Raw genomic sequence first — 72089 nt, 5'->3', positions numbered from 1 at the left:
CTCACTAATAAATTCTTCCAATACTAATTCCACCCTTATCTATGATCATTAATTTGATCCTTGAACTTTCTAGTGATTTATAACCACCCAGACTTGTCACTTTTCATTCTACCCCTACTGTTGTTCTGTCGTTATTGCTTCACTGCGAAGTGATTCTGTTGATCACACTAAAAATGTTTGCCTGACATTCATAACGAACCCCTAACTACCTTCTCACTATCTCAAAAGTCTAACCTAAAGCCTCTGTGTCATTATCTATCATTCTTTTCCTCTCATCATACCTATTTGATCCCTTAGATTGACTTTTATTCAACTTACTACTTACTAACTCCTTTGTCTTTGCCTAATTAGATAGTCCGCAATATCATCGCACACCTTCTAGCTTTTGCTCATTATTATTGTATTCCTCGCCTAATCTTCTTGATACTGTTAACAAGTTAAAAGAATCTTACCCCATTGCTATCCACTTCACTTTAGAAATAAAGAATAGATAAAGTATGATCCAATCATAAAACTCCAAGCTCTATATTTTTGCCCCTGTCACTATCTCAGCTACATCATGCTATGAGTATCACATTCCTAGGTTCCATACCTCCATCACTATTCTCACTAATACAGTCCCATTTCGGGTTCTCCATCCTTGTCATTTACCTTGCCAAGAATAACACTTAGCCTACCCTATATCTTAACTTTGTTCCTTCTATTATGCGCCATTCAGATTGTCCTTTCATTTATTTCTTTTGTCTTACCCAAAATAGAACTTAACTATTCTATTCCTGGTTCCATTCTTCTTCCTAACATGACAGCTGTACCTGCTAACTATATCTTTCAGAGTCTCTACCGCGTTATCACATATCTGTGCTACTCAGATTTGGTCCTTTGACCACTCTAGCTAGTACTTCCACTGGCATTTAGATTATATTGTATCTACAATCACTTTTCCAAACTTTCATTTTGCACTTTCTCTATCCATTGGCCTTCTATAATTTATCTTCGCTAATTTATTTCTCTTAACACTGTTGTAATTAGATTATACTATTGTTTTGAATAATATGAAGTTAAAAAGGAACTCAGGAAATTGCATTCATACTTTTATCGTATGATTTCTATTCTTATCCTTTAGCTTACATAATACCCTTACTACCTCGAGAACTGATTCTGCAGCAATTTTATTTATTTGTTATTATTATTATTATTATTATTATTATTATTATTATTATTATTATTATTATTATTATTATTATACTCAATTTGCCAAAACTTAAGATTCCGGGCACCAAAACCCGTCATCCAATTCAAAGGATTTACATCCATCGTGATCTGATTATATATGATTCCTATAATAGAACTTGCATCCTCATGGGATACAGAGCCAACTTCTCTCTACCACACTCTACAATCCCATCCGGGGCACTATTTTGTTGGTCACCATTATTAGTAATAACTTTCGATCCTTACGAAAAGATAGGACTATACCTAACTTGTCAGAACAAAGATACTACATTTACCACCTTGCTCAAAACCATGTCAAATTAATAACTCTCCTATCATATTATAGCTCTGTGAATCATCAATTCATAGTTTCGACTTTCCCTAGGTAGTAGGGTTGTACTTTATTTCATACTGATACACACAAGGTATACTATTCTCATTAAGTTCTAACCAAATGTTTGTCATACTGCAAAAACCATCCAAAATTCCATACTGAATATTAGATAATCTCACTCTATAGGTGTCACCTTTACTTTGCAACTAATCCGAAACCTCTGGTCTGATGGCAATTCTTATTGTAACTCTAGCTCATGCTAGGGTAACTGAGTCACTGACTCTAGTTATCACCCCACTGTGACCTCTCAATATTCTAACTCTAGACCCCTAACTAGGAGTTCCCAACTCCTCTGCAGATATAGAACTCTGTTATGGTATTACTGTACCAAAACAGAGACTTCCTACAAACATCCTCATCATAAGCACTACAGGGAAGTACGCAGCTCTACACAATAATCTCATGTCGGTACTATAATGCGACTACAGAGCAGACATCGAGAACATTGTATAGTTACTACGATACGTCCTAACAGACTAGGTCTCCTAATTTCTTATCTCTCCTGAATCTTCTATTATCACAAACTTATTATGACTGGGTCATCTACTGATGACTGCCAGTAGTGGTATCCTCATCCTTATCTAGGGCAACTGTACCTTTAAGACTCACTTTTATGTACTCGTGCCATACACGAAATGGGCACACCATTTAAACCCATACTGACAAAAATATAACATTTCTTGGAGTACGTATCCTCATGATAGACCTCACATGTCTACCAACTCTATTTCACATTTCTGTGTACTCCACGAAAATCAAGACACTAACTGAGGTAATCTTATATTTCCCGAGGTATAACGTAGAATCTAGAAACAAAGAATTACAGGAAAAGACGAAACAGAATCCTATACTCCGCATGTGACTCCTAGTAGACTCTTCCCAACACTTAGATAACTTTTCCCTATGAATCTGGAGCCTAAGCTCTGATACCACATTTGTCACGACCCAACCTATGGGCCGGACCGGTACTAGGACCTGGGCCAGCCTAAAGCCCCCGAGGCCCGTAGTAAGCCTAACTGTTCATTAACCCAACTCTAAGGCCCATTTGGGCCCAAATTCAAGAAACCAAACGGACAGAGTCCGACCATAAAATGGACTGTCCAACGGGGAGTTTTCGACTCACCCGACCTGTAAACACAATAAATACTCAATTGGGGAGCTCAGCTCACCCTCCACATACTCATCAGCATAAAAATAAATGGGAGCTCAGCTCCCTCATCCAATCCATCAAACATGCATAGAATATTAAGTTTAGAGGTCCAAAATAATAATTTAAGTTACAGACCCAAATCAAATAAACATTTCTAACACATGCGAAAATTCTAAGATTTAACCAGTTTATACAAACATTAGTAATCGACCTGCGAGGGAGAAAATAGGTTAACCTCAAAAAATATCCTCCTGTGGCCTGTAAAAATTTTTGAACAGGAGTGAGCGTTCGACTCAGAGAGTAAAATATTAATTTTAACCATAATCTCTATAACTATCTAAAACTAATGCACCCTGTAGAGTGAAATACAACATCAACAACATTTTCACATCATAACATCAAAAAGGTAATTTGGAGCACTCACGCACCCTGTATCATCAATCATAATATATGGGAGCTGATCCCCTATATAGCTCTCTTAAATCAAACCTAGTGCCAGCGAAGAACTCAGCTCGGACTTCCACTTAATAACCAAATCGAGGGTCCCAGCGAAGAACTCAAGCCGTGACTACCCGTCCTGTCCATAGTCCACACCACATCACACGCACACCAACGCACGCACACTGCTCCAAATTACCACAACAACATTCATGGCACGTTAACAGTTATGAATGCAACATAAGTCGTGCCTAGAGTTTAACTATATAATATATGCATATAAGTGATGCATGGGCATGCTGAACATATAATAATATCGAAATTACAATTAAAATTAATATTTTACTCACAGTACACCGATGACTATTGTGGCTGCTAGATGCAGAAAAATAGCTGACCTCGATCACCTAATAATTAAATTATAAATTTATTAGTACTAAGTTAAGATAAAACTCTAAAGAAGCAATAGACAGCCTAATTCATGCCGGAAATCCGGCAGAGTTTCCCCTATACCTGGGACCTACCCAACCTGCAAAAAGGCTCAAATAGCACTTCTAAATTCTCAATTTCCACAACCACATCTCATCAATATCACATGGCCCCTCCTGGGCCCTCCAAATCAGACAATACTCAAAATCTCAAAAATTACGTTTTAGTCCCTATAATTGACATTTTTCAAAAATCCACTTAAACAAGCTCTAAAAATTCTAAAATTTTGCCCCGCGGTCCTTAATAATATTATAAGGCTATTGCAAAATGAATTGTAATTTTCTAATCACCCATGAATATTTTATTCAAGAATTTTACTCGATTCCATAAGATTCCAACATCTAACATATTCTTAATTCAACCTAATTATATATTTACATATTTAAACCTCCATTCTCAAGCTTCAACCAATTATATAAAATTTAATTATCTTAATTTCAAATAACCTTATATGCCCATATGCTAAAAATCTAACTAAAATCCATCTATATTTTCAAAAATATTCTACAATCACTCAAAAATTCAACTAACACCATAGAATATCTCCAACTAATTTTACTTTCATCATATATTTTTCTTAGAATTTTTCTCCAATTTTTCCTGTTTAAGAAACACTGTATTTATGCTCCATAGACAGAAAAATAATAAAAATTGTCTTACCCGAAGTTTATCTGTCTCAAAAATTCCAAAAATTTATGAGGAAGCCTCTGGAAGTTGAATTATCTCTATAGCTCACCGGAGCCACCGCCGGCACCACCGCGCACGGTGGCCGGCCACCGGTCGCCAGCAACATTTTCCGAATCTGATCATACCACCATGTTCCTCTCCTCTTCCTCAGTCCATATGTGGTCTCGGATCGTCGATCCAACGGTCGGATCGTCGTAGATCTGACGAAAAAGCTTGAAAAACCCGAAACTTCTCTCCTCCATATCTCACTCATCCGACCTCCATTTGCTTCAAAATTGGTATCAAAAGAAAGCTCTCGGAACAAGCTTTCCAATGCCACCGGAATCGCCTCGATCGGACGTCGGACGAAGCCGGAATCGCGCCGGAAAGCCGCTGCCCACTGTGCACGTGTTTTCTCTCTCTTCTCCCTCTCTTGCCGCCGTTTCTGGTGGTCCTGGACGTCGCCGGAGGGTCGCCGGCCGGTGGGGAGCTGCTTGGGACGTCGCCGGCCAGTCACCGGAGAAAGGAAGAAGAAGAAGAAAGGGAAGGAGAGGGAAAGAAGAGAAATGGGGGGGGGGGGGTTTCCTCCTCCCGTTTTTGAATTTTTTTTTTTTTTTTTTTTTAAAAAATCTGGCTGTGACAGTGGGAAACCCACTGTCACACGCCAATATCCCTTCAATATCATCATTTTTTTTTTTAATTTCTGGGTTGTTACACCACATGTGACAACTCTAGGTACACACTTTCCCAAGAATCTAAAACCTAAGCTCTGATACCACATTTGTCACGACCCAACCTATGGGCCGGATCGGCACTAGGACCTGGGCCAGCCTAAATCCCCCGAGACCCGTAGTAAGCCTAACTATTCCTCAACCCAACTCTAAGGCCAATTTGGGCTCAATTTCAAGAATTCAACTGGACATAGTCCGGCCATAAAATGGACCATTTAACAGGGATTTTTTGACTTGCCGGACTATAAACACAATATATAATAAATTGGGGAGCTCAGCTCACCCTCCACATAATCAAAATGTCATAACTCAAATGGGAGCTCAGCTCCCTCATCCAATCTCATCATGCATATAGTTAATAATTTTACAAGTCCAACATAACTTTTATAATACAGGCCCAAAATAAAAATAAAAATAAAAATAAGTGCTTCTAACACATGTGGAGTCTAAAATTTAACTCAATTGTACAAAATACATTAAATACTATTAATGGATCTGCGAAGAAAAAGAGCAGGTTAGCCACAACAAATAATCCTCCTGTAGCCTGAAAAAAATAGATAAACAGGAGTGAGCGTTCGACTCAGAGAGTAAAATACCAATTTTAACCATAATCTTTATAGCTATCTAAAGCTAATACACCCTGTGGAGTGAAATGCAACATCGTCATAATTTTCATATAATTCATATCATAACAACAAAAAGGCAAATTTGGAGCACTCACGCACCCAACACTATCAAGCAATAAATATATGGGAGCTGATCCCCTATGCAGCCCTCTTAATCCAGCCTCTGCCAGTGAGTATCTCTCAAGCCAGACTTTTGCTTCATAAACCAAATGCGGGGTCCCAGCGAGTGTCTCTCAAGCCATGTCTACCCCGAAGGACCGGGTTCCAGCGAGTGTCTCTTAAGCCGTGTCTACTCATCCTGTTCATATCCCACACCACACGCACGCCAACGCACGCACACTGCTCCAAATTACCGCAAACAATATCCATGGTACTTCATCATTTTAAAATGCAATATAAATCATGCCTAGTATTTAACTACATAGATATATATTTATAAGTGATGCATGGGCATGTCTGAACATATAATAATATTGAAATTATAATTAAAATTAATATTTTACTCACAAACTTGAACTGAGGTCACTGCGGCGGTTGGGCGGAGGAGGAAGGCTGTCCCGGCTCACCTAACAATTTTATTGTAATTATTTAATATATTTGACTCAATACAAGTTTAGAAAAGATCAAAAACACCCTAAGTTGTGCTGTAAATCTAGCAGAGTCTCTCTTATACCTATGACCTACCCAACCTGCAAAATGGTTTAAATAACACTTCTAAACTCAACCCATATCTCATCATCATTATATGGTCCCTCCTGGGCCCTCCAAACCAAGCAATAATCATAACATTAGACAACTCAATTATAAGACTTCAAAACTAATATTTTTCAAAAACTATCCAAACTAACTTTAAAAATTCTAGAAGCCTACCCCGCGGTCCTTAACAATATTATAAGGCTATTGCAATAGGAATCGTAATTTTCTTATCATCCACGAATATTTTATAAATTTTATTATAATCCAGTACAAAGCAAAAATTGAGTAATATAGAGTTCGAGTTTACCTATGCCAAATCTGATAACTGGAACGAGTTCAGAATGTCTGAAAATGGTGTTGTAGCCTATAATCTTGATCCGGTTCTGAAATGATTCTAGCAGCTTATCTGCTCGACCCGAAATTACAGATTTGAGCGATGATCGAATTTCCACGAAACGAAAGTATATAAGCGAAGTCCACAATACCAGGGTTAGAAAAAAAAATTATATATATATATATATATATATATATAAAATAATTATTTAAAAATTAAGAATATTACATTTTATAATAAATAAAGAAAATATTTAATTTAACCGATAATTTTTATTATCAAACAGCTAAATCACCCTATTTGATGGCATTAAAATGTTAACATTTTAGTCCCTAATAAAAGCTCAATTTTAAAGCTTTTTATTATGAACTGATGGCTGTTTTTATTTTTTTAAAATTTTTATTAAGATATTAAATTCTTTAAAATAAATAAAACATTTTTGAATTAATGTTACAGTTAAAAATTTTGCTAACATTTTTATCAATCAAATTTGGTATTTTTTTATCGGTAATCCATATTACCAACCAAATAAAATTTATCAGCAAATTAGTGTGTAGGTAAATTTTAACTAGCCAATTTTATTTAGTTGCTAATTTTACTGACCATCAATTTTATGTGTAATTTTTAATTTATTGATCAGTAATTTAATATTTAGATTTTAAATATCTTGTAAAGTTACTATAATTTATCAACTAAATAGTAATCGATGATTACCAACTATATAATTTTGTTCGGTAATATTTTTATCTCATTATATTTTTTTATTAAATTATTGTGAGGAGAGTAGTTGATTGGTTTTTTAATAAATAAAAAATATTATTAGCTATTATTAATTAGTAGCATTTTTTATTTATAAAAATTTTATGCATAAATAAATTAATGTGAAAAAATATACCAACTAAATTAAATGGTAGGTAATTTTTTATTTAACTTTTTTAATTTTAAATAATTATATAATTGAAATTAAGTTTAAAATGAATTGATAATAATAATAATAATAATAATAATAATAATAATAAAACCAAAAGATATTTTACGATCAACCCATTATTAATAAAAATAATAAATTATTATTAATATATTATATAAATAATGATTGACGTATCCATGATATTTGTAGTTATAGGTGAAATTTTTATTTATTACAATTATATATAAAAGTTAAATTTTAATATAATTTTCTTGATTATTTTATAATTATTAATAAAGTTTTTAAAGAATAATATAAGATACATTAAAATATATTTAAAAATAAATAATTAACATATTAATACAGTAACAACTAGTAATAATTTGCCAAACGATTAATAATTAACTATTAATTATCAATTGAAACTATGCAGTTGAGAGCAGACATCCACTTTTGAAAATTTTGATTTACCAAAAAATAAATATTACAAAACAACAAAAACCCAAACAAATTGTGAGATGAGTAACACAAAATGGCACACAACCAGAATACATATAGTCTGGTCTTCGGAGGGGGACTTGGTGAAAACTTGGGAGTCCAGAGAGTAGAAGCACCATAAATTCATGAGCCTGCAACAAGACGAATCAGAAGAGGGTGAAAATAAATCTCCAATTGCCACCAGCTCTTTTTAACAATCCTCATATCCATATTCCTGCCAATTAATTACTAACTAGTAGCAATTCTTGTAGATTTGGAAATAATCGAAATATAATAGAATTGGAATATTAATTAATATTAAATTTTCAACTAAAATATTGAAAAAAAAACCCATTCTTTGCAATTATGAGAAAAATCATTAAATAAATAAGAAAAATTTTCCATGTGTCTCAGCGTTTGGAAACTATTTGTGAGTGTATAAAATATATAATTTAACATCCATAGATAAGATTATCATGATTTTGTTTAAAAAAAAAAAAAAAATACAACAAACAGAAAGAGTTATGATGATATTTATTAATTCTGAAACGCAAATTAAGGTTGGAAAGAACATGGGAGCTCCCTTCACCCCAATGCCAAAAAGATGAAAGGTAACCACGTCTCCCAGCGCATGCAAACCCTTAGTCTGCGCAATCCACCATTGCTAAAACCTGCGCAGCCAATGGGTATTCATGAACCAGCAGCCGTGCCACACCATCACCTCCTTTCAGAGATGGAGTAAGAGAGCTCCCATGATAACCCCCCAAATACCCCAACACTAATTAAATGCCTAAACTAATCTATACTCAACTACATAATATGCATAAAAAGAAATGCCCGTCTTGTGTCTTAAGTAAAACAAAGGGTGGTCTTTATATAGGCTTCAGCATATGCTTGGGTCCTAGATTCTGTATTTATATGTAATCTCGATCATTAATTTTTTGGATTTGTAAAATCTCATAAAATTATTAAACCTATCAAATGTTGCATAGACAGCAATGTTAGTGCTGATCATCAGAATCTCTTTTTCTTGCAACTTTCTGATGGAGTTTTTATTGTTGAGGATTTTTTTTTTTTTTTTAAAGAATAGCATTCTATGAGGTGTAGATATTTTTTTTAAATTTGATGGTTATCTAATAGGCTTATAAAAAAAATATGGAATCGAAGAGTGGAGCATATAGTTCGCCTATTAACCAATTTATATATTCTGTCAATACTTTTAATCTTATAAATAAATAAATTAATTTATATTTCTCTTTTATACTTTATTTTAAATTAATTAAATATTTTTTTTTTATTTCTATATAAAAAAAACACTCATCTCTATTTATAAACATATAGTTCCCAATATAATATTTCTAATATAAATTTTTTGTGATTATGGCTTTAACCTTTTGATTGGTATATTCTTTTTCTGACCAAGATTGCAATTTTGGTAAAGGGATTAGGATTACATATTATTCTCCACTTATAATTTATAATTAGAAGAGAAGAATTCCTGTCTATTAATGTGGTTGCCTATTAAGGTTTTGAAAGAAATTTTCCAAGATATTGATTATTATGGTTGCATCTAGCCAATCAATGGATTTTTTTTTCCTTCCATATTTTGAAAATTAAAATAAAATATTTTGAAAAATATCTAATTATTTTCCAAATAAACAAACATTCATGAATTAAGTTATTATTTCAATAATATAATAAAAACAAAGAAATAATATATTTATATGAATATTCTTATATTAATGTGATCACTTCAATGATTTTCAAAATGAAAGCATCTAATCCAAATTCTGTTGAGCACAAAAGGAAAAAAACAAAAAATAAAGTAGAAAATATTCTCTTAATTTTAAGCTATTTTAACGGAATATTTTTTAAATAAAAAAATAAAACACTTATTTGACTGTACGATTATATGAGGAATGCTTTTCCCTAAAGGATAGCATAAGGTTCATAATGTCTTGGAGCAAAATCTTTCTCGCATCGAACAATTACCTCACCTCACGCATATACTTAACCTTTGTTTATTTTAAAATACTCTGCTTTTTATAAAGTATAATTTTATTTTTCTCTATTTTTTTATTTATATAAATTAAAATAAAAACTAATTTTATAATTATTAAATTTTAAACTACAATAAAAAATAGTTATATATCATCTGTAATAAAAAAAAAAATTCAATAATTTAAGTTAAAATGCAAATGAAATCATTTATTGACTCCATTTATTATTCATATTACAAGATGATGAAGTGAATTTTTTTTTTCTATAATTATATCACGATTTCGATTTTTAATGAAAATTGATATCTCAATTAACAACGTGTGCGAACCAATTTTCCAAAAGTTGAATTATATTCTCAGTAATTAAATGTCACAACTAATAAATAAATATATTATATAAAAATATTTTTATTAAATATATTTTTATAATATATTTTTCAACAGCAAATTTTTATAAAATATATTTGTACAATTATTATAAATTTAATTTATTTAAAAAAGAATTTAATACACATTTATAATTAATTATATATAAATTTTAATATAAATATTTATTCTATTAATTATTAAATTTTTTCCTCTATAAAATATATTAAATGCATCCTATTTATAATTAGTTTTTGTTAGCGTCTTCATATAAATAGTTTATAAACGAGTAGAGTTTTTTTTTTTTTTAATAACAGGGGATGAATATCATTCAAGCAAACAAGAAATTACAGCTTATCTTTTTGCAAACTGAATCACTAAAAGTAGAGATGGCAACATATCAAAGTTTTGTGGGTATTCGACTCGATCAAATCTTAATAAGATGAGTTTGGATAGAATGTAATGGGTTTAGGATAATTTCAGGTTTAGAAAATAATAGCAGTGTTGGGTTTGAATTTTATAGGTTGGGCATCAGATACCTAAACCTATTTATATAAATATTTAATTAAATATAAAATATATATTTTTTTATAATAATATTTATAAATTTTATATATTTTATTTTAAATAATATAAAATTTAAACATTTTATGAAATTATTAAAATTTTAAAATATAAATTATTAGTAAAAATAATTTTTATATTGATTATTAATTAAAATATATAAAATTAAATGAGTTTGGGTATTTTTTGAGTAATAATAATTGAATTTGGGATAGATTCAAGTTATTGAAAATAACTTTTAATCGGGTTTTGAACAGATTTGAATTTTGAGAATATTAATCGAATTTGAATTTAAGTAGAATGATTTTTGTGGATATCTAACCCATTATTATCTCTAACTAAAAGAAGGCAAGGGTTAGAGATAGAAGAGGTCTCTCTCTAGCCTTATAATTAGCAGTGTAATTAGCTATACTAGAAATAAACTGGACAAACCAATAAGGATGGGACTCTAACAACTTGCGAATGTTAAGAATGACAACCTCTAACTCCCACAAAATCGGAGAACGATGCTAATAGATGACATTTGTTAATTGAATACAGTCGCTCTCAAAATAAATAGAGGAGAAGCCTCTGCTAATAGCAAAGAGGATTACTGATTTGAGATCCTTCTGCCACCAAAGAGGAACTATACAGGAAAGATGATGCACAATCATCAATCAATGAACCAGCAAAGTTGTGCATTATCACCTTAGATCATGCTGCAAATGATTTCTACTCATAAGAAGCATCAACATTAATTTTAACATAACCTGGACTAGGAGGGACCCAAAAACTCTAGGAGGCTCTACTAGCCTATGAAGGGATGGCCCATAATGAATAGATTTAACTGAAGGAACACCATGCCGTGAGAATAAAGATGAGTAGACCCTAGACGAATTTTAAGGATTTCCTGGCATTCTTCTAGAGAAAAAGATGCATATGAGATGAAAATAATTGGACTGTCCATATGCTTAGGATTTAGAGCTTCCCTCCTGATATCACCTCCCTTGCAACAAACTAAACCCCAAAGATGGATGAGATCCACTCTTAGCTCCCAAAAAATCTAAATAAGGGAAATAAATCCCTTTGTTCACCTGGATCCATAAAGCATGCGTATTCTTCGTGATTCTCCAGGCTTGCTTTGCCATAGGGGCATCACTGAACAAATTGAGATTTGAAACCCCATACCTCCTACTGATTTATTAGCAGATAATTTATTTTGATTTAAACAATGGATATTATTTCTATCAATAGAGTGACGCCACGCCACCAAAACTGGGCAGAAAACTGATTTAACTCATCAACCAACTCTTTGGGCAGTTTAAAACAGACATCACATAGGAAGGGACTGCCTGCACTACAGCTTTGATTATAATTTATTTCCCCACAAGAGATAAAAATCTATTCTTCAAACCATGCAGCTTACTGTGTTTTAGAGCGACGCCAAGAGACAATAAGGCCCAGATGTTTAGATAAAGATTTAGAAATAGGAACATGCAGGGTAGGCAATATCACGTTGCAAATGAATGGGGCATTACTGTTAAGGAAGCGTTTGGTGTTAGGTTAAAAATAAAAAAGATAAAGATTAAGTGTTGCTCCTGTAAGTTTTAAATGAATAATTGTTAAGGAGTTAAAAAATAATTAATAATGTAACGGTTAATGGTGTTTGGTAGGAGGTAAATTAAAAAACTTGAATGAAAGTATGGTGTTACTCCATTTTAAACTTTGTGAACTTAGTTCTCAAAACTAACATTTAATCTCTCTAAGGATATGTTTGGTATAAAAGGTTAAAAAATTAATTGTTAAATGTTATTCTTGTAAATTTTATCTTGTGTTTGGTAAAAAATTAAAAAATTAAGAATTAAATGTTTCTTGTAAGTTTTAATTTTTAAAGAGAGTAATTATTAGCTTAGACCCTCAAAGTTAACATTTAATATTTTAAAAATATATAAATATTAATGAGGTAAAAAGTTAACATATATTTTTTTTAAGTATCCAAGCAACATTAATAAGAATTAAAAATTAAAATGGTAACAATTATCCTTGTTAACCTTGTATCAAATACTAAAGAGTAATTATTAGCCTAATCCCTTAATATTAACATTTAACTCTTTAAAAAAGCATACAATTAATGAGGTGACTAATTTTTTGACAGGAGGAAGGGTTCAAAGAGTCCAATAAAGATTTCAATTGAGCTGTTTCTTTCACAGTTGCTACAAGTAATGGTATGAAATGATTACCTTATTGGAATATTGCAAGTAGAATATATTTCCTCTGCCTATAAATAATAGTTTTATTTGATTTTTAATTTAATTTAAAATTATCTATTACAATTAGAAGATTAGAGAGAATTTTTTTGTTTTAATTTTATCTTTTATCTCTATGAAATATAATAAATATTTATATAAATTTTTAAAACTAATATTATCACTTCCTTCTTAATTAAATCAGTTGTTTATCATGTTGATATTCGTTTCTTTATATTTCCAAAAAAAGGATAATTAAGTAAATTATTAATATTTTTTTTATAATAATGAGATTTTCTAATCATTTTTTTAATCACCGTGAAAATTTTAAATATAATTATTATTTATGAACAAAGTGAATGTTAATTACAACAGTGAATTGACCAGGCATTCAGTATATTTATTTATTTTAAAGAAAAGTGTGTGTATCTAAACTCTACATATATACAGATTTCACGCAGCAATAGCACGATATTTTCAATGTTTTACAATAAAAAATTGCGAAGTTTCTAGCCATCATTATTTTAATAGTTATAAAATTATTTTCAAAATTAAATTTCAGTTGAAGTTAAATTATTTTTTAAAAAATTACATAAAAATATGTAATATTATAATAATAAAAAAAATACTCTGTAACTCTATCAATCAAGAGTAATATAGTCGGTTTTTCTACTTTTTTAAGGAGAATGATCTTGAGTTTGAATTTCATCTTTTGTGTGTGAGTGAGGGCAGTGGCCATATAGTTGGCGTTTTTAAGAAACCACATGTGATTGTTATATTGCATCCTTATGGATTGTAAAACACCCACTAATTATCCCATACTCTTTGCAAGAACATTACGAAAGAAATCACTGAATTCCAGAAGATACTGAAATTTTTATAGAATTTGCAAAACTATATACATACAACTTTTGCTTACAATTTTACAATACATATAACAGGAATGTGATCACATTTAATTTTTCTTTCCTGTAAATTATAATAACAGCATGGGAACCTAAGCTTCTCACAGATTCTTCACACGCAATTGGAAAAAGTAACAGTGACAGGAATACTGCTGAAGGAACTTGGAACGCTAAGATCATCAGGATCCTGCAGCCTCAAAACAATAGAGTCAAGAAATTAACCGGGGAAATTGAATAGGAAATAAATAAGGAAATGACATATATTTTTATTTATATTGTTTAAATAGATTATTAAAATATAAAAATAATATCAACGAGCGTTTGGTGCGAGGGGTTTGATACTCTTATCATCTAAGTGAGATTGAGAAATTAAGGTTAAGTATTTCTCTTAGTAGGCCGACTTGATACAAATAAAATTAGTCCTAATGAATTGAATTGTAGATATCTATGTAATATCAAAAAATATAAAAATAATATTTAAAAAAGAAGAAAAATAACTATTATATTTTCTCTTAATGTCTAAGGGTATTTAAATAATTTTAATATATATAACACTTTTATTTTTACATCTCCTTTCAATTTGGAAGAAAATATTTTAAATTAATAAGGAGAATTTAAAAAATAAAAGATAAGAATTGGAATTAAGGATGAGGAAAAAAAAGGAAAAATAAAAGATAAGATTGTTAGAAAGACAACCGAGCTCCCTTCACTCCAATATAAAAAATGCCAAGGTAACCACGTCTCCCAGGTCATGCAAACCCTTAGCCTGCGCAACCCAGCCAATCACATCTCTGCTTATCCTGCGCACCCAGGGGTATTCATGAACTGGCAGCCATGGCGTACCATCGCCTCCTTTATACAGGAGCGAAGAGAGATCCATTAAACCTCACCAAAAACCCAATTAAAATATGCTAATTTTCAATACAAAACCACAAAAATACTTGAAAAAAGAACTGCTGGCAACTTAATGAGACTATGGTGAAGAAGAGAGATCCATATATAGGCCAAGAAAGAGCTCAAAAATTGATCTCAACCGTTCAATTTGACATCGGTTTAAAAAAATCTGTAAATGCCCAAAGTTCTTGAATCGAATTAGTGCTCCTTAATTTTTATATTTTTATTGTATCTTTAATTACATTTTCGTTTAAGATCATTGGTTGGCCTGGTATATGATTACATATGCAATATTCAATTGGATTCTCAGCTTCACATATACGATCGATAAATTATATAATAAAACAATGATTTCAAACAAATAAGTATATATAAATGAATTATATTAAATAATAATTATTTAGTGATAATTTTTTAAAAAACAATTATTTAATTATTTTAAATGTTTATCTATATTTAATTAATTTATCATTCCATATAAATTGCTTTTATAGAGTCACTCTTCTCCATATAATTATTTTACATGTCACTGGAACAACAATTCAGGATCCCACTTGGTAATTGACTAATTGCCTAATTAATGTTTAATGGTGCTATATATAATTAGTATTTATTAATCTCTCTCAACCATTAAGCAAATTATGGATTTGTTTCTTCTTTTAATTTTTTTTTAAAGTGTATATAAGTGGAAGTGATGCCCCATAATTATATATTCTCCACTCATTTGCTTAATTTTTTAAAAATTATTTAGTGAGTTAGTCCTATTTGATTCAAATTGAGTTATCTTATAAAAAAATAAATTTATTATTAAATAATAAAAATACACTCTCTCTAAGTTTTTAGAGTGAGAATTTGCTCTCAATTTTTTTCTTATTTTTTCTTCTTCTCGATTTAATCGAGTGGGTCTCCATTGCTTCCCCTGCCCTGAGAGCTTTGCTTTTTTGTTCAGACTAGGAGATTTGGCTTCCCTCTCCATCCTGGGATTGTTGATAGTCTTGTTTTGGTTTTGGCTTGCTAGTCGTGGAGTTTAAAGGGTGTGGGAGTCATGCAGAAGATTAGCCATCTAGAAGAGCTGAGTTGCAGCATGTGTTGTGTCCTGAGTTCAGAAGCTACAACTGCTTCGATGAGAGGGGTATTTGTATGTCTTGATATCAGTATCTCTAGGGCTATAGCCTTCCATTGTAGCTAAAGATGGTCCTCGAAGGCTATATGAGATTGAGAACATCAGAGAGCTATACCGCATCCCTCTTCCTACCATGCATGTGGGTCTAAGTTAGAGGAGTTGGAGGTCTGTTGCTGAATGGCGTTTAAGCAAGTGGTCCTTGATGCTTGTGTAAGGTCTCTTTGAGACTTTTGATTGTTGGTGGCTTCCATCCTTATTGGTAATCCACTTTGATGAAGATTGGAGGAGCGGCAGCGTGATGCTTCTTTCCCTTCTCCTAAGGCTTTTGGATGGGTGGGAGGAAGCTCGGCGTATGGGTTGTGTTGAACTGGATTTTTGGCCCCTTTCTCTATTTGTTTTTGTTTCTAGGCCCAATTTGTGTAATTTACCTTTTAAGCCTTGGTAATGATATGCAGATGCAATTAAAAAAAAAAAAATTATTATTTTTTTTTTGGTAGAAAGAAAGCTAAACAGAACAAAGCTAATTTTAAACATTCCCAACATTAGCCACACCGCAGGCGTCATGCATGAGCCAATAACAGAGTTCAACAGGAGGATTGTCGAAATAATGCAGCCTAAGAGGGAGACTTGAACCAAAACCGACCATCCAATCTGCAGCAAAGTTTGCTTCTCTATAATATGGGGCTAGTACTTCCCAGTCCTCATCCAGCTAGTGTTTGACAGCCAAAACCAAAGAAGAAAGAATTGGAGGAGCTAAAAATAGACCCTTTAACAGCTTGACTGCCACACTCTACCAAATGATGGCTAGTCCCCATAATCCGAGCAAGCTTAAGCCCCTCCAAGACACCTTGAAGCTCCCCATATATGATAGAGCATCTTCCCAGATTAAACCGAGCACCATCTGTTCAGCTTCATCAGGACTGGAGGGACAAACCAGCTATATATAATGAGTCCCTCCTCCTGTGCACAACAGTCCTTCCCTCTATTTGAAAGTCACTAGCAAAATTCCAAAACTCTCTAGCTGAGCTTAGAATTGACTCAGCTAAATTACCATGGAAAATTTATTTTTAAAATTTAACATATATTAATATGAAATTCATCTTTAATAATATGAGAGATGTCAAGAGCATTATGTAGAAGCCAAGAGCTCATACATGAGCAGGAGCATTCTCCATTCCATGAGTTCCCAAAAGGGCATACGAGGCAATTCAATCAGAGCTAAAATTAATCTCACGCTAGACATATCTTAACTGAACCTCCTAATCGAATGGTTTTTAATTAAGGATAATCACAAGAGAAGCAACTGTACGGGTGAACTGAAGCTTTCCCACTAAGCATATCTATGGCAAAAGAATAATAAAAAAACTTCTCAAAGTAGCATATAAACGTCAAAAGCTTTTGATAGTGGTCCACTACGTCCCTCAACTTTTGGTAAGCAAACATACTTAATTAGATAGAAGGTCCCTTTCCAGGCACATCATAGCAGTGATACTAGCCCACCTAAATCCACCTGTTCTTGTAGATTATGACCCATTACTGTTAATCACAATCATGTACTGTAATCACACAAGTCCTCAATCAGATGAGAAAATTCCATTATGGTTTACAAAATATTTAATTAGATGGGTAGTGGCGTCTCTGTCACTTAATCAACAAATATCTCCCCGCAATTACTCACTCTAATCTAAGCTTATTTGTTTATGGTGGATTCTTACGTGTTTAGTCTTTCTTTCCTTTGGCAAATTAGATGATGGTTCTCTTTTACTCAGCAAGGTGCATGGCTGTGCTTCAAGACTTCCTGTTCTGGCTTGCTTTTCATTATTTTTAAAATATTGAACAAAGTACATTTAGCTTTTTTTTTTTTTTTTTTTTTTTAGCGTTTGTGGTCAAAGGTAATTAGTGATTAATGATGATATGGGACCAATCCACATTCGACATGTTTCATAACTAGGTCAGTTTTAGATTTGTTAATCTTCCATAGTAGTAGGAATCTAAGAAAAATAATAAAAAAATGAAATATATTTTTTAATCTAATTATAATTTTTTTAATAGATGAATTGATCTGTATTAATTTGATATTAAGTATCTTTAATTTATTAATATAAGCTTTAGTTTAATGACTGAATTCATATTGTTAATATGATAAATTTAAATTTGGTCTTTTACTCTCTTAAATTTTTTATTAAAAATAATTTATTAATATAAATTTTATCACTTAAGATTAATGATCAATCAGTCAGTCTAAATATTTAAATTCTGTTTAAAATTATAATTGAAAAATAAAAATTATTTTTTAAAAATTATAATTTTAAATATTGTTAAAATTAATTTAGAAAACTTATTTTTTTTAATATTTTTAATTAATACATTTAAAAGTCTAAAAACTCAAATAGCAATATTAATTAAATCCTTAAATTCAATAAATTATGACTTTGGAAAAGTGTTTTAGATGATATAATAGATTGATTCTTTGCTTTCCCTCGGAGATGGGTTTGTTAACAAAGTTCATCCAAGGGAAAGTTTTGGGTTTTTTTTTCCCCCTTGAAAATTTAAACCTCCGTTTTAAAGAGATAGGCATCAGCCGACTAAAAAAAATGGGCTGCAATAATGTGTTCGCTTTTGCCGTGTTCTTAACTAGAAAAAATAGATAATTATCCAAGTGGATATTAGCAAAGAGACATGCCTTTGCGAGCTCCAATCAGCTCTCATCATCATATTTCAATTGGCAAGCGTCATGTCCGAATCTCTCACTTTTTTAATCAGTTAAAAAAAATCCCATTGCATTAGCTTCCTCTACGGAAGAAATATGGATGGAGGAGCTTCCACCATCTGTTTTGTTTATAGCTTGAAATGATGCACCTAGTGTTTTATAAAATTTTCGTTATTTTCTTTAAAAAAAAAAGAGAAACTACAATATATATATATATATATATATATATATATATATATATATATATATATATATATACACTGTAATTTCACTCATTTTTATTTCAAGGACTATAATTCATTTTATAATAAAGTGGTATGTTAATTTTCGCACCATTAGTAAATGACGACTTTTTATATTCTTTTCATTAAAAAATGTTGATATGGAAGAGAAATTTACTGATGTGGAGTAAAAAAAAAAGAGTAAAAATTACTTCAAAGCCTATAATTCATTTTGTGATAAAGTAGTGCCTTAAGATTTACTTTATTAGCAAACCAATTAAATTATTTAACCCTTGAAAATAACCGAGATATGAGATCTTTCACTTTCGAAATACTATAAAAAAGTTTCTACATATTTTTTTTGAAAATCTCAAATTTTCAATTCCAATATTCTATGATGCCTAAGTCTGTGGGGCAGAAGAATTTGACACGGTGTCTAAAAGTGCTATAGAGTTCAAGGGGCGGCTTTAACCATGAACTACTCAAGTCAGTATTGATGGAAGATGCGCCCAAAGTAAAAAAAGGTATCAACCATCTCATAAAAGGGAGGAACAGATGGCTAGTCAACTAAGAGCACTGGTTCAATCTAACCATTCCAATAACAAAACTATTGCTCTTATCCAAATTCTGAGTAATACTAATTCAATAACTCACTCAAGAGTTTATGCTGCATCAGTCATCCTTGATAGTGATTCTAAAAAGTAAAGGTGTCACGACTCGATCCCATGGGCCGGATCGGCATAAAGCCTCCAAGTTCTGTAGTAAGCCTTATTATTTCTAAACCCATGACTAAGCCTATAATTTAGGCTCAACATGCATATAAAAATAATTTAAATTAAAATATTATAATTTTATTTCTGGCCAACTTAACCTAATAATTATCAGAAACTCAAATTAGGGGAGCCCAGTTTAACTCATTTATATTATTTACAAATTGTTTAAGTATCATACAAATCTTTATTTATTAATCTTATGAATTTAAAATAACCCGATTTCTAACAAGGTTCATACTATTACTAACACATGCCGAGTTCTAGATTTCAAATTTAGAAAAATAATAAAATAATTAAATAACCAACGTTAAACCTGCAAGGAAGAAAGCAGGTTGGTCTGTAAAAGAACTCCTCCTGTAGCATGGAAAAATAGGTGAACAGGAGTGAGCGTTCGATTCAGAGAGTAAAATACTAATTTTAACCACAATTTCTATAACTATCTAAAGCTAATGCATCATAAGGAGTGGAATGCAACATCATCAAAATTTTTATATAAATCACATCATAACAGTAAAAAGGCAATTTGGAGCACTCATCCACCCAACACTGTTCAAACAGTACATATATGGGAGCTGATCCCCTATACAGCTCTATTAATCTAACCTCTACCAGTGAGTGTCTCTCAAGTCAGATTTGCGCTTAATAAACCAAATGCGGAGTCCCAGGGAGTGTCTCTCAAGCCGTGTCTACCCCGACTTATCTATAAAAGGCTGGGTCCCAGCGAGTGTCTCTCAAGCCATGTCTAACCGCCCTGTCCGTATCTAATACCACATCACGCTCACGCCAACGCACGCACACTGCTCCAAATTACCACAAACAATATCCATAGCACTTCATTACTTATGAATGCAATATAAAATGTGTCTAGTGTTTAACTACATAGATACATATTTATAAGTGATGCATGGGCATGCTTGACCATATAATAATATCGAAATTATAATTAAAATTAATATTTTACTCACAGTACACTCTAGACGACTATAGAGATTGGGTGAAGAAATATAATTGACCCTGATCACCTACATAATTTTATTATGAATTTATTAGTGCTAATTCAAATAAAAATAAATTTAAAGAGGCAATCCTAATTCATACCGAAAATTCAGTAGAGTTTCCTCTATACCTAAGACCTACCCAACCTACAAAAAGATTCAAATAACACTTCTATATTCACAAGTCTCCCAGCCACAACTCAATCACATCATATGACCCCTCTTGGGCCCATCCAAATAATCAACCATCATAATCTTAAAAATTATATTTTAATCCCTGAAATTAACATTTTTGCAAAAACCACTTAAACCACTTAAAATTATATTTTAATTCCGCGGAACCCTTCGGAAAATGGTGTCTGAAAAATTTCAAATTGGTGTCGTTGCGAAGCCCTCGACAAGTAGAGCATGTTGGTGGTCTCAGATTTTTTTATAGGATTTACGGTTTGAAAGAGATTTAGCCCAAAATTTAAAATGGGCTAAAACTTCTGAAGCTTGATTCGCACAAACCAGGAAACAATATCGCACAAACTTGGTATCTATACAATGCCCATGATGAGAGGAACACTTTGATACCAAGAATGCTAAAAACGGTGATCGGAGGAAGAAGTTATGGATAGAAAACAAAAATGAAGAAAAAAAATTAAAAAGGAGAGAGTGTGAGAGAGAGAGAGAGAGAAAGTGTTTGGGGGTGGGGGGGGGGGGGGAAGACACACGGTAATCACAACTTTTTAAAGCTGTTATTATTATTATTATTTTTATTATAATATTAAACTTTCAAAATATTTAATATTAAAATACTATAACTCACAATATACTATAGTATAATTATCTTTATATATATATTTTTTATTTTTTTTCATTTTATTTATTTATTTATAAATTTAAAAATTCGGGTTGTTACATTCTTCCCCCTTTAAGAAAAATTCGTCCTCAAATTTTTCGAATAAATAAGAGATAAAGAAAGAGGGCGATTGGGATAGGTGTGAGCATTTACTCCTCTAGCTAAGCAAAGATGGTTAAAACGCTTTATTTTTCAAACTCTTTGTATACTATAGATCACATTCCTCTAATCTTTGATTTTTACTGTAGTGTCCTAGCTATCGTCATCTCTTACTAGATATACTCTTATCTCTTAACTATTCATTAACCATTTTTCTGACATCTCAAGTATTCATTATTTCTCTTTGTACTTGACTTGATGTTTCATAACTTCAATCAACCTTGGCGCTTACTTCTCTTTTAACGCGCCCCAACATGTCTCATAGTGGCTTTAGTTCTCATTCCTTCATTTCAACAATTTCTACTTTCCAAGGACATGACGTATGTTTCTTATCTTATAGTATCCTATGAGATACTTTTCTGTAGCACCTGTCATAGGCATCTCATTCGAAATTTCTACTTATTCTATGACCTCAATGGTCAATACCTACACATCTTCTCACTCCCATGATACTTCAAATTTTCAATCTCCTTTGTGTCATTACTAAGGTCCTTAGACCAGCTCCTATCCATCTTATGCAACTAGTCATGTAGAGTTCCATTAAAATGCTAAGTGTACCAACACTAGCTAAGCTTTTTCTGCACTCTGATATGGTATCCTGTAGCACTAGCCTTTATTCCCCTTTATTACCAATCTCTGTAGTGTAAGGATATGACTCATATTGTCTGTTTTACAATATCTCATGAAACACACTTCTGAAACAACTACTTTGCATGCCCTTACCTAAGATCATTGCTAATTTTGTTGGCCATTGAAGCTTTAACTAGATCCTCCCATACTTATAACATTTTTACCTTCCTAATTCCATGATACTGCAAGCTTCTAACTTACTTTGTGTCACCAAAGAGTTCCTTGTAATAATTCCTACCTATTTTAGGCAATTAGTTGTGTAGAGTTCCACCCAGTCAATACTACTTATCACAACCTACTCATTTCCTGAAAAGAGAGTTCCTTGACTTCTACTTGAAACTTCTTACTATCTGACGTGCTTTTGGACACATTGATACTTAAATCGAGGCTCCATTATTCGTTTAGTCTATCATCTCACCATAACTTGTTTTAAACATCTCTTAGTGTGTCGCTAGCATACTTGTTTCTTCTTATTCTCATCATCGTAACCAGCTCTACTAAGCTTTTCTCCTATCCTTTAGATCTTATCCACTTTCTTTTCTTGTTTCTGCTATTGTTGATATCTTTCTAATCTACTGTACTTATTCTTTAACCTTTTCCTCTCTCATTCTTATACTTTTTCCTTCAAGGATGTCCATCCAGTCATCAACTTCAATCTTCTTTTTATTTCTTAGCCCTATCTTGATTACTAGTTCCATTACTTCTGGAATTTTAATCTTACAATTGGTTCCTACCAACACGTTCTTCACATCATGTGACACTCGTAATTAACTATAGAAAACTCTCCCTGTATTTCCTTTTCTAACTTGACCATCAAAACATTATCATTCTACTACTCTTTGTAGGAAATTGCTCATCATGATTAGATAGAAACCCCATAAACTATAAGTTCCATTTGAACTAACATGGCTGTGGGAAATATTTGTTATGCCTTAACTCCAGATGAGATACTTCACGTGTTCATTGTCCTTAATATAACCACATATACTGCCCACAGCTCTCCAAACTTCAGCCTTAAATTTACCCATCAGCAACAATTTCATCCACTGAAACTTGTCCACAAATAATACTTCCTCCAGCTTATAGTTTAGATGGGTTGCAAGCCCTGGTAACTAGCTCGATTTAACTCCTGTCACCTCTTTGATCATTCTTTCATACTTAACATTAGGTACACCATTATCGTCATTTTCGCCTCAAAAGATTGGATATGTACTAACGCCCATCAAATTTTTAATTAATTTGATTACTTTGACACGACCTCTCTTCTTAACATAATCTCTTAGAATCGAAACAGTGGCTAACTTGAAAAGAAGGAGAAATATTATCCCACCATTTATGGTATACCATTGTTTGATAAATAAGATTTAGCTCACACCCCTTAGTCTTCCTTTTTAGTTTCATTATTTCTTTGTAATTATTATGCTTTATTACAGGATATCAGTTGTATTTACCATTTATTATATTATTGTCCTACCTGACATATCATCTTAGAATTTACCATTTCCTTTTTACTCTCTATTTATCTTTCATACTTATAATTACTTGTCCAATGCTCCGTATACTTGGTTATATTCTAGAAGATAAAAGTACTCACAGATTCTTTTAGATCTACTATAATCTTACCAACAATCACTCCTCTAATCCATGTACTTCGCAATATCTTATAATTACACCTATACCTATCTTGTCCTATTCTGACCTTTACTAGCGTTCTACTATATATTATCATACTATTATTTATTTATTTATTATTACTCATTTTCTTTCTTTCTTTATTATTATTATTATTATTATTATTATTATTATTATTATTATTATTATTATTTTACATAATTATCCTATAGATCACACTGAAAATATTTAACTCTAATTTTTGACTCTAGGTCTCACCATTCTAAATTTTAACATCAAGCCTCTGTGACATTATCTCTCATTCTTTTCCCTCATCTTTCATATTTAAATCCATTATATTGACTTTTATCCAGCTTACTCCTACTAATCTTACTTCTTTATCTGACAATACAATTCAAGTTACCATAGCACGCTCAACAGCTATTACCTACTTTGGTCGCACTCCTCACCTAATTTCCATTATACTCTCAACAACCAAAATGGTTCTTATGTCATTGCCTCATTATCCTACCTTGGGGGTAGAAAACAGATAAAGTCTAATACAGATCCTGTAACTCTAAGATCTAGGTTCAGGCTCCTAACACTACATTAATTATGACTTGCTCTAAGTCCTGTACTTCTGGGTTCCATAACTTGACAATGTCCTTCTTAATGCCTTCCTTTTCTACGCTCTCTATCCTTACTTTTTTTTTGTTTATCTCGTTTACCGTTCCTAGAATCACATTCACCTCCTCAGTATCTTGGCTCTATTCTTCCTAAGCTTATCCTAATCTACTTTTCCAGTTTATTCTTTAGCCAACTCTTTTTATCTTACCCAAATCTGAACTTTCACTCTTCCATTCTTTAGCTCTATTTTCTTTTTGAACCTGATTTTCATGTCAGAAACTTATACCTTTCCGCTATCCCTACCACGTCATCCATAACTCAATGTTACTCAGAATTGATCCTCTAACTACCCTAGCTAGACTTCTACTGGCATTCAGGCTATCTCTCCTACTGCATTTGAACTGCACTATATATATATACATATTCTATGATTTATCGATGCTAACTTTTGTCCTTTTTCTTTTACTTTATTTGGAGTATACTTTTGTCTTAAGTATTAAGGAGCTAAGGATGAACTTAGGGAATAGCAATCATACTTCTCCTGCGTGATCTCTTTTCTTACCCTTTTGGACTACATACTATCCCCTACTATCTTAGGAAGGGGATCTGTAGCAACTCTAATTTCTCATATCCATTTAATTAGCTGAAACTTAAAATATTAGGTATCCAAACCTGTCATTCAATTTAAAGGCCTACATACATCTCGATCTTACATCTTATGATTCCTACATGGAACTTGTACCATCTCCAGAACACCTGAGCTAACAACTCTCTATCTCACGCAACAGTCCCATATGGGACACTATTCCATAAGTCATCATTATCAGTAATAACCTTCTATCCCTTCTGAAAAGATAGGACTATACCCTAACTTACTGCAACAAAGGTACTACATTTACCACATTGCCAAAACCATGTCAAATTAATGACTATCTTATAATATCATAGCTCTATAAATCATCAATTCATAGTTTCGACCTTCCCTAGGTAGTAGGGTTGTATTTTATACCTTGCTGATGCACACAAGGTATACTATTCTCACTAAGCTCTAAGCAAAATATCTGTCGTACTGTAAAAACCATCCAAAATTCCATACCGAAGACCAGATGGTCTCACTCTATAGGTGTCACCTTTACTTTGCAACTAATCCAAACTTCTGGTCTGATGGCAACTCTTGATGTAACTCTAGCTCATGCTAAGGTAACCAAGTCACTGACTCTAGTTACCACCTAACTGTGACCTTTCAATATTCTAGCTCTAGATCTCTAACTAGGAGTTCCCAACTCCTCTGTAGATATAAAACTCTGTTCTGGCATAATTGTACCAAAATAGAGGCCATCCGCAAACACCCTCATTATGGAGCACCACGGGGATACACATAGGTCTGCACAATAATCCCATGTCGATACTGTAATCTGCAGCTTACAAAGCAGATATTGAGAACATTATATAGTTACTATGATACATTCTGACAGACTAAGTCTCCCAATCTCTTATCTCTCTTGAATCTACTGATATCATAAACTTATTGTGACTAGGTTATCCACTGATGACTACCAGCAGTGGTACCCTCATCCTTATCTAGGGCAACTGTACTTTTAAAACTCACCTTTATATACTCATGTCTTGCACCAAATGGGCACACCACTTAAACCCATACTGATAAAAACATAGTATTTCTTGGAGTATGTGTTTCCATGGTAGACCTTAATATCTCTGCTAAATCTATTTCACGTCACCATGTACTTCACAAAATCGAGGTGCTAAACTGAAGCACTCTTATTCTAACTGAGGAATAACATAGAATCTAGAAACAAGGATTTATAGAAGAAAATGAAACAGAATCCTATACTCTGCATGTAACCTCCTAATAAGACTCCTTTTTACACTCCCAATTGCATTATATCCCATGAATCTAAAGCCTAAGCTTTGATACCACATTTATCACGACCCGATCCCATGGGCCGGACTGGCACTAGGACCTAGGCCGACATAAAGCCCCCAAGGCTTGTAGTAAGCATTACTGTTCCTAAACCCATCACCAGGCCCATAATTTAGGCCTAATATGCATATAAAAATAATTTAAATTAAAATATTATAATTTTACTTTGGGCCAACTTAACCTAATAATTATCAAAAACTCAAATTATGGGAGCCCAGCTCAACCTAGTTACATTATTTACAAATTGTTTAAGTATCATACAAATCTTTATTTATTAATCTTAAGAATTTAAATTAACATGATTTCTAACAAGGTTCATACTATTACTAACACATGTGGAGTTCTAGATTTCAAATTTAGAAATATAATAAAACAATTAAATAACCAACGTTAAACCTGTAAGAAAGAAAGCAGGTTGCTCTGTAAAAGAACTCCTCCTGTAGCCTGGAAAAATAGGTGAACAGGAGTGAGCGTTCGACTCAGAGAGTAAAATACAAATTTTAACCACAATTTCTATAGCTATCTAAAGTTAATGTATTCTAAGGAGTGGAATGCAACATCATTAAAATTTTCATACAAATCACATCATAACAGTAACAAGGCAATTTGGAGCACTCACCCACCTAACACTGTTCAAACAGTACATATATGAGAGTTAATCTCCTATACAACTCTCTTAATCCAACCTCTACCAGCGAGTATCTTTCAAGCCGGACTTTCACTTAATAAATCAAATGTGGGGTCCCAGCGAGTGTCTCTCAAGCCGTGTCTACCCGTACTGTCCACATCTAATACCACACCACACGTACGCCAACGCACGCACACTGCTCCAAATTATCACAAACAACATTCATGGCATTTCATTAATTATGAATGCAATATAAAACGTGCCTGGTGTTTAACTACATAGATACATATTTATAAGTGATGCATGTGCATGCTTAAACATATAATAATATCAAAATTATAATTAAAATTAATACTTTACTCACAGTACACCCGAGACGACTGTAGAGGTTAGGTGAAGAAATATGATTGACCCTGATCACCTACATAATTTTATTATGAATTTATTAGTGCTAAATCAAATAAAAATAAATTTAAAGAGGCAATCCTAATTTATGCTGAAAATTTAGCAGAGTTTCCCCTGTACCTAAAACATACCCAACTTGCAAAAAGATTCAAATAACACTTCTATATTCACAAGTCTCCCAATCACATCACATGGCCACAGGGTATTACCATGCCTAAAGTGAATAAAACCTCTTTCTTACATGAAATATTTTAGCGGTATGTGAACTATTTTTTATTATTAAAAATAATTAAAAAATATTATTTTAATGTCATATCAGCGAAAATTGACAGTGTCAAATAAAATGTTGTGTTTACTAATAGAGTGTTACCATAGGGTATCACTTTGTCACAAGTAAATCTTAGACCTTGAAGTGAAAAAAAGGGAAATCACATAGTACTTTTTTATAATTTTCAGTTTTTTTTATTCCATGTCAACAAATTTCTTTTCCATATCAGCACCTTTTCGTTCCACGTTAGCATCTTTTAATGGAAAAAGGACGAAAAATCATCCTTTGCTAACGGTGTGAACCTCAGGATACTATTTTGTCACAAAGACAGACTATGAAGTAAAAAATGAGTGAAATCACAGATATTTTTTTTTGTAATTTTTCAAAAAAAAAGATCACATTTTAATTGTAAAACTCCTGTGGCAATTCAGAATGGTCTGTGCACTGAGATGCAAAAAAAATTGTAAAGGAAAGAGGTCTTAGATAGGAAATGCCAGAACATACAGAGGCCCAAGTTCCCGTCTCTGAATATAAATTAGCCTTTTAAAACGACTTTTCAAGGTTAAAGAGGAAGTAAAAGCAACTCTAATACTAATTATTTAAGTTATATTTTATATTTGATAGTGTAATATAATGCAATCAAAGTTATAATGTAATATAATATAATTATTATTACATTCTTATATTTGATAATAAAATAAAAATATAAATAGTATAATGTAATGATAATTTGAATTTTATTATTTAATTTATTTATAATATTAATAATAAATTATACTAGTTGCAGTGTTTGATAGTCAAGTGATAGTGGTGGATAAATCGTAATGATGGTGGTGACAGTGATAATGAGGTTTTAGCAATGACAAGATTAAATAGTGATTGTGGTAGTGATTAAGTAATAGTAAAGGAAGCAGTGACTAAGTAATAATAGCGGTGATGATGATGATTATGATAACGATGATGGTAACAGAATGATAGTGGTGGTAATGGTAAAATAATAATTATAATAACAATAGTGGCAAAGACAGCAGTGGTAATGAACATGACCATAAACACAGTTTTAACTGTCTGAGTTAAATACACAACCAATATCATAGTAGCCAGAGAGCAGTGGTGATGATAGTGTTCAGTAAACATGGCCTTATAAACACACTTTTAACTATCGATTTAAATACCCAACTGATATCATAGCATGATACATTGTAGCTCATCCATGTTACCACCTTGGTACCAACACATTTTACATCTACAAAGGTGATTTCAAAATTTACTAGTGCAAAATCTAATATATCGCAGAAATTAGAAACATTGCAGTACAAAATGTGTCAGCGAAGATCTTGCCATACAAGCATACAAAAGGTTCTTTCCACGAAACCTTGTTATTTCAGGCATATCTACCTCTCCCATATCCTAAGAGGAAGCTCTAGACATTTTTGCGCGAGATTTCTGGCTCTCCAATCTTGCTTCAAGGAGTTTTGCCTTCAAAGTATTTTCCTCTATGCCTCTTGGTAATTGCAAAGAAGACTCAGATTTACCAAATTCAGGAGATGCCAATTTTGACATCCACTGTTGCACTGGACTTGCATGTCCTACAAGTACCTCCTCAACACAAGAATCTTCTTTCAAATCACCTTCAGGATGAATTTTATCACCTTCAGATGACATTGAATGATTTCGAATTAAGTTATCCATCACATCATTTGAGTTCAATAGCGCATGCAAAACACGGCCCTTACTATTTTCCCTTGAACTGGCCATTCTCTTCATGGGATCCAAAATCATTATTTCCTCGAAACGGCTTTTTGAAGAGTTATTACCTCGTCTTTTGGAACTGCCTGTGTTTCGTTTTTTACCTATACTCTTGTTTAGCTCAATACAATGAGAATTGCTCTCAATAGAACCTTCTTCATCAGCAGTACCTCGAGGTGCACTTACAGCCTCATTTAGTGGAAAGGACTCCCGCCGTGCGCAATTTTTTATTGCCTCGTTAACAAAATTACCATCTTTCTTCAATTCATTGGAGTGTCGAGCTTCGAGAAAGGTTTCTATATCTAGACTTAACTTGTCAACAATTGTATTCTTTTCTGTAAGGTCATTTTGAGCTTCTGCCAGTTTCATTTGCATCCGCTCATCAAGCCATGCTTCTGAGATATGGAGAACCAAGCGGTCAATAGTAGCATGATCCATCTCAGGTTTGTGCCTTAGGGACCGCACCTCTTGTTCATAATCTCTTATTCCCTTAGCAAATTCATCACATAAGTTCTCCAATAAAATCCGTGCTTTCCTCTCACTCTCAAGTTCTTTTAAAGCATTAGAGAAAGCTGATTTCACTTCATAAAACTCTCGAGCTAGCTTCCGATGCAAGCTTTCTGAGTGCTTCCTTAACTTCCTCTCAACTTCTAGCTCTTCTCGTGCTGACTGAATGACAGCTTTGATTCGATCATGCTCTTTATTCTTCCTAACAACTTTATCCTCTGCAACTTGCTTCATTAAGCCATCTATTTCTCGCCCATTAGTTTGTTTCTCTTTTAGCAACTCCTTTATTTGTGATCGAGAACGATCTAGTTCCATTTTTAAAGATTTTAACAGCGACAAATTGCATGCTTGCTGTTCTTCAAGACTCCAAATCCGATTGAGTACCTTGAGTAATTCTGTTGATGTCTTAAGGCTATAACTTGACTCACCCATCCTGCCCTTAAAATCCAAAGAACTACTGGAAGACCCCCTAGGGTTACAAGGCGCCACCTGCAGAGAAGAAAGAGCATCAAAATTACAGTGAGAAAACAGCTCTGCACCTGGAGAACTACTTGAGGAAACAAAAAGAAAGCAAAGATGTAATTCTGAGGAATAGTGAGATCAACTCATTATTATTTACATAGCACACGCTGTGTTAAATGAGAAAATCATTTTAAAAATAAAAACTAAAATCACATCTGTATATCATTTTCCCTGTTTAGCAATCAATGACAAAACATATCCTTAGATGCATAGAGATAAGAACAGCACTTTAGTGCTACTGAATTTTCCTGATCATGGATCACCATAACATTTTTTTTCACTTGATTGGAAATTCTATCTGCTAAACTGATCAAGTATTCATATCATAAAAGTACTACAATAGACTGAGAGTAAAATTTAGACCTCCATGAATCATTAAATTTACAATCATTCAAAAAGAATCACAGGATACTTCCTTTCCATTTTTCTTCATTTCCAAAATCTTCCAAAAAAAATGTAGAGGAATAAGTGCACTTATGCAGGGATAAAACTCCATTACCTCCATTGAGCTACCACAACTTGCAGAAGATAAGGGCTGTAGTGCGTGACTGTTTCTATCAACTGATCGATGGTGTTGCATCAATGATTGCGCAACATGTGTTCTTGAGGGACTTGCACTTGCTGGCTGGAAATATCAGAGCAAGGGGTCAACAACTTATGAAAACAATGCTCAAAGCTATCAGATATATGAAAATCAATTCAGAGTTCTAGCATCATTAGCAAAATCCAATTCATCTAAATTCAACAACAAATAAACCAAGCAGTGAAATCATTCCAATCATGTTATTTAAACCTACAGGCCCTTTTCCCTAGAAAATATCTGTCTACGTTGAATGCTCACAATTCCTGTGTTAGATTGTAAGTGTTAAACCCAAGGTATGCTAGCTTAAACTGCATAAAGGAGAAACTAAAGACTAATGTGTAATGTTGATGGGGTGATATAACCAAAAAAAGCGCCAAAATCAGAAAGCAAAGAAGTGATATAACCACCAAGGCATACCTTAAAAGCCAAACAATTCCTTCTTATAGCCACATTACCCCTAATTGTTAAAATTGACTCAATCCACTAACACAGAACATAAACTCACCATGAAATCCACTAAATGCATTTAGGAAAAAGAAGACCACCAGATCCCAAAGCAGAAACTTTTCAACTGAAAATGAAACTATCAAATCAAAAAAATAGGTATAACAAGTCTGCTCATGGACCACAGGCACCAGAGTTGGTAATTATAATTAAAATAGTATGCAAGTTAAAGAGCCAAGAAGAGAGTAGAAAAATAAGCACTCAGAACATCAGACTTTCTGCATTGACAGTTGATCAACCAAAAATCTCAATTATAAACTAAAAGAAAAGAATAGAAAGAGAAAGAGAAAGAGAGAGAGGAAAGAACGATGAAGACCAACAAGAGCAAAAGGCAAGCAAGCAAGCAAAACCACAACCATCAAGCGAGTAATCCCACAAAAAAGAAATTAAAATTGGAACTGAGAAAACCAAAGTTACAAAAAATCTCAAAAAAATTCAAGAAATCCTAAACCCCATCAACCCTCAAAATTCCCCCTCACTAAAATCATTCGACGAAGTAAATTTGCTACAAGAAAAAGTAAGATTGGTAAACCTGATCATGTGAGTTATTAGGAGGGTCGACCAAATGAGTGCGAAGCTCAAGAGGCTTGTTGGACTTGTGGTGGCCACAGCGAGCTCCTTTAGGACCAATTTTCTTGCTCATTTTAGAAAGTGATAGTTGGAGCTGGGGCTGAATCTCCCAAAGGTTGGCACACAGCTTTCTAGCAGAAACGGTAGTGGTGGTATTGAGGAATTCTCGAACAGGGTTGTTGCTGTTACTTCCATTTAGAGAAGAGAACTCGAGCCTCCAAGTGGACGATGGAGTAGATGGGCCTCCTCTTTTCCCTAGTTGTATAATCCCGCGTTTGAACTTTTTGCTATCGTCCAACTCTCGTTGCTTTTTGCCTTTCCCTCCTCTCTCCACGCCTTTTTCTTTTCTTTCCATTTCTCTTGCCCTGTCTCTTCAAATTTCAAACTGTGGGTTCTTCTCTGTTTCGCTCATCTTGCTCTTTTTCGCTTCCAATCGTAACAGAAGCCAGCAGGAAGTGCTCAGGGCTCTCCTGACTCCTCACTGCAATTCCTTCCTCTATTCAAGAGTTCAAATTTCAAAAATCAAAATGTGCTGCTGCTGCTCTCTCTGTTGTCTGACTGGTTGGGATACGTGGCTCTTCTTCAGTTCTTTTATGTGATGTTACTTTTACCTTTACCCCCTATAGCTTAGCCACCTAGCTCTGAGGTTGAGGTGGAACATGTGGTGCTGCCGACCGACTAAATTTTCCTCCTAATTCTCTCATGGGTAAAAGAATAGCAACTCGCATGTCAAGTAGACTATGCAAATTGCAAAGCAAAAGCACATGCTGCGTTGTTGACTCTAATCCTCTTTCCAACAATTTTGAAATATTAACATCTCCTTCATAATCAACTTACTATCGAAAGTATTTAAACATTCTGAAAAAAATAAACTTGAAATATAATACGGATAGTTTATAATGAAAGAGATACAATTCCATACTTTCTTCTTTTAAAGAATTTTTATAAGTATAAAAAATGATTAAATTACAAAAGCTTAAACTCTGCCCTTTAGCTGGTTCATGAAACTGATAAAATTACTAATGCATTGATTGCTAAATATTTGCAAGAGAGTCGGCGGATGCTAAGATTCAAACTAAGTACACATGAACAGAACCACCAAGGTCATTAATGATGGCTAAGTTTTTAACCATGCGGCTTATTGGATAGTGACGAGCAATTTAAGATTGCTTGGTTGTTTGGCTACTGCCACATCTGACCCACTAGACCTAAGCCAAAACAGCTGAAGCCAAAACTTACTTCAAATGGTACAGCAAAGGCAAAGCCTGTCAGAGTAGGAGACTAAAGTTCTGTGGTCCACAACCCCTCTTCCCCTCGTGATGCGTTGTAATAAACTCTGCTTCGTTGTTTCTTTTAAGGATGTTATTTAGCACAATTATCAATTATTATAGTTTGATGTCCATTCACAAGCAAAAGAACACGTTTTTTCATCAAAAAATAGAGTCAGTGGATCATTGGTACCTAGAATCAAAGTGGGTACTTGCTGCCCTGCATCTATCTGACTGAAATTTATCAAAATTTGGTAAGAAAAGGGACCACAGGACTGAAAATTGGACCACTTCATTGTATGTGGTCCATGGGGCATGCATGCCATGGCAATTGGCATCGATAAATACTCACGTCATCCCAACTATCTCCTCCGACAAAAGCAATCATGGTATAAACTAAAATTACAGCCATGGCTAATAATGAGGGCATTTAGCGGCAGATGTGGTCTTTTGACCCTTTGTTTCCCCTTTAACCTACCTTAATATTACACCATTTTCCCTCACTCGAATACAAGATTTGTCTGTATCAGGCTCAGACTCTGTGCCAAATTGGGCTCAGATGGAAATTTAACTTGCAGGCTTGTATCATTGAACTATTACCTAATTCCCACTATGCATTTCTGGGCAGGAGAGGCTTGGCATTAAGTGATTTTTTCTCGTCTGAAAGGCATGAGAACTCAAAAAGAAGTAACTTTTCGTTTTATAGTTTTTGGGATTTTGATCTTCTAATAAATTGATTATTATTAGTTTTTTATTTAAAAATATTTATTAGTTTTTTTTTCCTAATTAGTAAAAGTAATAGGTAGGTGCAGTATATACACAAAATCAGTAACAACGAATTTCATTTCAAGGTTAAACAGTGTGTACATGTACATTTGTTCTCCAAACATAATAATGATGTTCCCTCGTTAATTCCTCAAACAATTCCAAATTGTCACAGATAATAAACTACACTTCATGATTTTGCAGTAATTCTTGTCAATTCTAGGAACAGAGTCACAAACTTTTGTGTGATCCATCCATGTCCATGTCAAACAAAAATAAAAAAGGAAATCAGAAATTATAACATTATCGATAAACACATAAAAACTTTAGGTGTTAAAAAAAAGAAAGAAAACAAACAGCAACTTACCAGTTGCAAGTTTAAGAATCTGAGTTTTCTGGCAGAAATATTTGTTCAAGATAGTTTTGGAAGCGAGAAGAATAGTCTTTGCAATTTACAGCAGAGATTAACTTTGGATCATGGTGTAATGACTTGTAAAGATGCTCAAAGCGCTTTATCATAGTGTACCTCTGATAGATATCAACTACCGCAAAATATAATACAACTTTGATGCTTTCTGGTTCTTTGGCATTTTCAGTTTCTGGCATTCTTTTCCGGACAGCACGTGCTGGCATTGCTGACCCAAATTTGAATTCTCCACTGCAATAGAAACACATGGAAATGACTCATTGTGCCAAGTAAAATAACAGAGCAGCCTGTTGCTCCCTTGTGCAAATTATGTAGTGTTTTACCTATCAGGAACTTGGCAAATGACAGAACTCAATCGAGTATTCTCAAATTCTAGTAAAGAGGAAATAGAGTTAGTGTCACTGTTTGAACTTCTGCTATCAACTGTATCTGTAGAACTGCTGCAGCCTGTACTCACGCAATGGAAACTTCTGCCATTAAGTGAACCTGTAGAAGTACAAAAGACAAAAATATTAAGAAGTTAAGATTCATATGGATGGTCAATAAACCATAGTTACTCTACATCATTTTATTCTGAAATTTTCTTTTAGGATTGTAGAAATCACCTTGAAATGGAGTTTGCATCGATAAACCAATCAAAAGACTGTATTCAATTATGCCCTCTTCCTCTAAAAATTCACAATCAGACTTGATTTGCCTGTAAAGTTGAAGATGAACAATTTAGATATCCATTCATGCATGAATAGAAAATAAACAACAGACCAAGAGGCAAGAAATTTTAACCTATTGTTGTAGTAATTGCATTTTCCTTTTTGATTTCCACACTGCAATATTTTTATTTATTTATTTATTTTAAATTACTGTTAAGAGCAAGAACAATTAGATTAATTTACTTACGCTAGGAATCTTTCTCGGATTGATGGCTTTATGTAAAAACAATAATCAAAATCGGCATCCTTATGTATGGTATACTCTTCAATTACTTGTTTTTGGACTGTTCGTCCTTTTGATGAGCCTTTGAGATTATAAACGTCATGTATGTTCATGTCTAGTGGAATAGGATTTGCAAAAACAACAAAGTAAACCTGTCCATGAATAACCATAATCACACCAAGTTAGTAATTGAAAAATGGCAGCATCCAAGCGGTACAGAAACTACCAAAGCACTTTTATCTGAATTTTTGCTAGCTTTTTAGGAATTTGGCAATCATTTCAACACCTCACAACCAAATATTGGTTCTCTGTGTGCATTAAGACCTCAAAGTTGATGCATTTGTGTTCAAGATAATGTAATTCTGGTTTAAAGAAATTGAAACATTATTTACCTTAAGACCTCCAACTTGTCTTACGGAGTGAAGTCCATACAATGTGAGGATTACAGAAGATGGATATTTCATCATATGGAAATAGTAGTTTGGAAGGGCATCCAAGATTACCTACAGGGATGTTCGTTGAAATGTCAGATTGCTGATATTTATAAGCCAAGATATGACAACTTCAATTGCCATAAAGTATTTTGAAGCTTAAAAACACCCAACAGGTTTTGCTAGCAAATTGAGATGACAGAAATAGAGAGATGACGGTAAAGTTAACAAAGAAACACAGTAAGAGATTTTAGAGAAGTGCTTTTAGTAATTATACAAGTAATAGCAATAAATATAATCCCTCCTAGGTCATGATTAAAAGAAGAAGAGTTTCACCAGAAATGAAATTTGACGCATGCAAATTATACCAACAGAACATTTTTGCATACAACTGGTAAATTGCATATGATACTAGCAGCAGCAGGACATCACCAAAGATTAACTTTCTCACCTTCAGTTCGGATTTCTTAAGGGTTTTTATCACAATGTGGTCATTAGTTGACAAAACAAACACACGACCAGCTTTTCCTGGTAAAGAGACCTCCCTTAGGATGTTATTTGCACAAAGCAACATCATGTAATCAGCATGATTAACACTGTTCATCTCTTGAATATTTCTGGGAGAAAGAAAAATTAGCACAACATCAGCTCTATCTTTCTCTTCGGTATTACATTCTTTTTACAGTATTAACATGTACGAAGATAGGAACAAGGAATACATAACCTGAAAACATCAGGACAGTAATCCTTCCATTCTAACTCGGTAAGTTTGCCTGGGACAACTTGACTTGATTCATCCAGGTAATACTGTATCCTTTTAGTTCGAACATCTCTGAATGCAGCGGTAAACTTCTCCCTTAATTCTGCCATGTTCAACCTGCAAGGTGACCATATGGGATAAATTATAACTCAGAAGGTGATATGCATGTAGGTTATTATCAGACATCATATATCGCAATAAAAGGTCAATAGAATACAAAACGCAGTCACTTTAAGAATCAACCAAAACCTTCAGTGTGGTGCTAATCAACCCTATAGAATGATAAATCATTTCATCAAATACCCATTGCAGGTCTCTTATTCTTCCTCATTTTCCATTGACAAAGTTATGAGAATTTCTTTAATTGCAAGAACCCTCAATGGCTAGTTGCAATTAAATAATCAATCAGATTTAAAAGAAGCAAAATTCTGAATCAAAGAGGAATTATGGACTGATTTTGATTCACCCATATCAAACAAATAGAAAAAAAAAATGAAAAAAAGGGTAATACCTTTTTGAGCTTGTATTAGTTGATATCAACCTCCAGAAGAAAAATGAAGAAAGCCTGTGAATGTGCATCTTGGCTGATGGTTTGATCTTGTCTATATATACATGAAATGAGAGTGGAGAGATTAGTTGTTGCCGTTTTCAATTTTGGTACATTTGTTTAAAGAATTGTTAGTGAAAATTTTCATCTTTAATGAGCACATTACAATAAGGAAGTAACAGTGTTGTTGAGTTGTGGCCGTTGGATGGGGAATGGAGGCAAAATACAGGAGCTGTTGGCGCCAAATTTAGTTAGGAATTTGCTGGGACCATACATTATTGGCCGTACCTAACCTTACAAGCATATTGCAAGATTGCGCTTCTAGTCCAGCTAGCCTCCGCCAACTATAATTTCCCCTTTTTTTTAAAAAAAAAAAAACAACTGTAAAGGCTTAAAATTTACTTCGAATTTTGTTGAAATTTCATATAAAAAAAAGGGTGGAGAAGTAATTTTGATGATTTTTGTTTAATTTTTTGTGATTTTAATTTTAATTTTGTAAATATAGATAATTTAATTTATATCATTTATATTACTATAAAATTAATTATTTTTAAAAATAAGTAAAATAAATTATGCTCTTTTGAAATCAAATTAATTATTTATTGATTAAAGATTTCGTAAGTTTATATTAATTTATGTATCGCTCTAATTTATGAAAAAATAATTTAAGTGTAATCTCAAATGACTAAAGAATAAAAAAACAATAATTTTTATACAATATTTTCATTTTTTTTTTGCAACGAATGAAATAGTTTCCGCAATATATTTATTAATTTTGAATTAATTAATTAATTAATTAATTAATTAATATGGATCGTCCATAGTAACGAAGCATAACTCAAATCAAGCTGCTAGAAGCTAGAAAGCATATGATCTATCCTCTTTTTGAGTGTTATTGAAAAGCTGAATAGATATCGGTAAAACAAAAAATAAAGAAAATGATTTGTTTAGATGAAAATTCAATACAATTGATTTAATTTTTATTTAAAAATATAATTAATTATTTTATTCGTATATTATGTTGATTATTTATTATTTTATTTTAATAATATAATTTAATATTTATTTTTAAACTTATATTATAAAATTTTATTAATAATAAATTTTTTAATTAATTATATTAAATATAATTAAATTTATATTAAAATTTTAAATAATTATATATATGTCATAATTAAATTAAATTTTTATTTCTTAAATAATTATTAACTATTTTGTAACACCCCTGATTTTTTATATATTATTATTGGGCTTCGTGTAGGTATCCTCAATTCACGGAAATTATAGGATGCGTGAATTTCCCGAACAGACCAGCTACCGGAAAAGTCTCCGAATTGGATCGAGGTTTTGGCTACCCCACCATTGTCAGGCATCCCGAGCGCGTTCCCGAAGTCGGAATCGGCAAAGGTAAACCCGAACCTTTCTTTTTCGTAATTTTCTAGTGCTTAAATAGGATTGAAAATCCATAAAATATTCGTGGTAGCTTAGAAAATTACGATTCTTTTTGCAATAGCTTAGTAATATTTCTAAGGACCGCGGGGCAGAATTTTATAATTTTTAGAGCTTATTTGAGCAGTTTTTGCAAAAATGATCAATTATAAGGACTAAATTGAAATTTTACATATTGTGATGAATGATTGATTTGATGGGCCCAAGAGGGGCTGTGTGATGTAATTGAGTTGTGGATATATGGATTGTGAATACAGAAGTGTGTTTTGAGCCCTTTAAGTTGGGTAGGTCCTAGGTATAGGGAGACTCGCCGGATTTTCGCACGACTTAGGACGTATTGGTCTTTTTCTTTGTTTGTATTGAGTCAAATTTATTAAATGATTGTAATAAAATTGTCGTGAGCCTTCTTCCTCCGCCGCCTCGCTGACCACAAGCAAGTGAGTAGAATATTAATTTTTATTGTAATTTCGTTATTATTTTATTTTATAGCATGCCCATGCATAACTTATATGCTTATATTTATGTAGTTAAACTCTAGGCACGATTTATGTTGCATTCATAAGCGTTGATGTGCCATGGATGTTGTTGTGGTAATTTGGAGCGCGTGCGTTGGCGTGCGTGTGATGTGGTGTAGACTATGGAAAGGTAGTCACGGCTTGAGTAATTGGGACCCTTCGAGGTAGTCACGGCTTGAGTAATTTTGGGACCCTCGATTTGGTTATTAAGTGGAAGTCCGAGCTTGAGTAATTCCGGCACACGGGTTGGATTTAAGAGATGGGGATCGGATCTCCCATATGTTATGATTGATACTACAGGTGTGTGAGTGCTCCAAATTACCTTTTGATGTTATGATGTGAAAATGTTGTTGATGTTGCATTTCACTCTACAGGTGCATTAGTTCTAGATAGTTATAGAGATTATGGTTAAAATTGATATTTTACTCCGAGTCGAACGCTCACTCTGTTCAATATTTTTATTTCAAAGCACAGAGGATTTTATTTTGGTTAACTCGCTTTTCTCCTCGCAGTCAATTATTACTGTTTGTATAAACTTGTTAAATCTTAGAATTTCCGCATGTGTTAGAAATGTTATTTGATTTGGGTCTGTAAACTAAATTATTATTTTGGGACCTGTAAACTTAATATGCTATGCATGTTTGATGGATTGGATGAGGGAGCTGAGCTCCCATTTATTATTATGTTGATGAGTATGAATTGACTATATATTGTGTTTACAGGTCGGGTGAGTCGAAAACTCCCCGTTGGTAAGTCCATTTTATGGCCGGACTCTGTCCGTTTGTTTTCTTGATATTGGGCCCAAATGGGCCTTAGAGTTGGGTTAATGAACAGTTAGGCTTACTACGAGCCTCCGGGGTCGGCCCAGGTCCTAGTGCCGGTCCGGCCCATAGGTTGGGTCGTGACATATTTCATCTGTATATTCCTTCATAAAAAAATTGTAACAATATAAAATCGTTACAATATAATTGAAATTAATAAAAAAAAAGGACTGTATATGATGAAAAGATATATATATATATATATACATATAGCAACTATAATTTAAGAAAATAATAAAAAAAAATATATTTATTTTCTTATTTGATAAAAGCTATAAGATATATATTATTTAATTTTAAATTTTAAAATAAGTATATTAATAAACTATTTTTATTATTTTAGATTATATTAATTTTCTTTTAATAATAAACACAAGCATCTCCTAATCCAACCTAATATTATTTGCGTAAGAGGAGTTTATTATGAGATAAAATACTCACAATGATCAAATACTATTCTTACCACGCGTATTAATTCCATTGGTATATTATTTTGCCACGTGACCAGCTCTTTTTAAATATCTTCATTAATTTAAGTGGTACAATTTTATAAATCATTTTTTAAGTTTTAACTAAAGTTGAAGTTAAAAAAATATTTAAAAATATTAAAAATCAAAGTAAAAACTGCATTTTTTTTTTTTTTGCATATAACTTATTTTGAAAGAAGTCATTATAAAAATATGATGTTGTTTGAAAGTTTTAAATTTTATTTAGTTGTGATTGAAACTCTGAGATACCGAGAAAATGAAAAGGTTTTTTGTTCGGTTTCTCCAATACACAAGCGTACAAAAGTGTGGATGTGTCGCTTCTCCACCAAACAACCCAGTACAATTATCATCCAGTTACATAAACTGAGAAAAATAAAGTATGCTAACAGATCCCAGCATTGAGGTGATCTAAGCAAATGTTGCTCAATCTCTTCTTGGATGTGTCAGACAATGCCATAAGGACACAGCACAAAAAACAACAATCATACCCATTGCAGGGGAAAGGAATTGGAAGAACCCGCAGCAACAGTTGGTAATAAAATAAATACCCTTGAAAACAGCTCTATATTTTGATATGGAGATGGCAGAATTACCAAATCCACAAACCAAATGAAGCACCAATACCAAAAATTTCCAGGGAATTACTCCTATGAGGCACATGGTGGAAACAGCCGTTTACAGTAGGACCAGCGAAAAATCAAACAATATCCACTGCTTCCCTTCTACATGTATGAACTGTTATAACCAGACAATTGGGCATTCTACATATAATCATATAATGCATTTTGCCAATAAATCATCAAATGCAAACAGAGTGGATTAATGCTTCACAGAATAAACACTAAATCAGTTCATATGGCAAGGCAGCAACCGATCCAGATTAATCAGAATGAACAGAAAACAGTGACAAAGTTGTATTTATAAATTAGGTATTTCCCAATGCAAAGAATAGTATTCCCTTTTTCAGAATAAGCAGCTCTTTCTGCCATTACATTTTGTGTAAACTTTTCCAGAACAGATTTCATAATGATTGAAAATAAGGGCCAAAACAAACAAAAAGGAAAATATGGGACTACCAGACAAATTTGTCATCATCACCACGACATTAAATTCAAGAAGAAACAAATTATGGCTCAATCTCAAGCCTAGGTTCAAAGCAAAAACCAGTAAAAAGCTGAAGCGGGAACCTCTTTGTCACTGGGCACTTCAGTGACCACTTCCATTGTTTCTGGTTCATGTCAAAAACAAGCAGAGCTGGAGCCCCATAGCTCTGGACATATATAAGATTATTTGTGCCACTGCTAGCAAAAACATCATCAAACTCCCCAAATCCTTGGAAAAACTTGTGAGGCATGCGAGCAATCTCTTGCCATTCCTTACCATTTAGGACCCAAATCCCAATCCCCTTAATTATGTCAGGCCGGTCTTGTTTACCAATTCCTCCCACCATCACTAGCTTCTCCTTCAAATTCATCAGCCGTCCACAAGTTAGAGGGCAAGGTACTGGAATGAAACTCCTTATCAATAAGCCATGGGAAGATCTGCTGGAGAGATTATATGTAATTAGACCATGGCGATTCTCTGGTGTGCCACCCCCAGTTGAGTAAATCAAAATATACAAAACCCCATCACAGATCACGCTCTCGTCGCCGCTTCTCCACCCTGTCAAAACCTCTGTCCAAGAGGCGACCCACATCCTTGTTTCGGAATCATAAGTATAAATAGAAAGATCCCATTGAAAAAAATTTCCTGGGACTTGCTTAGACTTCACAATTGAGACAGTATATCCATGTGACATACTGTTCACTGATATTGCAAGTGCACTGTAATCAGCAATTTTTAAACCTGGAGGCTCCACAAGCTGCTTGCAGCATTTGGTGACAGGGTTGCAAACATATAATTCACTTTGGCTGTCGTTATCCATGAAGCAAACTAAACCATGAGATGAAGTAACAAACCAACTGGATGTCCCAATGCAGGGGAGATCGATGCCATACCACTTTCTGAGGATTGGATCATAGGCATGGCCAACAGGTTCATCAGAGCTTGTAAACATAAAATACCAAGGTTTTTGTGAAAGGACATGCGAGAAATTCCATAAAAACCTCCTTGAACTAACAATCTCACGCCATCTTTTACACACAGAACCTGCTCTAAAGATGCTAGCAATGGGAAGATACGCTATAATCCGTTCCAACAGATCATCAGGCAAGATTAAATCAACAGAAACTGCATTAATTTCTTTATTGGCTTCATCACTGAGCTCTGAGAATGACTCAAACTCACCAATGTCTCTTGCCACATCATCAAAGCAATCATTGATCCATGATGTTTCTCCCTCCATGATGATGAGCAATGAACAAAAGGCCTGGTAGAAAGAGAAGAAGGAATAAAATTTAAAATAAAAATGAATTTCTATGAGAAAAAGAAGACTAAAAATCCATTGCCTCACATGGCTAACCACTTCAAATGTACACATAGCAACTAGGATTGGGGGGCAGGGGGAGGCAGAAGAAATATTCTTGCATTACAACACAAATCCAATTATTATTACTGCCACATTTGGATTGCAGTCAGATCACATCCATATAAATGATCATGGAAAAAGCACAAAACTGCAACCATGCATTGCATTTATAACCTAGACCACAAAGCTATATATAAAACTCATAATCATATCCTGCCCACCTTCCTTGGATATCAGATTGTGGTCTCCTGATGCCATGGATTCATATCTGAAATATCCAATTCATAGATCCCCACAGTAAATGAGGACATCAGAATCTGACTTAGACTATTAACTATGAGTAATAGTCTAAAAATTCATAAGAAATTTTAATTCACCAACCCACAAAAGCCAGACGTGCCAGGAAATCAAATTTCTGAAATGACAAGCATACCCGGCGAGAAACTGAAGCAAATTCGAATTTCAGGGAACTAAGCAATCGAAAATATGAACCCAGAAAGAAATAAAATAAAACCATGCTTATCTGCCAAATTAAAAATGTATGTATAACCGGAAGCCCATATTACCAGACACCGATTCCTAGGAGGACATAAATATCAAATAGAATAAATCGAACAACGAGACATAGCAATCCTATCTCTGCATTTGAAATCTTATTCAAGTACATTTCCCACATTAATAACTAAATTGTTACTACTAGAAGGATAACAGCATTTAAAAAGGCTAACAGAAAAAGATTGAAAAGAAAAAGGGGAACATATTAAACAAGAATTCTTACAAGAATGAGTTTATTGATCCAAAAACAAGTGACGTTGTTTCGACCAAAAAAAAAAAAAGAAAAGAAAAAACTTTCTTGGTTTTAACACATCAAACCCTAAACGCGATTTTGTGAGTCAAAATAATAGAATGATGTTAGGTGGAGGGAGAGAGATTAGGCCACGCTTAGCCATCAAGCAAACATCAAAGCCCCACTAAACTAAAAACCATTATCATTAATAACTAAACCAAAATCACAGACTAAAAAGCTCAGGCAGATCACTGAAACGCACAATAAGATAGTAAATTAAAGAACAGAAAGAACAAGATTTTCACAATAAATTAAACCCCATACCTGGTTTTAAGCCACCTCCAGTGTCAGTGCCCAACTGGGCGAGGCCAGATTAAAAGAGGAAAAGAAATGGTGCACAGAGAAAACGAGTATAGAGAAACTTGCTATTAGAGGAGTATTAAAGAACACACAGAGACCAAAACGAAATGGGCTATGGTGAAGATATCTTGCTCAAATGGGCAGATAAACATAACATGGGTCACTCCAGATTTGGCTGGTAACCCACGCCTAAGCAACCCATTTGAGAGAAAGAGAGTATTTTGGTTTTATTTGTTGATACAACAAAAAACGACAAGCAGGGAATGAAGCGAGAAGCCGGTTTTCCTATCGAGGAGATGTGTTGGTGCGAAATGGGGAGAGAGAGAAAGAGAGAGAGAGTGTGTGTCGGCGCGTGGGATTTCGTTTTTGTGTAAGAAGACAGAGAGAGCATGGAAAGTTGAGGTGTTATTCAAGCAACTAATGGATTTTTAATGAGCAGAAATAAGAAAACATTGGCATTTTGGCCACAATCAAAAAGAAAATAATAATGCTGTCTTACTCATCAACACCCACATTTTTTTTTCCTTTTTTTCTTTTTTTTTTTTATTAATATAAATGCAATTCTTGTGGGTTGTTTGTGGCAGCTCAGAGCTTTTTCCTTCCAGCTTCTTCTCTGCATCTTGTTTTCTATTTCTTGGGTTTTGGTTTTGGTATATACTTTAGCAGCCATGGGCTGGTTAAGTTAGTAAGATACAATTCCACATGGGGCAACCTTTTTCTTTTCTTGCCACCTTACCACCTTTTCAACGGGGAAAGAAAAGGCCCAGGGCCTCACTCTTCGTTTTCAATCTCTTCTGCTGGAGGCGGCACTACACTACACCTAATCCTCTTCCAATTTCAAATCTTACATCCACCCTCTCATTCCTTGATAAAATGATTCTGCTAAGAGTGTAATATATCTTTAAAAACGGAATAAAATTAGACTAGATAATAAAATAATTAAATTATTACCTGCTAAAATATACTAATTTCATTTACTTTTCTTTTTTAAGATTTCACACTGTTTTAAATTAAATTTGCCTTCAAAGATTATTTCGATTGATTTTTGAATTTAATAGTTAAATCAAATAGGATAAATAATGCGAAGAATCCTCTTCACAAAAGGCCATGACAAGATTAGAGCAACCCAGCTTATTTAAAAATTGAAAGAGACAATTTTAATGGGTCTTGCAGGCGATAACAACACAGTAATTTTCTTTCTCTTTTTCCTTTTTAAGCTTTCTATTTGTTAATTTAATCAAGAAACCTCCAGATGATAAAAACAAGAAAGGGGATGGAAACATGTCCTGCAGGCATGCCTATTGCATGGCTGAGTCCATTAAGTACAAACAGTACATATATAATGGAATACTGTAATTTCATTCCAAGGCATAATACAAACAAAATGGATTGCTAATATATGACTTTATAATTTTCACAAGAAGATACCTAGAATAATGCGGAGAAAAAACAATAAAGTTAATGGAGGCAGCAGGTAGATCAACAGAGAAACAAAGGGATACAGGAACAGCATGTGAGCATATATTGACCTTAAAATTTGGCACAGATTTCATGTACGAAAGAGAAAACTGAAAAGGGGTTAGTGGCAACACCACAATAGCACCTCTTTCCAGCCAAGCTAGCTTGTGCAGATTAGGTCATGTTTCACTTCTAATAGTTAATTTACTTCCTTTTCTTTCTTTCTTTTCATCATGGGTTTTAAAAATCCCTCTAATTTGTCGTTTTATGCATACATTTTATTAAGGAAAGCACACCAAATGCCATTTCAAACATCAAGTCATGGAGACGCACAGATGGAGGCGGCAACCGAACATTGAAAGGGATGTTTAGAGCTTCTTCTCCTGCCATTTTAATATTTTTTTTTTATCACGAAGACAAAATAGTAGTAATGAAATTTATTTAGGGCCAACGTTTTGAGTTCAGGATGGACTCTAGAGCGTGGCATCGGCAGTCGGCAGCTAAGACTAAGATAAGAAAAAGGCACAATCATATATGCAAGTTAGTGGAGCTAACAGTGATCAAAGAAAGAGACGAGACGAGACAAGACATGGTTGAAGTTGAATATCTAAAAGAGAGAATCATTGCAAACTCTTGGGGCCATGCAAATGGGCATTTACAATGAGTAAAGTTTTTGCAGAAAATGCTCGCCAAAAACTGTGGTGGGTGGGTAAATGCCAAGTGAACACTAAAGTGTCCAAACCATTTATGTATCGACTACAAACCCTACTGTTTTCTTTTATACATGAGCATGAAACTTCAAAAGTTGTGGACAATTATTGATTGGCATTGATTGGCTGGTTGCATTGTTGGCTCGTTGAAAGTTGAAACCCCACCAAATAAAGTAATTGGACAGTTGACACCTGCCAAGTGGGAGCTCGTTGATTTGCCATATGTTTAATTGATTCTGCATATTACAAAATCATTGTCGCACAAAGAGATATTGGAAAAATCCCAAGAACTCACTCGCCAAAAATAAAATAAATTAAAATCCCACGAACTGATCAACTGATGATGTGCTTGCGGGTGAATTGATCTCAGTGGTTTCCTACGGGTAAAATAAAGGAATAGAAGTGATTTTGCTCCCTGAAATTAATATCGAATAGTTTTTTTATATTTTTAGAGTGCGTGTTTAAACAAAGCTAAATTAACTTACTTCATTGATTAATAAATTAATTTAATTTAATAAGTTTAAATTTAATTATTTTATAATATTAATTTTAAAGAGAAAATTAACCATTATTTCAAGTATCTCTGGAATTTTGAGTATGGGCAGGTGTAACTTATAAAAGACATGATTGGTGGGAAGTCTGCATTAGGAGGGAACAAACTGAATCTAGTGAATGGAAGAGGATGGGGAAGCACAATAGAGGCATCACCATCATGTTTTCCAAATGCAAATTATCCTCTATATAATTATTGCTACTTCGACAATGAATGCTCCACCATCATCACATGAACGATAGATTGTGTTTCCTAATAATGATACTAATAAATTCTAATACCAATATGATCATTAAGATAAGTGTAGCAATGGCTTCAAACAGAAGAGTTAAAAAAAAAAAAAAATCAGTGGGAACATAACACAACAGTGAATCAACACAAATTCCATAGAAATTGAAATACAGATAAGATGGTGCAGAGACAAAGTTGTACACTATGTGAGATAATGAAAATAAAAAAAGTCAAAAAGTAGGAGGAAAACAATTAAGCGAAAATAATTTATTGAATAGAAAATTTTTTATTTTATTTTTTATTTATAATTAAAATAATTAATTATAAAATATTAATATAATTTTATTTACTCTCTTTAAATTAAAAATTTTTATATTTTTACTTATTTTCTTGTTTTTCAAAAATTTAAATCGAAATTGAATTTCTATTTGTTAATTAAAAATCGTAATTGAAATCAATATTGATTTAATTTTAAGTAATTTCAGTTCTACTTTAGTTTGAAATTTAAATATTTTTCTGTTCATTTTAAAACTCTAAAATGATTTTAATTTTTTGACATCAAAATATTAATAAAAAATAGTATTAATATGAAAATAACACTATTAGTATAAAAGTACTATATATTGTTTTTAATAAGTATATTTAATTAAAAAATATATATATAATTAAAATTAATATATATATATATATATTATATGACTAAAAATTGATTGTCTTATGATTAAGAAATATAATTTAGTATATTTAAAATTAAAAATCGCCGGTTGCCATCCCTAATCAAAAGGCCATTATCAGTTGTCATCTCAGATTTGTCAGTTACTTAAAGTATCGATTAGAATATTAATTATATCTATATTTCATTATTATAAATCAATCGATCACTCAAGTCGCACTCCGTGCAGCACCACCATACACCCTCTAGGCTACAACTACGACCCTATGCCCGAGCACTTTCTTCCGCTTTATCATCCGTGCCATTTCTACAACTACAACTAATACATTTTACTCCTTTGCTTCCCACCTTCCACCTGCTTCTGGCTCCTGCACGTGTTGGAGAAGGAGAACCACAACCACTAGAGCCATTTATGTGGTGGGCTAAGCCTGTGTATAACTTCAATACTTGGTTAGCCCATTTTTTACACAAATTGGCAAACCTAAATCGACCAATTGAGGTACGGAGAAAGGAAAAAGTACATAGTCCACTGCATGAGTAACTGTTTAATATTATAGTTGAAATTATCATTGAAAAATAGTTAAAAAATAATTAAAAATTAAATTTAATTATAAAAATATTAAAATAATAAAATTATTTTTTTAAAATTATTTTTTTAATAATATCTAAAATAATATTTTACTCAAAAAAATAATTTCAATTTTTAAAATTAAAATTCAATGTCAAGCAAGACTAATTTGCATCCCATTGTCACTCACCCAACCCAATTCCAGGAGAGCTCACCCTTAATTTCATAGGCCAATTCCCTAACTTAAAATTCAATGATACTGTTTACCTTCTATTTCTTCCCTACTGTATACGATCTGAGTAGAGCAACAGCTTAAAAAATCAAAATCAAGCACACCCACCTACATGCAGAATGAGAGGACCAGAGAGGAGAGATGATCTCCACCGATGACCAGTTACACTAACTCCATCATGGTCAAATCACAAACTACTGATCTGACGGTCAATGATGACTCCAACGCCAAATATCATCAATCTTTCAAAAACTACAATTCAAACAACCGTTGGATCAAAAAAGTGAAAAAAAGAAATTACCCCCTAAAAAACAATCCCGACGATTCTATCAATTCTCTTTTTGGGAACCGCCGTATACCTGAAGATTCTGTGCAGAAAAGCACGTAGGAAGCCTTCTCTGCAACAGCAACCCACAAAACAGCCCTCCATCGTCCGATGATGACCTCAAATGATTCGTTCCCGCCAAATCTCTAAGTCCGTTCCAGTCCTTCAATGCCGTTGAAGCAGCTGAAGATGAAGAAGTCGTGGAGTCGGCACCATCAGAGAAATCTCCCGAATCTCCACAAGAATTTTCGCCGTGTGTATCCTCTTCCATCGAAATCGACTTCTTTAAATCACGATGCCGCAGATGATGAATACTCTCCCCCATAAGATCACGATAACCAATAGCCGATGCTCCATTTAGGGTCGCGAAATCAGAGCCGTCGTTGATGATAGCACCGATGTTGAGCACCCCTTGGAATCTTCCAGACGGACGACGAATCTGTAGAGCAATGAAGGAGGGAGTTCTCATTTCTTTGGTGGGGGAAAAGACTGGGATGTTGCTGATAAAGAAACGGACGGTGCCGAGGAGTGGATCACGGAGGCAACCGACGGCATAGATTTCAAATGAAACACCGGAGGTCTCGCTAGAAAGGAATTCAGGAGTGACTTTGAAGAGGAACTTGTCGTTCCAAGTCGGGTTCTCGCCGCCGACTCGGTCGATTCGGGTTCGGAGCTTGGTGGAGGAATCGACCCAAACCACTGCATACGTTTGCAACCGGCGTAGGTTAGCAGATGGCGGCTTTAGACTTTGGGCAGAGATCAAGTTGATCTCTAGAATCTTCGTCTCCATCTTCGTCTCTCTCTCTCTCTCTATTTCTTTCTTGATTTTGCTAGGAAATGGACGATTCTGAAATGATCAAGAAAGAAGAAAGATTGACTAATGGTTCTGACTAAAACCAAGAAAAGGGTACTGACGGCGATACATGGTGGCCGCAATTTATGCCGCTCGCCGGAGTAGCGAGGAGGAAAAAGGAGAAGAGGGAAGTGATGGTTGAAACTTGAAACTATAGCGATGGAATGACGAAAATAACCTTAGTTTGGGGGTGATGTAGGGGTATTTAGCAGTTGACGAATTTTGAGACTAGTGGCACCGTGGCAAAGTATGATACGTGATCCAGCATCCCAATGGGTTGTTAAGTTCTCTTGGAATTTTTTATTCACTGGAGGAGCCGTATCTTGCAGATGAACAAAAGGAAGGCCCACCCAAGGAATGTTGTTAAGTTCATAATTTGAAATTTTAACACGAGCTATTGGGCCTTTGGCAGTAGAAAGCCCACTAATTTTAAAGTAATTTTTCTTTTCTTTTTTTCTTTTTTGGAATATTAAAGTAAATTGAGCCAACCTAATTTTTTTTTTTTTTTCATCACAGGATTTAAGTTATCCATTTTCAATATCATACGAGGAATTATTGAATATTTCCAATATAAAGAATTATCGAGTGCTCGCGAATTCCACTAATCATTTTTCAGACGTGAGATTATAAAAATTAAAATAAAAAGGACGAGAGAGATTATAAAGATTAAAATAAAAAGTAACAGAGGAAAAATTTTCAAGAATTCTCCAGCTCACTTTATTTGGCATTTTAATTTTTTATGTAGGCGAGGGAAAGAGATCATAGTCATTCTTGTTTATTATTTTTCTATAAGATTTGATTAGTACTCCAAAACAGGTACTAGTGACAAAATACATTACATTCCAAGACCTGCATTATTTTTTACTTGCATTAGATACATGAAAGTCAACTTTATGTAAGTATCACACACGCGAACATATGTAGCAGAGAGATGATCGTTGCGCGCTAGTTAGTCATGAACGTCAATAGCCGCAGCTATACATTGTGACAAACGAAAAATCCAAAATACGCTTTACATTACCACGCCAATAGCTCTCTTCCTTGGGGACTTATCTGATGGTGTTGCGTAGGAAGTTGGAGATACTGTTGTTCTACACCGTCCCGCTTTCATTTTCTTCCTCCTCAACAATTTTTTCTCTAAATCTTTCACTCTACCAGTCAGGTTGGATATGACTGCCAATTGTTCTTTCCCTGCCTCAACTAATTTTTCCAGCATTTCCCCCATTTTTTCATTTTCTTCAACCAGCTTACTATCACTTTCCATCTCTATTCCCTGCTCCTTGACAGACAGCTCGCTGGCAGCAGAGGGCTCAGGTAATAACTCCCTCTTCTCTTCATCATGCTCAGTAAGCATTAGTTGTGCCTCAACTACAGGCTCTCCCTCAGAAGTTTTCAGCCCGTAATGCTGATTAGCCACTTTGTCAGAGCCACTCACCATCTCCAGAACATGAAGTTCTTTCTCTTCTTGTACAATTTCTTCAATTCCATCCCTTGCTGTAAGCTGGGCTACATTATCCTGATCTTCTCCAATGTGTGCATCTTTCACCGGAGACAGAATCACTGTGGTTGCAGCCTCTGAAGTGCAGGTGGAGTTGATATCAACAATCCCCTGGTCAACTTCTTTCTGTACTTCATCAAGATTCTCTCTCTGCAGAGCAGGGGCTCTTTTGCATCTCCCCTGGTGGAGATTCTTCCCTCTGCTTATCGTCTTTGTTGAATAGCAATGATTGTGATTGTTGGGCATCTGCTTCAGGCATTGCGTTTCTGGGGCAACCACCATCCTTCTCACTTGCAACATCTAGCCAATTATGCGGTTCAGCAACAAAGAGTCTTTCATTAACCTCTTCCATAGACTGCTGCTTTAACTTGCTCCGAATTGGAACTTCCTCATCTGGTGAAGACACCTCAGTCTCTGTTGGCCCTTCATTGAGCAGTTCCATTGGCTGCTGTTCTGATTCAGTTATAACTTGAACTCCTCCATCATCAATTGTCAATTGCCCACCCTTGTGCAGTTCATTTGGTTGCAGCTCTAATGCATCAATGGCAGCTTCGCATTCCACATCTTCATCACGTAAGACTTCATTATCCTGAATTTCAGTTTGTTCTTGTTTCTCAGATTCCTCATCATCAACTACTCCTACAGGCAATTATAGCAGTAAATTCATTTCTGGAATTTCTTCAGGCATGGTCATCTCACCAATTACAGCAATAGGTGAAATCAAATCACTAGATATATTTGATTCCACCTCTTTGTCCCCTCTTAACCCTATTAAACTTGTTCCAATTTGGGGGTCCTCAGCAGAAGCAGCAGGCTCCTTGTCAGTTACATTTTCCGGCAATTCTGTTTTGCTCACTTGAGAGTTATTATCCATATGCTTTGATTCGTTCACTTCAACTGATTCAGACCTTTCCTCACTCTTTCGGTCACACCATATATCATCAAGTTGGGCTCCTGCCATCTCCTTAGAACCACTCCTCTCTGATGGCAATTGGAATGTTTGCTTAATCTCAGAAGGCACATGATTCTCAGTCATTAGCTCCGGTTCTTCCAAATGAGATTCAAGCTTCGTAAACACTGGTAAAACATCACTTTCACATTTCGTCTGCTCCTCTGAGACTGCTCCTCTGAGACAACGGGAAGTTTTGAAGCTTCCATAGCCTGGGTGTCAGACACTACGTCCATCATTTGACAAGCATCATGATTTGGATGTTCTGCTATATCGCCATTTTGTCCTCCTTCAATGCCTGTGATATTATTAGGCTCAATGCAATGATTTTCAGAAGAATTAGCTTTCGCAAGTAAATCAAGCTTCTCCAGCAGTTCTACGAGCTCCCTTGCCAAAGATTTCCTAACATCCCTGAGACTTGGGTGCAATCCCTGTTGGGCATTGAAAATAAAAAAAGGGAAAAAAAGGGGAACTAAATCAGAAACTTACAATAAAAAATAAAAAATCCCTACAGTTTCAGAAGCTGAATTATCATGCCAAAACCATAAGCACTGTATCCGAAGCATTATAAAAATAGTTAACACATAATGTATATGTCGTTAAAATTAGTACTCTAAACACATTATGATAACAATTTAACAACAAATGCATTCTTCTTCAATGATCTTGCTGTGTGTGTATATATGTGCATGTTTGTTAGAATGTGTCAACTTGATCAATGCACTGTGCAATCCTAAATCTGAATGTTTTTCAATGTTACTTAATGTTTCCATTAAGTAACACAAGTGGAACCAAACTTATTAAAGAATCTCATATTCTTTTATCAGAATCCTTTTTTTCCTTTTTGACACAAATGATTATTGGACATGACACATACAACATGGAAATTGATTGTATTCATACCTGGATAGTATCCAATTTTAGAAGAAGGCTCATTATCGTTTCCCCAATTACCACCCTTTGCCTTTCATCTTTTTGGAGATCAGGAGAGGACTCTAAACCACAAATCTTATTCCTAACCTCAACAACCTGCTCCTGGACTTTAGCCATTTGCTTTATTTTCTTCAGTAGTTCCCATTTTCCAACTTCAAACCCATGGTAAGCAGACTGGATACGCAGAGCAGCTTCTTCTTCTAATAGTTCTTTTTTATCTTCTTTTGGTTCCCCATCATCAGATCTGCCTGCATTAATTGTTTCCTTCCTCTGATTTGCTATCTCAGTTGCCAGCCCATCTGCATTTCTTGATCCTTTATCCTCTTTGATTACACAGTTGTCATCATTTTTTCCAGTCTTCTCTGCAGTTAGGTTGCTGGAGGACTCATTTTCAGAATCAACAGACGAAGTAATTGGAAACTGTTGGGTTTGACAGCCATTCCTCTGTTCTTCATCCTTGTCTTCACCAGTCTTCCTATGCACAACCTCTATAACTTTGTCCTTGTTTTTTCCCCTTCTGCTTCTGTGCCGCTGCTTGAAGTGCTTTCCTGAGCTTGTAAATTCTGAGAATTCTTTAATTTCACGTCCAATGAAATTGAGGCCATGGGATTATCCTTTGCTGCATCTTTTGACTGTTCTTTAAACCCAGGAGGACTGGAAGACCTGGAGATTGTGTTACCATTCTTTTTCTGAGGCAAGGGATCAACTCTTAGACAAACAGGAGATAACTTTAATGTCTTTGGTGAGGATGATGACTGTCTTTTTGGACTGGATGCAGTAGCTTTTCCCATCCCATTATCTTCTGCATTTTTCACAGAAGCATCTCTTCCTCTCTGCTCAACATCTTCAGAGTTCTCCTTAGGTGCTTCCATTTGTTTCACAGGAATGCTTCTTTGTTTAGAACTTTTTATCATTCAGCTCCAAATCCGCCTGGCTGCCAGAATTCTCATGGCCCACTTGAGATTTATTCATGCTATCATCACCATTGGGGCATTTCACTGGGAATAACTTGCCACTAGAAGCTACCTCTTCCACAGACTTTGGAGCAGAGTCCATCTCCACACCTTTCTTCTCAGCCTCACCCTGTCTATTGTAAGAAGGCATCCAGATAATAGGAAATGGAAATTGTCTCATGTTGTCCTCATTTTTCTGATCTGCAGTACTCCTTCCATTGTCACATTGCATTAAAGATTGAAGGCTTTTCTTGTCAACTGGAAACCAGCTACTCCACACTCCTGGGTCCTGTTCAGAGAGCTTTACAATTTGAGGATGCTTCTTATCTATAGAAGCCTTGTCAGACTTCACCCTCCTAGCCATATCTGATTCCAAAGACTTCCTATTCTCTTCATTCTTCATATACTCAGGCGGAATCCACAAAACTGGATATGGATAATTTTTCAATGGAAATGGAACCAAAAACTCATCCTTCTTATTTTCAATATTGGGCTCCTGCTCTTCAATCCTCACACTTTCACCATTTCTCTGGTCATGTTTACGGTTACGGCACCCACAACAGTGATAATCATTGTTTCTGGGCTTGTCATATTCATACCTAGGTAGCTCCCTCAAATAATGTAGTGGGGGCACATAATGTAGACGGACCACATCAAGAAATGGAGGATGATATCCACAATAATGCAACTGTGGTGATGAAAAAGGAGGAGGTCCATAACTACAATAACAAGGGAAGTTACCCTGGCTGCAATAGTGGTAACATGGAACTGAATAACCAAAACTGTTAGGGTAAAGCCAAGGATGATTGATGACAACAGACTTGGATGGATCAACCTTTGCAACAGGTGGAACAGCCTCAAAGCTTGGATGATAGTTCTGATTCCAAGGCATTTGGTTTCCATGCAGGGGGTATGAGTCCATGCTTCTGTAAACAGGCATTATTTTCAGAAAATCTTTTTACCAATGTGACACCTTGGTATTTCTTTTATCAGTTGAACGAAAGTAGATGCCCAGAAAACCACCAAAGGTAGAGAGAACACACAACTAAAGAAATAAAAATAAATTACAGCTTAGGATGAAATCATCCACAGCTGCATTTCGAGGAAGAAATATTGTGAAGAATAAGTAGTACAGCATGAGATAAAGCAGACAACTAAATGGTAAACCACTAAAAATCCAACATTAAAGCATAAACATATTAAAAATTACATCACAGACTTTTAATACAAATTTATGGTCCAAATATTTTGAACATTAAGAATCTGTTTGGATGAAGGTGAGAGAGGGATAAATAAAGGTAAAGAAAGAAAAATAATTATTTTATCATTAATAGAGGATAAGAGTAAATAAGAATAAACTTTACCCTCCCTTTCCCCTCAAATCTCAATTTTTTTAATACCCCGATGAAAAAGAAGTAAAAAGAGAAAATAATTATGAATATTTCTATTTCTGAACCACTTAAATTTACCCGTCCTTCACCTCTTCACAAACATAAAAAAAAAATATATATTACCTCCCTTTATCTTCCCATTTATTCACTTCTTTCCAAACATGAAATTTTTTTTATTATGACTCTCCTCACTCCTCCCCTTCCTTACGTTTTCTTACCATTCCATTACTTATCATTCCCTCACCTCATCTAAACATACCCTAAAAAAGTTAAATTTTGAAAGGTTAGGCAAAGTATTTCCTACTGAAAAATTTACAGAATGGCACAGCATGGCACACCGAATCCCAAACATAATTTCGCCCACTTTGTCTTTATCGATCCACGTTTATGTCTATCATTACTTACTAAATAGTAATTATCATAGTATGCCCCCTAAATTACATAAACCCTAAAAGAAGGTATCATCACCTAATTTCCAAGAATTACTTGCAAGACGATTTATTTATACCTAAACAGGGAGTGAAGCCCCAGAGGCACAATTAAAAACTTTCTTGAACAAATCTGATGAAACTAACTGGGCTGCAGTTAATTGTAACATTTCGTACTGACAACAATAAAATCTTTCAGATATCCAATCATTAAAGATATAAACTTAACGGTGCATATAAAGTATGAAAAATTCTTGTCCTGGATCCAATATGAACTCTAAAGTGAGATCCAAATGTCTAGATAAGTTTCCCCAGGTCTAGGTCTAGGTGTGTATAAAATATATTCTCATTTACTCAGAGACTCTCACTACCAATGTATCAACTCTCATTTTTTAAATAAGCACATAAAACTATTAGCATAATTACAGCAATTAGCATGATTTTAGCATGATTTGTGTAGCATAATTACAGTAATTATTATTTTCGTCTAAATTAGCTCATATTCTCATGTATAAATAGATGTAATATCTCTGTAAATAAGACACAAACAAATACATAATTCTTTCCTTCATTACTTGTATTCTTTCTAACATGCTATTAGAGCCGTAAAGTATTTCTAGTTTCTGAGGTCTCTCTTCTCTCTCTACAACTAACAGGTTCATTCATTCCTGTTATTAGACCTTTTTTTTTTCCCCTCATCTTGTTATCAATGGAGAAATCTGATATTTCAAAACCTATGCAACAATTCTGACTAGTTTCAACTATAATCTTTGAATTCAAAAAATGAAAATTTTTTTGATAGGCCGCAAGCTTTGGTGTATTATTACCGAAGATATAGAACGATGAAACTGATGCAAAATTTGCTGACCGTCTTAAAGATTGAGATATTAAAAATCATCAACTGATTTCACAATAACTCTATCTTGTCCATCCACATCCAATTTGCTAATTATGAGTCATACGCCAGCTTGTCCATTATTATCAGTTGTGAACTACTATTCATAATCTGAAACAAAAAGCAGGTCAATCTGTGAATAATTTTCTTGCCCAGATCCAACCCATTTGAAATCAAATATCTCAAGCCTAAAAATCATTTTCATCTCATTCAAGTTCTAATGGCCCTTCAATCAGAATATGAGGCTATTCGAACGTCCCTGCTACATCAAAATCCACTCTATACTGCTATTTAAAAAACTCGTATTAATTTAGATAAAACTACTCAATTTAAAACTGCCTCTTACAACTACTCGATCCTCGTATCAAAAATCTAACAATCAACTCTGTAAAAATTATAATCAAATTGATCATACTTTTATATATTATACTCTTATAGAATACAGATATTTTCATAAGTATGGTCATATTCTTAAATATTATCACACACCCTCCAACACCGCCCTCCAACACCAAAAGGGGGAAATTCTAAATTCAAGAATATCTCAAAGCCTAGAAACAAAGAAGCAAACATACAAAGCTAATGCCTCCCACTCCTTTCTTTCATTGACCTCTCTCACATTCACTGTATCAATTTTACTCCGTAAACACGGCATCCAGCATACAACACTAATTGAGTCTTGATCTCAAACTAATTGGGGTATGCTAAACATGGCATCTAACAAATTAAAACAAAAAAAAAATTCCCAAACCTGCGGCTTCTATCAGCAACCAAGTATAGCAAGTTATAAACACAAATTGCGCAGAGAATCAAAAGAAAAATTATAGATTAGAACAGAAAAAATAGCAACTTACAGTTCATTCTGGCGAGAAAATGCACGAAAAATAAATTTTAATAGAAAATCCAGCCGAACGGTTCCACAATCCAAATAACTCTGTTATCGGATTCAGTCCACAAACCCAAAAGAAAACCGCTACTCAAATTGTCTTCTTCGCTTACAGGATCAGCCCTGTTTCGTATCAAGAGATTTTTCTTAGACAAAGGAGATTTGAAGATATCGCCTTATATAGTTGGTGCTAAGGAGTTCATTGAGAACTGACTAAAAAAATCTTCTTTCTTCCAGATGTTTCGCGCGTCTCCCTAACTAACAAAGAACGATCTGGAGTTTTCCTGCCACGTAAGAATCGTACACTTGTCGCCACGTGTACTCCTAATTCAAGAGCATCTATCATTTATTCATTGGTATTGTGTTTTTCAATTAATTTTTCATATGAATCTGAGGCTTAATTTTTATGCAAAAATAGTAATAGTTTTAATTAACTATTTACATTTAAATTTATATTTTTATTATACATGTTTTAATTAATTTTATATAAATTTTAATATTTAATTTAATATTATTAAATTCATTTTCCTGTGAATTGAAATTTATGTTAAATGCATTTTATAAATTATTTTAAAATTAATGATGCAATAAACAGTTAATAGTTCCAGCTTAATATATTATTTAATAACCTAATGAGTTATATTAATATAAACCCAATTATATATAAAAATTAAATTAATAAATTTGAAATTAAGTATTTATATAGAAATTTATATATTTATTATTTTGAGAAGAGAACTGATAATCTTGATCAAAATCCAAGAAATTGAAAGAACAAGAAAACTAATATACTTTTGAGAGATTCTTCAGCAGTTAGTTACATACAAACCCCTCGGATACAAAATCAGAATTGATGAGGGAAGAATTAGCAATGAAAGAGTTATCAAATTAACCCTACCAACTCCAAGGCAGCTGAAGTCCAAAAAACGAATTTAATTCTACAAAAACATTGATGTTAACATTGTTGAGTTTGAATTTTCTATGTCCTCTGGTGGGGGCTTTATATACTTCCCTAATACTTTTTGGTGGTGTTTTCTCCTCATCCTGCTTTGTTTCTCCCTGCTTTGTTGCCTCCTCTTCTCTTTCTGCCGATTCCGAAGATCCCTTTCTTTCTCAAACAAACCTTGCCAGAATACCTCTCCTGTTGATGGCCATAACCATCTTCTGTTTGGGTGGTCAGAATCTGCCTCCTCAGCTAAGTCTTCATCCATGCTCTTTAGGGTGGTGTATGAGAACCATTTGACCCACATTTTCCCTCTCCTGCTCTTCACTTTGTGCTGCTCTTGCATCAACCCAGTCTCTGGGTTCACATACACCATCTGCCTTGCACTGTGGTATGCCCAGACATTTATGAGCAGCTCAAGAACTCGTGAGTAGCAATGTTTATCCTGCAATTCCAAAATGCAAAACGTGTATATTGCTATCATAGCTATGCTAATTACCGGCAATATTCATTTTGAGGAACATTTGAGAAGTAAAGGAAAATAAATTCTGTACCACACGATTGACTCTTGCAGTGTAGCCCACAAAATCTATTTTGTTGGAATGTTTCAATTAATTTTTGCTTAATATATAATTTGATGTTTTCTTTACATTTTCTTGATGTTTTCTAATCCACTTAATTACAAGGCAAGACTATTTATTAAAAAATTTATAGATGTAAACTGAGGATAATTTGAAACTAAGGTCTCTCACGTTAGGCTGGGAAGTACAATCAGATGAACTCTCAATAAAATCTTGATCTCCACTCATGAGTTTACAAACAAATTCCAAAAAGGACAGGAGACTATTTCTGGCAAGAACACAAATGAAGTTACCTTGGATAAACTCAGATAACAATGCCCACTCTCATGGTGCTCATCATACATTTGTGCATCCAATGCATCCACAAGCATTCTGCATTCACCACAGTTCAAGCTTAATGCCGTGACAAATTTTTTGAAAAAACTCTCATAAGAGTGGACAAACTTTAAATTCTCAGTAAGTTAACAAGAACTTTTCACACCTTGAAAACATCACAAACTCTAGGAAGGACCGCGTTGGCAAAGCCCAACTCAGCATGACTGACCATGTATCCCCATCATCAGGCATAGGTGGTAAATAATGCAAATCTTGCTCAACACCATACATCCTCCTAAATGCCTCAGAAAATGCTGACCTTCAATCAGTCATTAGAAAAAGAAATCAGCCCAAATTCTAAATAAGAGAGAGGACAATTTGTAAGATATGCATAACAGAATATGCAACAGACTGCAGAGCTCTTACTTGCAATTGCCAGCATTAATAGCATCACAAAATGACCAAAAATCTTGTTGCATCCGGTTTCTTGGATCCATGTCCATGCGAACCCAAAAGTAGAGTGCATCCCCATGCATTTGTGTTTGAATAGCATCTAATAATGCCTTTCCAGCAGTCATAGATAAAGATGCCTGCTTGAACCCAACAATTAAAAGTGGAAGTGTGAAAGGCAATAAACAAGGTACACAATGCACAGATCAGACGTGCATTTCTTTGCATTCCAGACCCAAGAATACTGGAAAAATATGTGAAAGTGCAGATTCAAGAGTTTCATTCAACAACTTGACTATTTTCAATTTCTTTCCATCTATATAAAATCTGTAACACCCATAAACAATGTCTTTGTCCTCTTCAGAACTGCTCACTCATAATCAAGGTAATGATAAAAAGTACTAGTGCCTCGGATCCCAATGCAAATTGTATAAAAAATTTGTTGCATTGCATGCAACAGTAGATCCATGAAATTGACCCTAAAAGCTTCATGGTCTCAGTGCTTGCTGGAATGTTTAGAAGCTGCCAGACATTTTTCAATGTATACCTGACATGACAGATTGTTCTGGCAAGTTTAATCTTAAGGAACCAAATCGTAGAACACACCAGTTTCAAAATGAGATAAAGCTTCATGGTAAACACGGTCAAGGAGAAAAAAATGAAACACAAGATAGATGCAAAACATAGGGTGTAACACTACCTTCCTTGCTGTTGCCCTCCAAGATTGAAACCCTATCCAAGCATTCTTGTGAATCCGGTCAATTCGATTTGCAAGTGCAAAAAAAGCTCCATATTCACCAAGGATATCCCTATAGTAAGGATTATTAAGGAGTGGTAGGCGAGAGGGTGCATCAATATCATCTGTCCCAGGCCTTCTACCTTTTGTGGACTGCAACCATATTAAGTATACATCAACATCATACAGTTGATATAGTTTTTGAGTTAAAATTGCATAAGAATATGAGTTCCCTTAATGCAAGAATACGAAGAAGATAATGATGAGGAGCATATGTTACAAGCCAAAACCAACTCCTAGATAAAGGATAATTATCGATCCATTAACTAAATGGCAAACAAATTGTCCAGCATCCAACTCCCACAAAATAAAAGTAATTTGGACAACTGGTCAGAAATAAAGATATAAGGAAGCAAACTCACCAACCCTACTCCACGATACAATGAACTAAGGTGAAGAAAAGACCAGGTTCCTTCTCCAAAGTATGGTTCATAAATGCACAATGGCTGACCTGTCCTCTCAAGTTCACCTTCATCCCTTTCACGTAAATCATTTCTAGATCTATCAGCCCTTTTGGCACCTCGATATACTTCCTCCCACGTACCATGAGGTTGATCACTTCGATCTTTTAGCTGCACAATTTTCCAAAGGATATCAAATTTCTCAAAGGATGTAGTCAAATAAAAGAGAACAAGAACATTGGTTCAGTCCAAGGCATATCATTGCCCACAACTACTTCTTACCTCTTCTTCCTCTCTTCTCTTTCTTGCATTAAGGATCTCATTATCTTTCTCTTCTTTCCAAATGTCATATGAGAATGATTCTTCATTAGGAGCTATAGAACCAGAGCTCTCACTTTGTGTATGGTTCCACTGCTCCTCGATCTTCTCTAAGAATCTAGAAATTCTCAAAGTTCTGTCTTCATATGCCAAATTTAAAAAAGTTTCAAATAGATGCCAGCGCCATTCTTCTTTCAATTTGGAAGGAATTTGCACACAAGCTTTAGGAAGAGCAACTTCTGAAGGGAAGCTGATAACTTTTTCAAGCAGAGAAGCATAACCTTCAACAGTTTCTGTAACCATCAGGTTTCTAGCAGTACCTTTTCCTACTGAAGCAATATTGCGAGCTAGAGGTGATAATTTTCCATTTGAAATCACTTGCAATATAACCTGAGTTAGAACCCTGATTTTCTCCCTAGGGAAAAGAAAGCCATTCACCCTGTCATCAACCTAATTGTTATTGCTACTATTGTCAGTATATTGTTTAACAGACACAAAAAAAGGAATATATATTTTGATACATTTTTCAATATTAGCGCCAATTATAATGGTTTCTACATTATCACACAAATTATAGACATGTTAGGTAGCCAGGAAGGTATGTGGAGAGTAGTAAAATATTTAATAAACATAATTAAACTATCTAATCATGTTGACACAAATTACTAAGCAATCTGAAACTGATATGATGAGAAAGAAATGAGAATCCTTTCAAATAATGAGGGATCTAGTTCAATTACACCACATGGGCCAGGGGAAGATCAACAAAAACCTAGGATGAAGTTATGAACAAAAGCAGAGTGGCTTTTCTTGACATAGAAGATTGGAAGTTGAAACCTCTGAATAGAAAGGCTGAAACACAAATATGTTTTTGCTTTTCCATATACTAGGATAGAGGCTTGATGAGTGAGTTAGCTATGCATTTCATCATACAAATTATCCACGGTTAAATTTATGTACTTTTTAAATACTTCTGGTGCATGAAAACAAAAGAGAAATCAGCAAATTAGGAACATACATATTTCCTGATCATATGAAGATCTGGGGCTATGATGGGTTTCCCAATGCACATGGCTTTTATCAAAATTTCCGGAAAAGATTGCTCCTCATGGAAGGACCCATATACCACAATATCAGCTGCATTTAGCACACTGCCTTCATCCCCATCAATAGCTATGTGCTTTACAGCACCTCTTGGATAACGTAATTTAACAGCAATTGCCTGAGGAGAAAATGAGATCATAGAAATTTGGTATCTGTTTTCAGAAACAATGAATCAAGATCAGCAACCATTAATAAATCATACCTCAACAACCGCACTGTAATTACTGATTGTATTCCCGCTTAAAACAATGATTTTGAGATGAGAATTTGAATTATCATCAAATGGGAAGTCAGAAAAAAGTGGTAACAAAGTCCGCAATATGAGTGCATGCTCCAGCCACAAACCCCTGTACAGAAACTGACTTCCAACAATTGTAATGACAACATCATCAGGCCCATAACCCATTTTCACACGCACATTATCTTTGTACAATGCCACCATAGCATCTGCTTTCCATGCTTGAGCAGGAGAACCCGGAATTACATAATAGTTTCCAGCATCAAATGCAGAGTACATCATCTGTATTTTACAAATTAAACCACTGGAGATAAATATGGACTTTAGCACCAACGCTAAAAGTATAAGCTCTAAGCATAGTCATATAAAAAAAATGCGGGGTTGCAATTTGTTGAATATACAAGGTATTTAATTAAGTGAGCCTTCTATAGAGCGGCATTCAATCAGCATGCTATGACTTGGGCAATCTTTGCTGATTGAAAAGAAACAATCATAGCAATTAAGACCTGGGAAATTTAAGTAGCATCGACAAGATGAGAAGCTTCATAATAAATAATTACCGGCAGGACAGGGTTTGGGAAGACGACTACAGTAGGACGGTTAAAAACTCTTTTCCAATCATTCAAAAGCTCAATTTGCCCATTTTCAGTGTACTGTCTTGAACGGACTGCAAGTGTTCTTTCATGGATGGTCCATATAAGAGGTAAGGACTTGAAAGGCTCCTGCATAAAACTGTAAAAAGTGAAATCATTCAAGTTAATAGACTCAGACAAGTAAAAACGCACACAGATCAACTCAGTTATGATAGTTTCAATTCTCATACATGTTTCAAATAAAATAAACTAAAAGTGAATAAATATCCTCCACCTACAGTGTGTAACATCAGATAACAGCCCTTGTATTTTGATCCCCATATGATGTTAAAGTTTCAGGTGCAAAGCAATAAGCAGATTTTTTTGTCTCACTTAACTAAGGAAAGATAATTGATTTTATTGGATTAACAAAAAAATAAATAAATAACTTCAAAAATGAAGATGTTGTAAAAGGGAAATCCAAATCTTCATACAAGAAACCTCAAGAATAAACTTTTAAAACAGAAGCAGCAGAACAAGGGATTAAAGCAAAGTATTTGGATCAGAGCAAATATGTATTAAAAATAAAACGCAATGACAATATATCTTACCATGAAATAACATCCTTGGTTTCCAATGAGTTCACAAGTATGCCATCGAAACTGCAAAAATAAAGCATCATAATCAGATGTGACCAAAAAAAATCTTTAAATAAAATGAGACACACCAGTCTCAATAATTTGAGAAACTAATGACAAGCTACCCCAAATGGACACAAAATCAACTTGATTGTCACTCATCAAATTTGTTAAAGCATTAAAATTAATCAACACAAAACTTGTCCTTAAAGTAATTCAGCTATCTGCATTATCCAAAAGCATCAAAACTGAGTTGTTTGATGATCCAGTAATTAGATAAAAAAGTTATAAGCAAAGGTTTTTCCCCAGGAAAAGCAACAACTCTCAAAACGGTTCCAATTTAGAACAATAATAGGAATCAAGGAATTCAATGAAAGAGGTGAGGTTGCCTTAAGCCCCCACAGAAGGTTAGGCAAGGCACAGGCAATAAATGGTCATCAGTAATAACCATGACATCACACGTAATAGTTTCGAAATTGAGCAAACATTGCATCCGCTAACTTATGTAAGAAATTCTCAAACAGTTCCTTTTTGGAGATTCCTATAAGACATGACAAGTTAGAAATTTTCAAGCAGTATCTTTATAAACATTTATATGAAACATTAATAATAATACTAGTTGAAAAGTTCAATATATTAGTTAGAGTGAGACTCTTCATACATTAGCCAATCAACAGCAATTTCCGTCTTGTGCTTGCTCTGGAAAATGGTGACTGGGACTCCTATGCTCTTCCATATGTCATGTGCAGGACCATCTTCAACTGAAAAAACCTGCCAAAGAAATTACAATAAATTTGATTTTAAGATACACTACAGATACATTATCAGAAAATTCTGAAGTTACTCCACTTAATTTCTGCAAGAATCAAAAGCAAATGTCCTTTGCTAGCAAAACTTAGTGTTACTCATAGAGTCAGTAGGCCTGTAGCATCGGCCAAAGTAAGAAATCCTATGCCCATCAACCATGGGTATGTGAAAAGTTTTTTACACTATATTTAAATATATGTGCAATTCAAGAATGACATTTTTCTTAAGCACTCAAATCACCATATCTCAGTTCAAATATTTTTTCTTCTCTTAACCTATGCAACTCAATAACTCATAAAATCCTGCAATTAAAGTTTCATACTACCAAAACTAATAAATTAATTATATTCCTATTTATGACCACAAAATTTCCCAACAAAAGGCATTGACCATATCTACCACCCCCTCTCTCTCTCTCTCTCCTCCCCTCCCCTCCCCCACGCCACCCCCACCCCCACCCCAACCCCAACCAAGAGTGAGATTTTAAGTATTTTTTTTTTAATTTCTGTATTGTTATAAAAGAAGAGCATAAAATACCTATTATCCTGAAGACCTCAAGTTACTTTGTCATACAAATCTCAACCTCCATGAGAACATAATTACCAAGTTGATTTTAGTAACTCCTTTCTTGCCAGAAGAAATCACTACAATCTAAGTCATAACCAAGAGAAAACAGACAAAAGATTATCTTTATAATACTGTGTTGGTTCGGATTGACTTTCTTTAACATAAGTACACAAATTTCATTCATAACAATCCATTTTTCACAAATTCGATTCAAACAATCCATTTTTCCTCTTCACTGAATGCATGAAATAAGAGTTAGAAGCAGCAAAAATACTACAAATCAATTTGACAACCTGGATTGTATAACCAATCTCCTGCAATGCGGTTGCAACAGTCACCATCAGCAGCTGTTGTGGATTCACTAACAGATCGGCAAAGACCTGCATTTAAAAAAAAAAAAAAGGCTAGGTAAAGAAACCAACCCTGATGAGAACAATATGAAGCCATAAAACAAAACGGGCCTTTTAACATATAAAGCCACTGAACAAGTAAACAAGAACAAATTTCAATAATGGCAACAACAATGGATTACTAAGCACTGACCAATGCGAGCTGGGGCTTCCCATACCCGAAACGATGTTGCGTTGACGACAGGTTAACCTCTCTAGCTTCCTTTTGAAATTTCTCCATAAGCTTTGAAGGCTCGAATTTGATGTCTTCTCCAAAATCCAAAATGCCCATCTCCTTTAAAGGCAACAAATCCCCAGATACCATGTCCATTTCTTTCCAAGAATCCTGTGATTTCTCAATCACAAAACCAGGCAAAAACATTTCGAAAAGAATCAAAAAGAAGAAAAATACAGCCATAGCACAAATCCATTGGAAGTTATTTAGCTTCTTGAAAAGCAAGAAACGGGAAAATCTTGATCTATATCTCAGCCAAACGGGATATCTCTCGCTTCTAGCAGCTGAAGAAGAGCGCAAAAGACTTTCCCTCTTCAATGGAACCCCAGTGTCCAGAGAACCCATCAATTAGCTCCAAAATGGACTACAATTACATGCAGATGACGTGAAAAAGAAAAGCAAAAACAACGACACACCCAAGAACACAGTACTCTTCCTCAGTGATATCTCATTTAAAGTGAAAAGGAAAAGCATAGAGTAAATTCAAGATGCCTGTGAGTTGAGTAATAGAGAGAAAGAGAGAGAGGGCAGGGGAAGGTCAAGAAGCCAAGGTGCAAGACGGGATTTTGTTCTCGACTAAAAATTCGGAATCTTGTATAGGGAAATTGTCCAAGCGGCTCCTTTTTTTTTTTATTTGATTAATTAAAAATGTGTTCAATTTTCCATTTTTACCCTTTTTCAAGTTAAAGACATATATTTTTATTTTGATTTTGTTTTATAATTTAAAATAATAAAATAATATGCCACAAATAAATTACATTTTTCAATAATTAAAAAATTAAAAATCTGTTTTATAAGAAACAGGTGAATAACTGTTAAAAATACTATAATAATGATAAAAGAAATGACTATAAGTACATAAAATATTAATAAACGTTTAATGTTAAATTTTGCTATTGTACTATTTCAAAATTTTAATTTATTTTATTTTTAATTTTTGTTTAAATTAATTCATAAATTTTAATTTAAATTCAATTTAGTTTAAAATTTTAAATTTATCAATTAAATTTTTTGATTTAAATAAAAATTAAAAAATTAAATTTTTTTAATTTAGATTAAATTTTTTAATTTTTTAATTTAATCTTAAAAATTAATAATTTTAATTTTTTATTTTCTTAATTTTTGAGTTAAATTGAATTTAAATTAAAATTTTTAAGTTAAATTAAATAAAAAATTAAAAATAATTAATTTAATTTTTTTAATAAATAAGGGGGTATAATTGAACTTTAAATTAATTTGTTTGCATGTATAACAAAACTAGTGAGAAAAACAAAAGACTAGTTTATTTAAATTTAAAATGGCAAAGATAAGACAGCTTTTTGCCACACTTGAGGATAAATAATTTCCTCTTTCAGTATTTATTTTTTTTTATCATTAATAATTTAATTCAAGAAGGGAGAATCTCTAGATAACAAGATTTGTTTTATTCTCGTTAAATCGTTTCCCCTCTTAACATGTTAATGCTTACCTGTTGTTTATTATTTTTTTCATATTTGGCTGCTATTAAAAAATTCAGTAAATGATGTTATTTTATTTTATTTTATTTCATATATATATATATATATATATATATATTAAATTTTTATTAATTATTTAATATTTTTAATATTTTAGTTTATTATTTTTTTATAAATTAAAATATTTTATCTCTCTAAATTTTTAATAAAATTTTCATAATAAAAATATAATAATATAGTAGAAATATTGAGTAATGATATCAAATAATTTAAAGTCAATTTAATTATTTATATAATAAATATCAAAATTTTATTACATCATTTTAATATATTAAAGAAATATAATATATTTAAATATTATTTTTATTTATTAATATTAATGTTATTTTTAAAAATAATATTAATTATATAAAAAAGCAAAAATAATGTGAAAAAAATTATATATACATTACATAAAATTATAAGTATATATAATAAATATATGTTAATATATTATAACTTATTTTATAATAATAGTTACTTATTATAATATTAAAAAAATAACTATTAAATAATTTATAATTTTTATATATATATTTTGAAAAATTAATAATTTAGTTATAATTTAAAATAATTAAATAATTGATTAATAAAAATTTAATTTAACAAAATTAAATTAATTATATTTTATAAAATAATTGTTTTATACAAATATATTAATAAACTTAAAGACATTATATTTTATAATCACTTAATTATATTTTATAAATTATATTAATATTACTTTTATAAAAAAAATTATTTGATAATATTATGAAAAATATGATGCTATAATATTATAAAAAAAAATGATCGTAAGTAGCTTATCGGAAATACCATAGATTAAGAGAGAGAGAGAGAGAGAGAGAGAGAGAGAGAGAGGGGAAAGTACTCTGTGGCCCTTGGCAGTTGGCAGTTGGCAGTTGGCTTACACTTGCTCTCCATGCTATCTTAAGGACACGCATTGACAAAAAAAAAAAAATTATATAGAGTTACTGTAATTTCCTGTCAGTATTAGCAAACCATTGACGATAAATTATAAAGTGTGTTGATGTATATGTACTTTTATTCTGAAAATATAGATTTTATTCCTTTATAATTAAGTAAAAGTTATTTTATTATGTTTAATGGGTATTATTTTTTTAGTGTTTATAGTGTATTTAATAATTATTTACTATTAATAATTAAAAAATAATATGATAATTATAAATTTTTGAGATCACTCATATATATATATATATATATATATATATATAATCATTAAGTATATGTTAAAAATATATAATTACTTAAATAATAATCACTTAGAAATTATAAAATACATCTAATATATATACACCTCTCTCCTAAAAATAATAATGCGTGTAAATTTCTTAAAATTAAAAATAATCGATTTTTTTTATTTAAGATAGTATTATTTTTTAATATTTTTAATATATTTAATAATTATTTACATATTTAAATTATTTTTCTCCAATAATTATATTTATAAAAAAAAAACCTGAATTCGCTATTACCCTGTATAATTTTTGGATCCAATAACTCATTTAATTTTTAAAACTTAACGATTAAGTTCATAAATCATCATGTATATATTTATCCATTAAATTCATATTTATAATTTTTTTTAATAATATTTTATTTATTTTATGGGTTTAGAAAAAATATTTTATTTATTAACAATGTAAATTAACACATTTTAAATAAAAAGTTTAATATTTTGAAATTAATATATTTTACAAATTAATTGTCAAACAAGAAGACAAATGGGTGCCTGGCTATAGCTTTCCATCAGGCGTTGAACAATTCCATTAATTTAATACCTAAAAGGGTATGTGATTAACATAAACCAGTTTCCCTCTGTAACACGAAATCAGCCTATTCTAATAGTGGCATTTACCCAACACGTTTAATAAATTACAAGCTTATAAATACCCGCGTGATGCTGCGGTATTATTAATTTTTTTAATTTATTATATTTATATTTTAATAATATAAAATATTATTAAAGTATTATTTTGTAACTTATAAATAAAATTATTATCCATCAATAATTATTAAAATCATTTCATCGATACAATTGAAATAAAATTTTAATCATTTACTATATTGTCAATCAGTGATGTGTACTTAGTTTAGTTTAAGACCAACTAATATTAATAATATAATATTTATTAGTAGTTATTATAATACATTGAATAAAAATAATTTAATTATAAAAAAATATTTAATTGTAAAGTCTAATTATAAAAGAACAAAATAATAATAATAATAATTAAAAAATAAATTAATTAACCCATCTAAAAAAAGTCTAACACTGTTCTTATAGTAATAGGTTTAATTTCATATTTATATGCACATCGTTTTAATATTTTTTTTAATTTAAATTTAATATATTATAAATTATATCAAAATTTAAAAATAAAGCAATTTTAATTTTTTGTTACTTATAAAACAAATTTACACATTTAATAGACTAATAAATCTAAATAAATGTTATGAAAAGCCTATAAATACTATTTTTAGATACCAATAATAATTACAAAATTATAACAATAGAAAATAGTAATGTCAACCAAAATCTTAATATTTTAAAGTAGTGTTTATAGAAAAAAAATACAAAAAAAATATTGCTAAAATAGATTATTATACTTTCTTCCTAGTCTAATGTTTAATTAATATAATGTTATATAAAGTGAGATTTATATTTATCATAAAGTAAAATTTTATTAAAATTGATTTAATAATAATTAATGCAAATTGAATGATTAAAATTGTCACGACCCAACCTATGTGTCAAACTGGCATTAGGACCTGGGCCAGCGTAAAGCCCCCGAGGCCCGTAGTAAGCCTAACTATTTTTCAACCTAACTCTAAGACCCATTTGGGCCCAACTTCAAGAATTCAACCAAACAGAGTTCGGCCATAAAATGGACTTTTTAACAGGGAGTTTTTGACTCACCCGACCTATAAACACAATATATAATCAATTTGGGAGCTCAGCTCACCCTCCACATACTCATAATAACATAACGTCAAATGGGAGCTTAGCTCCCTCATCTAGTCCAACATACATGCATATAATAAGTTTACAGGTCCAACATGGCAAATTATATTACAGACCCAAATCAAATAAATATTTCTAACACATACGGAAATTCTAGGTGTTAACAGAATTATACAAATATTATAGACATTAATAGACGACCTGCGAAGAAGAAAAATAGGTTAACCATAACAATAATCCTCCTGTAGCCTGGAAAAATAATGAACAGGAGTGAACATTCGACTCATAGAGTAAAATATCAATTTTAACCATAATTTCTATAGCTATCTAAAGCTAATGCACCATATGGAGTGAAATGCAACATCGTCATAAATTTCATACAAATCACATCAAAAAGGCAATTTGGAGCACTCACACACCCAACACTATCAAACAATACATATATGGGGAGCCGATCCCCTATACGGCCCTCTTAATCCAACCTCTGCCAGCGAAGATCACAAGCTGGACTTTCGCTTAATAAACTAAATACGGGGTCTCAGCAAAGAATTCAAGCCGTGTTTACCCTGAAGGATTGGGTCCCAGCAAAGATCTCAAACCGTATCTATCCGTCATGTCCATATCCAACGCTATACCACACGCACGCCAACGCACGCACACTGCTCCAAATTACCACAACAACATCCATGGCACTTCAGCATTTATAAATGCAATGTAAAATGTGCCTATTATTTAACTACATAGATACATACATATAAGTGATGCATGGACATGCTTGAACATATAATAATATCAAAATTACAATTAAAATTAATATTTTACTCACAGATTTAACCGCAGTCACTGTGGCGGCTTGGGGGACGAAGAAGACTGTCCCCGCTCACTTAACAATTTTATTATAATTATTTAATACATTTTACTCAATACAAATTAAGAAAAATATAAAAGATGTCCTAAAAATCTGACAGAGTCTCCCATATACCTAGGACCTACTCAACCTACAAAAAGGCTTAAAACATACTTCTATATCCACAACTCAATCACATCACATAGTCCCTCCTGGGCCCATCCAAACAGTCATCAATCACAATATATAAAATTACAGTTTAGTCCTTATAATTGACCATTTTTGCAAAAACTACCCAAATAAGCTCTAAAAATTCTAAAACTTTGTCCCGCAGTCCTTAGCAATATTACTAAGCTAATGCAAAAAGAATCATAATTTTCTGAGCTACGATAAATATTTTATGG

The 72089-nt window shown here is 33.3% G+C and overlaps 6 protein-coding genes across 6 annotated transcripts; all 6 read right to left on the bottom strand.

Moving 5' to 3' along the window:
- Nucleotides 1-29154: 29154 nt before the first annotated feature.
- LOC110644731 (uncharacterized protein At5g41620) lies at nt 29155-33207 on the bottom strand. The gene is made up of 3 exons (XM_021797650.2): nt 32411-33207; nt 31291-31416; nt 29155-30758 (listed from the first exon to the last, which is right to left on the bottom strand). The coding sequence occupies exons 1-3, from the start codon at nt 32801-32803 to the stop codon at nt 29424-29426; spliced, it is 1854 nt and encodes a 617-aa protein (XP_021653342.2). The 5' UTR covers nt 32804-33207; the 3' UTR covers nt 29155-29423.
- Nucleotides 33208-34854: 1647 nt separating this feature from the next.
- On the bottom strand, nt 34855-37142 carry LOC110644728 (putative phosphatidylinositol 4-phosphate 5-kinase 11). Its single transcript, XM_021797647.2, has 7 exons — nt 36997-37142; nt 36724-36889; nt 36234-36344; nt 35806-35993; nt 35514-35605; nt 35232-35394; nt 34855-35139 (listed from the first exon to the last, which is right to left on the bottom strand). Exons 1-7 carry the CDS (start codon nt 37140-37142, stop codon nt 34860-34862), a joined length of 1146 nt encoding a protein of 381 aa, XP_021653339.1. The 3' UTR covers nt 34855-34859.
- Nucleotides 37143-41742: 4600 nt separating this feature from the next.
- Nucleotides 41743-45090, bottom strand: LOC110667011 (F-box/kelch-repeat protein At3g61590). Its single transcript, XM_021827705.2, has 2 exons — nt 44431-45090; nt 41743-43220 (listed from the first exon to the last, which is right to left on the bottom strand). Exon 2 carries the CDS (start codon nt 43194-43196, stop codon nt 41979-41981), a length of 1218 nt encoding a protein of 405 aa, XP_021683397.1. The 5' UTR covers nt 43197-43220; nt 44431-45090; the 3' UTR covers nt 41743-41978.
- Nucleotides 45091-48858: 3768 nt separating this feature from the next.
- On the bottom strand, nt 48859-50401 carry LOC110667010 (uncharacterized). The gene is made up of 2 exons (XM_021827704.2): nt 49251-50401; nt 48859-49143 (listed from the first exon to the last, which is right to left on the bottom strand). The coding sequence occupies exons 1-2, from the start codon at nt 50004-50006 to the stop codon at nt 49129-49131; spliced, it is 771 nt and encodes a 256-aa protein (XP_021683396.1). The 5' UTR covers nt 50007-50401; the 3' UTR covers nt 48859-49128.
- A 471-nt stretch (nt 50402-50872) lies between these two features.
- LOC110667021 (BAG family molecular chaperone regulator 6) lies at nt 50873-56680 on the bottom strand. The gene is given in 6 exon segments (XM_058152460.1): nt 50873-51629; nt 51700-52696; nt 52699-52947; nt 53420-53961; nt 53964-54357; nt 54359-56680. Coding segments are annotated over 6 exon segments (3714 nt in total). The 5' UTR covers nt 55343-56680; the 3' UTR covers nt 50873-51081.
- A 2088-nt stretch (nt 56681-58768) lies between these two features.
- Nucleotides 58769-66935, bottom strand: LOC110667009 (uncharacterized). The gene is made up of 14 exons (XM_021827702.2): nt 66276-66935; nt 66026-66112; nt 65020-65129; nt 64332-64382; nt 63709-63880; nt 63113-63430; nt 62825-63028; nt 61771-62256; nt 61450-61659; nt 60992-61180; nt 60268-60431; nt 60008-60160; nt 59820-59898; nt 58769-59390 (listed from the first exon to the last, which is right to left on the bottom strand). Exons 1-14 carry the CDS (start codon nt 66699-66701, stop codon nt 58941-58943), a joined length of 3099 nt encoding a protein of 1032 aa, XP_021683394.2. The 5' UTR covers nt 66702-66935; the 3' UTR covers nt 58769-58940.
- Between the last annotated feature and the right edge of the window lie 5154 nt (nt 66936-72089).

This window comes from Hevea brasiliensis, chromosome 9, assembly GCF_030052815.1.
Source record: "Hevea brasiliensis isolate MT/VB/25A 57/8 chromosome 9, ASM3005281v1, whole genome shotgun sequence".
NCBI lineage: Eukaryota > Viridiplantae > Streptophyta > Magnoliopsida > Malpighiales > Euphorbiaceae > Hevea > Hevea brasiliensis.
The sequence above is the reverse complement of the archived record's forward strand: the minus strand, read 5'-3'. Positions and strand labels throughout refer to the sequence as shown.

What these genes read in the sequence shown, in the direction of transcription:
- LOC110644728 (XM_021797647.2), bottom strand. Translation starts at nt 37,142, where the DNA reads ATGGCAGAATTAAGGGAGAAGTTTACCGCTGCATTCAGAGATGTTCGA. An exon ending in GACAAGTTGGAGGTCTTAAG is followed by an intron (nt 35,994 to 36,233) that starts GTAAATAATGTT and finishes ATTCATGGACAG; the next exon opens with GTTTACTTTGTTGTTTTTGC. An exon ending in ATCCGAGAAAGATTCCTAGC is followed by an intron (nt 35,606 to 35,805) that starts GTAAGTAAATTA and finishes TCAACTTTACAG; the next exon opens with GCAAATCAAGTCTGATTGTG.
- LOC110644731 (XM_021797650.2), bottom strand. Translation starts at nt 32,803, where the DNA reads ATGGAAAGAAAAGAAAAAGGCGTGGAGAGAGGAGGGAAAGGCAAAAAG. An exon ending in CTAATAACTCACATGATCAG is followed by an intron (nt 31,417 to 32,410) that starts GTTTACCAATCT and finishes TGATATTTCCAG; the next exon opens with CCAGCAAGTGCAAGTCCCTC. An exon ending in GTTGTGGTAGCTCAATGGAG is followed by an intron (nt 30,759 to 31,290) that starts GTAATGGAGTTT and finishes TCTTCTCTGCAG; the next exon opens with GTGGCGCCTTGTAACCCTAG.
- LOC110667011 (XM_021827705.2), bottom strand. Translation starts at nt 43,196, where the DNA reads ATGGAGGGAGAAACATCATGGATCAATGATTGCTTTGATGATGTGGCA.
- LOC110667009 (XM_021827702.2), bottom strand. Translation starts at nt 66,701, where the DNA reads ATGGGTTCTCTGGACACTGGGGTTCCATTGAAGAGGGAAAGTCTTTTG. An exon ending in ATTGCTGTTGATTGGCTAAT is followed by an intron (nt 64,383 to 65,019) that starts GTATGAAGAGTC and finishes TTATTTTTGCAG; the next exon opens with TTTCGATGGCATACTTGTGA. An exon ending in TGTATCGTGGAGTAGGGTTG is followed by an intron (nt 61,181 to 61,449) that starts GTGAGTTTGCTT and finishes ATATGGTTGCAG; the next exon opens with TCCACAAAAGGTAGAAGGCC.
- LOC110667010 (XM_021827704.2), bottom strand. Translation starts at nt 50,006, where the DNA reads ATGGAGACGAAGATTCTAGAGATCAACTTGATCTCTGCCCAAAGTCTA.